At 40.4% G+C, this 72,089-nt stretch overlaps 1 long non-coding RNA gene across 1 annotated transcript; it reads right to left on the bottom strand.

Annotated features, from left to right (window-relative positions):
- Positions 1-42,551: 42,551 nt before the first annotated feature.
- Positions 42,552-68,591, bottom strand: LOC128315434 (uncharacterized). The gene is made up of 3 exons (XR_008298179.1): positions 68,333-68,591; positions 43,706-43,871; positions 42,552-42,692 (listed from the first exon to the last, which is right to left on the bottom strand). It is a non-coding gene; the product is annotated as an uncharacterized LOC128315434 (long non-coding RNA).
- Between the last annotated feature and the right edge of the window lie 3,498 nt (positions 68,592-72,089).

The following is a 72,089-nucleotide window of genomic DNA, read 5'->3' as shown; positions in this document are numbered from 1 at the left end:
AAGAAAAAGAAAGAAAGAAAGAAAGAAAGAAAGAAAGAAAGAAAGAAAGAAAAGAAAAAAGAAAAGAAAAGAAGAAAAGAAGGAAGGGAGGGATGGAGGAAGGAAAGAGAAAGAAAAGAAAAGAATGTGACAGACTGTATGTGCACTCAAAACCTAGAATATTTACTTTCTGGCCCATTTTAGAAAATATTTGCCAATCCCTGTTCTAGAGGACTGGCTGTTGTACTGCAGGATAGAAGGAACTGAGTCTCTTAATCACTACTTGGAACACAGCAGTTCTGCACTTTTGACCACTGATCTCTGGACTATTGTAAAAGATGAAAGAAATTGTCTATCTTATTTAATCCATTATGTTTGAAGTCTCTCTGTTACAAAAGCCATTAATCTAATTAATCAACTAACTGACCTCATCAGTGTTAACAATTTTTCAATTGATCTCTTGCAATTTCTAGAAAGATAACCATGCCATCTACAAATAATTGGAGTTGTTTTTTTTTTTCCTCAGTAACAAACCCATTGCCTCTTGCATATTTTTTGTCTTATTTTTAATAGCTGTAAGTTTCAGGACAACGTAAATTGATAGCAGTGATAGCATACATCCATGTTTTGTTTTTAATTTTAATGGCAATGCCTCTAGCTCTTTACTGCCTAGTAAACGATTGCCTTTTGATTGTAGATATTTGTCATTATCTTAAGCATATTCAGAAGAAAAACTTTTCAGTGGTTTTTTCCCATTTTTTATTTATCTCTTTCAAGTTTTGGCAGCAAAGTTGCAATATTTTTATAAAAGAAACTGGAAAGTTTCTCATCTATGTTTAGAAATGTCTTATGTAGCATAGGAACAAGCTATGAGTTGAAAGTTTTAAAAAAATTATATCAAAATAATCCAGCCCTACAGCATTTTTAAAATAATTCTTCAAAAAGATTTTTAATTTCTTCCATGATTATATTCAGCAATCTATTTCTTGAGTTAATTATGATCATTCATAGTTTCCTTAAAAATCATTCATTTTGCCAACATTTTCAAATTATTAGCATAAACATACACACCTTTCTCTTCATTTTATTTCCTCAATATCTGATGTAATAATCTTATTTTGCTTTATTGTCTTCTCTCATTTTTGTTTTGTTTTTGTGATTGTTTACCAGAATTACCAAACATTTGCTGGTTTTTAACTGTTTCCAGAGAGCATGCTCTTGGACTAATGAACTAATTTTATTTCGTTTGCTTTCTAACATTTATTTTGCACGTGTGTTTATCTGTATAATTTTTGTATCTTCACTTTTTTAGTTTTGTTAGTTTCTAACATTCTAGTAAATTACTTCATATATTTTTTCTTTCTTAATAAGAAAATTTTATAGTGCTACAAAATTTATTCAGGGTGTATTAGTCACATCCTATAAGTTTTTGAGATGTGCTGATCTTCCTTATATTGTTTTAAGGTAATGTGTGTTGTAGTTTGGGTTTTCCCGAAAGTAGATTCAGAACAAATGCTTGGTTATAGAAATGATGTGCTGTGATGTGATGTGATATGATTCTGAGATGTGATTCTTGGAAGCACAAATGAGGAAGTGAGGATAGTAAAATTGGGCAGGAAAAAACAAGAGAGGGCAGATTAATAAGTGGTTTAATGCTACAAGCAACTGGAGCTCCGCCTCTTAGAAAATGTTTATATGTCTTGGAAATGTCCCATTGAGGAAAGAGGAAGCTGGGGTATGTATCCACAGAAACTCCTAGGAGTATTAAATCCTCAGTAATTCCAGGCTACCATGCCTGTGAGCTAAACACACTAGAGAAAACTTCCAAGTAGAAAAATATAAAGCCATAATAGTTCAAGGTAGGAAACTATCACTATTCATGGATAATGTTCATCTCAGCTACAGGTGAACCTAGGCTAGGCTGAGGAGGCAAGGGTGTGCATTCGCAGTACCTGCCACAATGTATACTTACAGATTTGCTTTTATTTTCACTTAGGAATTGTTTTCCAAGTGGTTTGTTGGACTTAATTTTTTAAATGTGTATTCACGTACTTTTAGATGTTAATACAAATACTCATGACACATTAAAATATTATTCTCAGTTATAATATGTAAGGTTTTCTTTAAATGAAAGAATTACAGATTAACCTGTAGGAAACTTTAACTTTTAGAACAATAAACACATTTTTTAGTGTAGCTGTTTTATAGATTTCTTCCACCCATTCAGTAAGTATCTATTCAAGCTCATTATTATTCAAATAGTTTAATATTATTATTTTCTTATCTTTAATAAATGTTTTATTTTGACATAATTTCAGACTTGAAGAGAAATTGAAGGAATACTACAGAGAACTCCATAAACTCAATCTAGATGCATGGGTATATTTCTAGATTCCGTTCTATTCTGTTGACTTATTTGTCTATCCTTTTATGAATATCATGTTTTCTGATTACTATAACTTTATGTTTTCTTAAAGTCAGAAAGTATAAGTCTGCTGGGGCGCTGGGTGGCTCAGTCGGTTAAGTGTCAGACTTCAGCTCAGGCCATGATCTCGCGGTTTGTGAGTTCAAGTCCCGCATCAGGCTCTGTGCTTTGGATTCTGTGTCTCTGCCCCTCTCATGCTCATGCTCTGTAAGTCTCTGTCTCTTGATAATAAATAAAATTAAAAAAACACTTTTTTAAGAAAGTATGTCTTCCAATTTTGTTAGTTTTTTTAATTATTTTGGCTTTTGGTTTCTTTGATTTTTATAGAAATTTCAATGTAAGTATTTAAAGCTGTAAATTTCCCTCTAAGCCTGCTTAGATATATTGTACTTTAGTTATTATTCAGTTCAAAATAGTCTCTAATTTTTCTTGTAATTTCATCTTTGACCTTTGGAAGGAAGTTAATTAATTTCCAGATATTCAGTGTTTTCATAGGTATCTTGTTTTTGTATTTTTAATGTGATTAAAATATATTTTAATGTAATTTTATTCTGTGACCAGAGAATGTACTCTGCCCTATTTCAATCTTTTTAAATTTATTGAGATTGTACTGCACAGTATATGCAGACCTTGAGGTTATATTGGTGAACATACCATGTACTCTTGAGAATAATATATATTCTGCATTTTTGGGTATAGTATTCTATTATATCAATTAGGTCAACATGGTTGATAGTGTTATTGTGATAGTTATTTCTTTCTTTATTTTTTTTTTTTGCCTAGTTATTTCATCAATTTCTAAGAAAGGCATGTTAAAACCTCAAACTATAATAATGGAATTGACTATCTCCCCTTATTTCTATTAATTTTAATTAATATATATTAAAGCTCTGTATTAGGCTTATATACTTTTGTGACTGTTATCACTTCCTAACAGATTCCTTTATCATTATAAAATGTCTTTATCACTAATAATTACCTTTGTTTTGAATTTGTTTTTGCTATTAATTCCACTCCACTCTTCATATGGTTACTATTTGCATGTATATATTTTTCTGTCCATTTCTGTCTATGTCTTTATATTTAGAGCACATTTCCTGTAGACTGTCCATAGTTAGGTTTTGATTATTATCCAGTCTGATCATCTCTGCCTTTTAATTAAGTCTTTAGTCCATTAATATTTAGTGTACTTGTTAATATGATTGGAATTAGGTCTATCATTTTAATATTTATTTTCTGTTTGTCCTTTGTGATTTTGGGTCCCTATTTCCTCTTGCCTTATTATGGATTTTTAGAATATTTTTAAAATTCTTTTTAGATTTACTGCTCTGCATTATTTTTTAGCACATGATACAAGGATTAAAATATATATCCTTGATTTTTCAAAATCTTTTTCAATTATCATTCTACTTCTTTCCATTTTTTATGCTACTGTTGGCATATATATTACATCTACATACAATATGCACTTCACAAGAAAAATGTTATAACAATTGATTTAAATAGACATACATAGTTTAAAAGAAAATAGGAGGAAAAATTCATTTATATTTACCCAGATAGTCACCATCTCTAATGCCTTCCATTCCTTCCTGAAAATATGAGTTTCCATCTGGTATTATTTCCTTTCAGTCAGAAGAACTTCATTAGCATTTCTAGTGCAGGTCTGCTGCTGACAAATTCCCTTGATTGTTTTTCATTTGAAAATGTTTTCCTTTGCCTTCATTTAAAAAGATATTTTCACTGAATATAGAATTTGGGGTTGACAGTTTTTGTTTTTCTTTCAGCACTTTAAAGAAGTTATTCCATTCCCTCTGGCCTCCAGAGTTTCTGATGAAAAATCAGTGATAATCCAGAATGTTGTTCCCTTGTATGTGAAGTGTCATTTTTCTTTGGCTGGTTTAGATATTTTCGTTTTATATTGTGCTGACTGCACATACTTTTTCTGCCAATTCTCCCTCTCCTTTCCTTCTGGGACTCAAATGACACATCTATTAGACATTTTGATCTTTTCTACAGTTTCATGTGGTTCCATTCATTTCTGTTTAAATTGTTATCTCTTTGTCCTACAAACTGGATAATTTCTGTTGATCAATCTTCAAAGTCATGAACTCTTGTCTCTGTCATATCCAGTATGTTGTTAAACACATATAGTAATTTTCAAATTTTAGACATTGTATTTTTCGGTTATAGAATTTCCATTTGTTCTCTTTTTTATAGTTTGAAATTCTCTGATGAGATTTCCTATGTTTTTCATTCATTTTGACCACATTTCCTTATATACCTTTGAATAGAAATATAATAGCTGTTTTGAAATCCTTTTCTGCTTCTGCTAATGTCAACATCTGGATCATTTTGAAATCACTCTCCATTGATTCCTTTTTTGCTTGAGTATATGAATCATATTTTCATTTTTCTTTATGCATCTGGTACTTTTAGATTATATCCTAAACATTAGGAATGCCAAATTACAGAAACTATAGATTCTGTTCATTTCTTTAAAATGTATTTTCTTTTGGGGTGCCTGAGTGGCTTAGTCAGTTAAGTGTCCGACTTTTGATTTCAGCTCAGATCATGATCTCACAGTTTGTGGGCTCGAGCCTCACATCAGGCTCCACTCTGACAGTGTGGAGCCTGCTTGAGATTCTCTCTCTCCCTCTCTCAGCTCCTCCCCAGCTTGTGCTCTCTCTCTCTCTCTCTCTCTCTCAAAATAAATAAACATTAAATAAAATAAAAATAATAATAATAAAATAAAATGTGTTTTCTTTTAAGCAGATATTTTGCTGAACTGAATTCAAATACCAAATTCTGAAATCTCAGGTTGGTTCTTTCAGCTTTAATTGGGTTGCTTGAAGTCTACCCTTTAGATATGTTTTTTGAGGGTTATCTAGAGATTTGGACAGAGTTTTCACTCTCATTTTTGGGCTTCCTCTCTTCTGTGGTTCTGTCCTTTCAAAGATTTCCTGCTTCAATTTCCAGGTGTTGTGGACCTCAAATTCTGTCCTTTAAACCAGTAAGATGATGAGTCTCTCCTCATGTTTTAGCAACACCACACGGCACCAACTGGGACGTGCCCCCAGGCTAACGCCTAAAAGTGTGACACACACTTAGTTTTATTCCCTTGGCCCAGCTTTTAATGTTTATCTAAGTATCTGCCTGCTTTTATTTGCTGTTCAGCAAATATATATAATGTCCGAAGATTATAGACATTATTTATGAGAGAACTGATCTGATAGGAGCTACTCTGCCATTGCCTAATTAATAATTTTTAAGCATTTGTGGGTGTATAATTTTTATAAATTGGGGATATTATGCAACTCATTAGTCACAATGAAAGTGGGCATTTTGCAAACCTAAGACAAAGACCCAAGTAATATAAAAATATATAGCCCACGGGCACCTGGGTAGTTCAGTCAGTTTAGTGTCCAACTCTTGATTTTGGCTCAGGTCATGAATTCACAGTTCATGAGTTCAAGCCCTACATCGGGCTCTGCACTGACAGTATGGAACCTGCTTCAGATTCTCTCTCTCCCTCCCTTTCTCTCTGCCCCTCCCCCACTCTCTTTCTCAAACATACGCGTGGTCTCTCTCTCTCAAAAGAAATAAATAAACTTTAAATGTATATATATTTAATAATAAATATTTATTAAATAAATTTATTTATTAATATTTATTAAATAAATATTAAATATTTAATATATATATCCCAAATAAAACTGTATCCTCTTACATGAATATTGGCCATGATATGACAAACAAACACAGCCCTTGTAGAGCCTATGCTGATTTTAATAATGTTGCAATTATTTAGAATGCAATGGGCTATATGTGATTATGAAAGCCTTTCAAATTTGGGCAATGTGTATGAATAAAATAATGTAATCGCTTTTGCTTGAAACTGCAATTTTGCCTGTGGGCATTTTGTAAACCACCAGGGATTATCAGAAGTCTGCAGAGGACACTTTGAGAAACTCACCCATCCATCTGTATAATGGATACACCTTTCTACACTTGATCTTAGCCAAAAAGCCGAGAAGCGATGGATACACTTTTCTAAAGTTTCTTCTTTCTTACCACATTCTACTCTTTGTTTTTCCTCTTTGTAGTGGCAGTTTAATCTCATCTCAAATAGACAGGTGTTCCAAACTTTGTTTTCAAACAATAAAATAAAATAAAATAAATCCTCAGTGTTCATTTTGAGGTGCATTATACCAATAGTTACTCCTCCATGTCCTCTACTCAAGCAGATAGGAAATGTCATCAACTACTGCTGCTTCTTCCTTCAGAATAGTACTTGGATTCTTCTTCATTCCCAAAGTAAGACTAACAGAGGCCAGATATGTAGTATGTGCTCAATAAATACTCCGGTAAATGAAGGAATCTCATCCATCATTTCGCTTCTATAAATTTATTTTCTTGGGCCACAACTTCACCCATTAGACTCCTTTGCTAAGAAATAAAATTGTCTTCCTTCAGCACTCTACTTGCCTTGGGCCTAATTCTCAAAGCCCAAATTAAGTTTCCTTAACTTTTCTCCTAGTCAATATTTAAATCCTGGATATAGTTGATAAATTAAAATCAAAAAAGGCTCAGGACTTCCTCAGCAGGCATTGACTGTTCCTCTCTCTATTCTCCCCCAGTTCCTGCCTTATTTAGTGTCAGTCAAGAAAGGCTAACCAGCTTCCCAGGCAAGTGGTCAAGTGGTCAGATAAGCAGGTAGCAGGAATGCTCCTCAAGGAATTCAGAGGTGAAAGCTATCTGAGATATGTTCCAACTTGAAGTCACTTGTGCTGTGTTTTGAACCGTCCATCTGGGAGAGTCCATTCTATTATATGCAAACATAGTGCAGGAAGTGATCACATCCCCAAAACCCATTCTTTGATGTCAGTTTCTGAATTATTTGCAGTGAGTGGAAGTCCCTTTCTTCTCATCTGCCTATGAGGTTCCCCACCCTCTCAGATGTCCTCCAGCAACCAGGGCCGATAATCAAGGCTTGTGCCTCTCATTTACTTGCACTCTGCTTTCCTGCATACATTCACTTTTTTTTAAGACTTTTTTTAAGTATCTCTACACCCAACATGGGGCTCAAACTTACAACCCTGAGATCAAGATTCACATACTCCAGCCAGGAGCCCCCATCCATTTACTTTTTTATATAATTCACTTTTATTGAGCTAATATCTCATCTCCCAAATAGTTCACAGTTTTAGATTACCTTCTTCTATGCTATCATTTTAGGACCTTTATAATGTTGAATTATAGACAGATTAGATACATGATAGATTATAGATAGATAGATAGACATGTATTTACTTAACTAAAGAAATATTTTTAGTTAAATATTTTTTAGTTAAGTATACCTGTTCATCTAATACTCACCAATCTGTGTTCACATACAATGTTTCTTATTGTTTTTATTGTTATAGTGTTATCTCTACAACATCCGTTAAAGTCAAATTTCTTTGCTCATCCTCTGTTCCAGGGCTTCTAATGTCATACAGCTCTCCAAACCACATTCCTTCTAATTGCTTGAAATGTCCATACAACTTCTCACCTTTCTTGCCTTCCAGAAGTTTAAATTCAAAACTCTTTAAACTACAGATTTTTCTCTTTTGTTATGTTTGTTTGTTTATTTTGAGAGAGAGAGAGAGAGAATGAGTGGGGAAAGGGCAGAGAGAGAGGGAGAGAGAGAATCTCAAGCAGGCTCTGCACCATCAGCGCAGAGCCTGATGCAGGGCTTGAACTCACAAACCATGAGATCATGACCTGAGCCCAAACCAAGAGTTGGACAAATCACCCAGGCACCCCCAGATTTTTCTTTTTCAAGTTTTCTAAGATCCATTGCCTCTTCTTTCAAACACTTGCTGTTCAGTCTCCTTTTCAGGTGTCTACTTTGTCCTCATTGTTTCACAGAATCTTCTTAATGTTGCTTTTGTATCTTCTTTGAGTCTGTCTTCCATGTGTATTGAAACAATAACAAAATAAACAGGCAATTCAGGCAATCTTTTAAAAAAAAATTTTTTTATGTTTTTATTTATTTTTGAGACAGAGACAGAGCATGAGCAGGAGAGGGGCAGAGAGAGGGGGAGACACAGAATCCGAAGCAGACTCCAGGCTCTGAGCTGTCAGCACAGAGCCCGATGCGGGGCTCGAACTCACTGCAAGATCATGATCTGAGCTGAAGTCGGACACTTAACTGACTGAGCCACCCAAGCACCCCGCCAATTCAGGCAATCTTAAGAAAAATCATGTAAGCAATGTATGGCAATGGCATAAAAAGGGCAAAATTGGATTCTGGTTTTTTGGACAGTTGTTTGGACATATAACTCTTCATTCTCTATTCACATATGAAGGCTTTGTTTATTCATACTGAGGTTACTACTTGGGTAGTGCCATATTTTATTATAGTGATCATTATAAAATAGATTGCTAATGCCTTCCCCCCAAAAATCTGTCAAAGGTATTTTAGGTGTCGCTGCACCACTAACTCAAGCTGTTCATATAGAATGAAAGTAATCAGAATCGAGAGGAAAACTAAGAAAAGAAATAACAAGCATTTTCCAAAAGTGCGGGAGCACGTGAAAACTTGTCTAGGCTAATCATCAGGAGTGTAAAATTTTTATTTCTCAGTTAATAAGCGCCACCTGTGTTTATAAAAAGTCTTTGATGACTTCTTTTGTCTCTCGCAAAGAACATAAAACGTTCTTAGAATGGATTCCACAGAGAACACACATGTTATTAATACACTTTAAAATCCTCCCATATGACTGATGTAACCTTCATTATCCTCTCTCCTCTCCTTGCTACACACTTTCTTCTTTAATTTTTTTATTGAAATGATATAATATAAAAAATCGTTGACTACATATAAATCAATTGCCTGTGACACGTTACAGGGAAAAGGAAAACATCAAGATTGCCAACAACAGGCACTCAGTCTCATAAAACTTGTAACCAATTTCCAAGCCAAGGCGTAAACTATAATATATTGCTACAAACGTATAACAATAATAAACTATTTGAATTGCACCTTCACAGTCTCTGTCGTTAATAACAAATAAGCATGAAAAAATTTTGACATTCATTTTCATGGGTGTCTGCTTGTTTATCAGATGTGTTCACTGGCATTATGGAATACACCCCTCTCTTTGGACGGGCAGGAGGAAAGAGGGTGCCACAGCTTTAGATACTAACTACAGACCAGGAGAACTCTGTTCATGGGAAAATTCTAAGACTGAGGTTTTGTTCTGTTTTGTTTTGTTTTTTAATCTCAGCTCAAACAAAGATGGTACCACATTTTCCTCTGGCTCTCAGTGAATATAAAAAAAGAAAATTCTCAGTGTGATCAGTGTTTTACGATTTGGACTCTCTCAGACATCTACTGCTGCATAAAACCACTCCAGAATAGTGGTTTAAAACAATGACAATCACTAATTTTGCTTATAAATCTGGGGGGCCACTGGGCTTAGCTAAGCAGCTCTTATCTGAGGTTTTGAATCGGTTGGAATCAATCCGTGGTGGGAGCTGAGATCCGACAGAGGTCACATTTGAAAGCCTTTGACTCAGGTTTAGTGCCCAGGCTGGGGAGGTCCAAACAGCTGGGTGCTGGAAGAGGTGGGCAACCTCCCCCTCTCTCTTCCTCCCCCTCTCTTCCTCCATGTGATCTCCGCACAGGTCAGTCTCAGGGTGACCAGACTTCTCAGTGGTGACCAACGGCTCAGAGCAAGTGTCCTAAGAGAGGGCAGATCAAAATTGCCCCACCTTTTCTGACCCCGGAAATCACACTCCCACTGTGCTCCACTCATTGACTGTCACATAGGCACATGCTCTTTTGGAGGGGAGGAAACGTAGACTCCACCTTTTCATGAGGACCTGGCAAGGTTTTCAGAGGTTCCCATGGGAAGTAACGTCGCAGATATTTGTGCAAAAACTACAGTCCACCACACAGACTAATGCAGCACACTAACACATTCCAATGCACACAGGCTCACACACGATAAATAGAATTCTTGATTGATAGTGCAGTGAAATTCCATATGGCTAACAGTGTAATGTTTCCTAAACTGTGTTCCAAAAGCATAGCTCTTCATGAGCTAGATAGCTTTGTAAATGACCATGTTCAGCTAATAAAACAGGATGAATTAGTGGAGGATTTCTTAGCACTTTTGAAAGGCAATGAGGTAGAATCTCGTGAATTTTCTTACTCAAAATATGGTTCATGTACCAGCAGCATCGCAGCACTTGGGCACTGGCTAGAAGTGCAGAATTGCAGGCCCCATACAGGCCCACTGAGTCAGCGTCTGCATGTTAACAGGATCCCCCGGTGATCTGTGCACAGAAACTTTGAGAAGTATTTTGTTGAAGGACTGTGTCCTGGGCAGTATTTTCCAAAGTTATCCAAAGAGCCTTGTTTCTACTGTAAGCACTTCCTGAGGTTACTAGGAATTCATCTGGGGGTAACTGCAGCCTCCCCCACCCCGCACCTAAAGGAGCAAGCCACTAGACCCAGCTCTCTCAGATTTCTCCCAAGAGAACTTGATGATTCTACAGGAGCCCCAACCCATGATCTCAGGCCAGAAAGTGGTAAAAAGAGCCCTTGCCTCCACCCCCCCTCCACTGCTTCCCTCCCTGCAATCTACTGGAGCTTGAAAAAGTGAGCTTTCTCTTAACATCCTTTCTCATCCGGTTAAAATTCCCCTCGTAGCTCAATCTAAGTTGTACCTTTGCTTCATTCTCAGCTGTATCCCCAGTGCCTTCAACACTGCGAGTCATATAAGAGGGATCCACATCCACAGAACCCAAGGATGAATGAGTGAATGACAGCGGAAAGGGAGTCCGGAAAGGGAGTTATGAAAGCTCATAACTGCAAGGCCCTCTCTTATCAATAAGTAACAGCTATTAGATGAGGTTTCACTGGGTCTCTACATAGCAAAGGCTATTTTTGAAATAATCAGTGTGTAAAAGTTTGAGTTTGGCATAGGTGAACTTTTGAACTCATAGTGAAGTAAGAAACATCGTAGCAGACAATCCGCACAGGCCATCTATGGCTCCCTCATGTGCCATGGGAGAAGCATGGCTAACTGGGAAGCAGAGAAAAGTAGAAGAGGCTGAGGACTTTTTCTTAGAGACCGGAATTAGCTAATCACACATTGGGTAACCCAACGTGGCCCAACCTGTACCATCCTGTGTTGGCCATTCAAGAAACACTGGAGTCAATCAAACCATCAAGAAACACAAATTGCTCTCATTTGGAAGTCCTTTGGAAGTGGTAGCGACATACCAAATCCTGTCATAATACCTACCCTGGTTAAGAAGATCTGATTATTCTGCTTGGACTTTATCCTTGACTATAAAATGTAAAATGTCAACCAGAATTTCTCTTGCTTAGGAAAATGGTCTATATGTGGAAATGTGGCTGGTTTATGATGACGCTGTCAACTGTATTTCAGATATGCATTTTTTTCAATAAGGAAATCATTTTAGTGGAGTTTGTGTTTTATTTAAAAAAAAAAAAGGCAGTATCATTAGTTGGGCTCTCAGACTGCATAACCCTTCCCACAACAGGCTCAGTCACCAGGAACCATATAGATTGGAAAAAGAAACACATCACTAAACACCCATGAAAGGCGTCTTTGTAAAAGCATTGACGGGAGGGGAGGGGGGAAGCATCTAGGTCAATCAGCCTCAAACACAGGATGAGATATTATCAAAACAGATTTCACTCAAGCTAACAGCAATCAGCTCTCAAGTTCAACTGTTGCCTAAATACGTTGAACTTCCCATTAAAAGGTAGACTCCTGGCAGCATTGGGGTGGGGGAGGGGTGGTATGGAAAATCATAATGTTTAAATGTTCGTGTCTCCTTCCACGGAACAAAAGGCAGGGCATTTCATATCCAAGTAAGCAGTGCACTTTGATAAACATAAAGCCTTTCATGTTGGAAGAAAAATAAACCAATTTTTATACTCGAGAATACAATAGCTATTTCTGTTTTCAACCTGGTGGTTTGTTTAAACTGTAGGGACTATTAGCGATCTCCTGCAAAGCCGACGAAGTAGATTTGGGTTTTATTCTTACGATCCATAATGGCTGTGCCACAAGAAATACCAATTTCCCTCCTACATCAAGTTCTGCTAAGTGAGGAGATAAAATGAGGGAGCTTACATTAACATGGGAATTACATAAATGAGTTTAGACAAAAACCACTCCTAAGGTAAGCTACCTATTTTTCAAGTCACCAGAGTCTAACATAATACCAAACCGGTTTACAGCTGCTAGGCAACCTGACCCAAAGTGACCTGTTACCCATCTCTGCTCAGAAATACAAATCTGTTACAAAGAAAGTCTCCTGTCTTTGAGAACAATTAATCCTAGCTAGTAACTCACAGAATCTATTCATAAGAGCAGACAATGTAATTTGTTTTTTTCCATTTTGGGAAAATAAGTCACAATTCGGAAAGCAAAATGAAGAATGTTAAGACTTGTGTCTAAGATGTGACTGTACCATCAGTCTCTTCCTAGACAGGACCCTCACCCACCATCATCCAAGATGCAACTTAGCTGTACCCAGAATCCCTCCTGATGCTCCAGAGATATGCAAAGTGGGAGCATTTCCTCAAGGGGAGATTTTAGATTTCTTGAGCCAAAGCTTTTATACCTAAGTAACTTTGCAGAAGCTTATCTATATCAGAAGTCAAAAATCTTTTCTTAGTGGGGAGCCTGGGTGGCTTAGCCAGTTAAGCATCCAACTCTTGATTTCAGCTCAGGTCATGATCTCGTGGTTTTGGGGGCTCGAACCCCGAGTCGGGCTCTGTGCTGACGGTGCATGGCCTGCTTGGGATTCTCCCTCTCCCTCTCTTTCTCCTTCCCACCTCTGAAAAGAAATAAATAAACTTAAAAAAAAAAGAAAGAAATATTTTCTTAGTACTGTCCTCATAAGAGGAATAATTATATCACTAAAGCCTCTGGAAATTTCTGATTTTACATGAATACAAACATCTGCACAAATATACCTAACCCGTTTAAAAACAACACCATCATTGGATATGAAGTTGAACCCTCCTCGGAGAAACACTGCCCAAATGGAAGACGCAAGGCAAAGATGTTCCACAGCCCCATGCTGGTTCCTGCCCAGCACTCTAACCCTCTCTGGGTGCAAATCTCTGAGCACACGAAGGTTTGTCATGCACGTGCATTTCCCATACCTGGCACAGTGTGAGGCCAACCTTGTTCTGGCCCCGAGGAGAAGTTCTCTTTCCTTGCAGCAAGATAATGTTTTAAAAAGCTGACTTTTAAACCTCTTACTGAATTTTTTAATGGATTAAATTCATCATGTCACCAGCTGCTGTGCAGCTAATAGAGCCATAAAACACTGTATTAAAGGATTACCCATGCAAAATTTCGTCTTGTGCTAATGTGAATTTTAATACTTTTAACATTTAGTTGAGATGGGAATGTCCAAGAACAGCTTGTTCAATAGGTTGTTCTATAAAATTAAGTTCCTCGTCTCATCAGAAATGCCAGGACTCCATTAAGTTAAAATTTTACAGAGAGGCTAAGATGATTCACTGTGTAGCATTTGTGAGGAGGGAGACAACATCTGCTTCTACATTAATGCTCTAAAAAAAAAAAAAAGGAAAGCAAGAAAGAAAGAAAAGGAAAGAAAAACAGGCATGCATCCCGTGAGTTCACTGACACTGGCCTGAACAGAGGAACATGCTAACTTCAGATTTGTAGGACCCTAAAATGATGCTGATTATTGGGAACACCTAAATTTATGTCCTCTTGAATGTCATTTGTCTGAAGCTCAAAAAGTCTTAAAATATACAAAGTGGTGATTATGCAAAATCACAAACATATCATATTTTGCAGAACAAAAGTGTGAGTATGTGTATCATCCAGATGGCGGGGGAGAGACTAGAGGGAAAATGTAGCTGATGGAGGTTGGAAGAGTCACAGGAGAAGACTGTAGAAATTATGTAGTTCAATTTCTTCGTTCTATGCATGGTCAACACTGAGACCCTGAGAGTTCCCGATTGTTCAAGATCACATAGCGAATCAATGCAGAGTAGAGAATAAAACCCAGGTCTCCTGACGCCCAGACAAGAGACCACGTTCTGCCTTACATATCTATAAATATGTACACATCGATCTTGTATATATGAAACAGCTTTCGTGTTAAACAACAATAAATAATCAATAAGTAAACAGTGATAAGATCACATTTCCTCTTGTGAAAGCTTTATAAACAAGGCAACAAAGCTTTCAAAATTAGACTCCCCCTCCCAATATTTAACTTGAAATTCTATATCCTTAGTTACATCTCCTTACCCTGTTTTCATGAATGACCCTTCAAAGCTGAATTGTAACTGTTACCTATGCATCTCAAACATTACATCTCACTACTTACTAAAGAAGTTGTACCTTAAATGAGGTTGCTAAAAACAACATGGACTTTTTTTTTTAATGCTGTTCAGTAATTGGTCTGAATGTAATCATCAACAGAGGCTCCAAATTCTCATCACGATGTAAGTGGACATTAGGATGTGCTCTGTGCCTGATTTGAAAAAAAGAAAAAAGAAAAACACAAAAACCAACCCCAGATGATCAGTTCCAATGGCAAGTCTCCAAAGCCAACGTTCTTTACCCCAGCTGAATTTTGTCCACAGCTCCCTATTTTGTACTCTGTATGTATTACTGTTCCGAGAGCCTGTCATTTCTTATCAGAATGAGAAAGGCTAAAGAGATAATATTTCAATAACATACTGGCCTGATCATAAAATAACTCAATGGAAATGTGTAACTGCCTCAGGCAGCCTGGCAGGGTACTCGTCAGTCAGATGATTTCTATTCTGTTTTTTTTTTTTTTTATGGTTACATTTTCTGTTATATCAGACATCCCCTCAAGTCTTAGTTATGCTTTTATTCAAAAGGGAGAACCATAGTAGAAAGACCTACAGAACTTATTATGATCTATTACTATAAAGAAATAAAAGTAGCTGTCACGGTAGCATATTGATAAGGACAGGCCTGCCACATTAATTGACCTTTTTTCATCTTACCCACTAGCGCTGAGGCCTGAGTTTCTCAGTTGCTAGGCAACAGGGGTCACAGTTTCCAGGTCTTAAATGCACAACCTAGTCAAAAAGATGATGTGATCTTCAGAGAGAAAGCAAATGCTTGCCAGTCATAAGAATTTCCGTGGGTACAGAGGTTTTGATTCTTTTTTTTTTATCATGCTAAAAGCTGAAATGGAGAAACTTTAACTCGTCAAAAGATTTTTGGGAACAGATTTTTAAATTCCGGCGATTAGAATCTATGGCTGAAACAATACGTAAGAGAATACAGTCAAGCTTCTCTTTGAAACACACACTGACATATGGCTTTTAGCTGCCGGTAGAACAGTGGTCAAACTCGTCCCCGAAACACGCTTACACACGCAGACATGCCGAAAACACAGAGCGATCTCAGGGGCTAGATTGGGGGGGGGGGCTGATTTGGAGGTGAGGGGGGTTTCTGCTTCTGTTTATTTTTTAATGTTTTTTCACAAACATTACTGCATCCTGCCATGCTTAATGACTGCTGCAGGCACACAGTTCGGAAAGGTCAGCTGCAAGAAAGCTCTTTCCCTACCCCTTTCTGTACTTCCAAGTCAACACTTTCTTTAAACTTTAATAAAGGCCACGAAAGGGAACCTATTTCTCAACCAGAAAGAAACACTCCATCCCATATAATTGCATTGGACTCTATGTTCCATTGGTATGTATTTAACTTGAGTTATTGTGACCCTAATAACATTTCAATAATGGTGACTTTTTTAACAAGGAATTTGGTAGGTTTAAGTAAGTGTCAAGAATAAGCCAGGGAAGGATTTTGAACTTTCCATTTCATAATTTATTGGAATATGTTACCCAAGGCAAAGAGCAGCTATTTGTATTTTACTTCATTTCAATACCCACTCTGTGAGTAGAGTGATATCTTATGGAAGACACATGGTAATTAACTCCTGAAGTTTTATTTTCGCTTAATGTGATGTTTTGGGGGAGGGAAGAACAAAAACGTGTGTGTGTGTGTGTGTGTGTGTGTGTGTGTGTGTGTTGGGAGAAGAGTAACTCATTAGAAACTAAAGGTGAATAATTCAGAATCCAGAATTTAAAGACAGATATAAGGGTTTGCTGGTTTCTTTCACTCTGGGCCATATCTAAGTTCCTACAGATCCCACCTGATTTCAACCTTGGCCACAAGACAGACACCCTGACTCATATAAATAGCAATGAGATAGCCAGGAGGCAGGTCACGTGCCTGGAGACGGAGGCTGTCAGAGAACTCTAATGATTTCTTTGGCCCTTCAGGGTGAAAAATTTACTTCATACTTTTTTTGTCTAATATTTGCCATTTTCCTTTCCCTGAAGATAACTGTCATTTTTAGATATGTCTGCTGCCTTTTCCAAGTTGTCGGCCCCGAAAGAACATAATATGAAGTAGTTGGAAAAATTCCACTGAGTCAGAATGCACACATATGCCAAACGGAATGGCTATCACTAAGGGGCCTTCTCTGAGCTATTTTGCACCAGGTTCTTTCAGACTCGCAGATCCTGCTTTTTGTTAAATTTTGATGGTAACTTCCAGAGACTCACAAGTCAGAAAGGAGGAGTGGGAAAAATAAGCTTTCTCCACAGCAGCCTCCTACAATCAAAGACAATCTCAGTTGGGCCGCCTGGGTGGCTCAGTCGGTTAAGCGTCCGACTTCAGCTCAGGTCATGATCTCGCGGTCCGCAAGTTCGAGCCCCGCGTCAGGCTCTGGGCTGATGGCTCAGAGCCTGGAGCCTGCTTCCGATTCTGTGTCTCCCTCTCTCTCTGCCCCTCCCCCGTTCATGCTGTGTCTCTCTCTGTCTCAAAAATAAATAAACGTTAAAAAAAAAATTAAAAAAAAAAAAAGACAATCTCAGTTGGCGTAGTCTGAGCAAATGTGGGCCAGAAGGTGTCAGAAAAATGTTTGGCTTGTCTACAACAAATGCAAAATGGGGGGTAAGAGTTGAGGTACTTCCAGTGCCATTGAATGAGCTGATTTTATGCCTGTTGAATCTAACAAAAATGTTTGAACCACTGCGTTGCCTTTTTTTAATAAACTTTTAAAAATATATTGTATTTTACATATTATGGGTCCATAATAAATTGGGGGAGAGAAAGAACTGGTCCTCAAGAAATACTGTCCTCAGCTGAAGTCCTTATGCTCAACTTGCAATAGTCCTGTACAACCGTGATGAATCAAACCTCTGTGCAGAGCTCTTTCCAATGGCAGAGGCAGGAACCCAGCAGGACCCTGTTGACCAAAATCTGTTTACTTTTGCATGATGCTTGCAATTTGGTCCTTGGAGCTAAGCATTCTTTCTCTGAGTATCTGAGGGTCCAATCAATGTAGACACCTTGATACTTGTATGGAGTCCCTGTCAAGGGGGTCTCCTCTGAGAACAGGAGGCAGATTGAGCTCTGTTGCAAGAGGAAAGAGTTTTTCTTTCATTTGCTTGTTTGTTTTAATTGTGTTGAGACAAGGGCTTACTAGAGAATCCAAGAATCTTGGTTCTGAAATAGGTCTTGATGAAACTGTGCCCCCTGCACCGCTCTGACCTCCACATCTCTGCAGCTCTCCATAAAGTGCATCTCTCCATGGCTCTCCCCCACCCCACACCCAAGAAGGAGTGATCCTGATCTTCTCTAAAACTTCCTTGTTCTGATCCAGCTGATGAGAAATTCTGTCAGAAGGCAACAGAGCTTACCCCCATTAGACTATTTGTTCTCAGTTTCATTCTCTACTTTCCCCTGTTTAGTATCACAGGAATGGTGATACTGAACCATTGCCCTCTTGGTTTTCCTTAGGTTTGTTCAGTGGGGGGCAGAGGGGGGATCCTGGCAGGAGACTGCAGTGTACTTCTAGATGCTACTCCTGGTATGGAGACTGTTCACTCTATACAGTTCTCAGCAGAACCACAGACAACACCTCCAGGGCACAGCTCATCATTACCCAGCCAAAAGAGCCTAGAGAGGCAACAAGGTCAGCATTCCTCAACCCTACCGCAAGCACCAGAGAAAGGGGCATGTGTGCAGCCTGGACAGGGAGCTAATGATAACTCCGAAGAGTTGAATAACAAGAGGAAGATATCATAAACACATACAGGTCTGTTGTCATCTCAGCAAACAGAAAGAGTCTCACCAGACCCAGGAGCAGCCTGAGAATGCAGACCACCAACCACGAGGATGGGGCCACCAACCACAAGGACCGCCAAAGCGACAGAAAAAGAAGAACTGAGGCTTCCAAAGAGCCACCCACAGCCAAAGGGCCTGTCTACAATAAAGAGCAAACATTGAAGAATAAAATCCTAAGGCTTCTGGTGGCTTAGTCGGTTAAGCATCCAACTCTTGGTCTCCGCTCAGGTCATGATCTCACAGTTCATGAGTTCAAGCCCTGCATGGGCCTCTGTGCTGACAGCATGGAGTCTGCTTGGGATTCTGTCTCTCTTTTTTTCTCCCTTCCCTGCTTGTGCCCTCTCTCTCAAATAAATAAGAACTTAAAAAAAAAAATCCTAAAAGGATTAGGCAAGTAATTATTTTCTAATCTGTGACTTTTCTTTGAATTCTTCCTAAAAAGAGACACTTCCTCCAACCCTCACTAAAAGCCACGTCTATCATTTAGATTACTACAATAGTCTCCTTCAGAGCACCCCGACATCCGCTATCCTTGTCCCAGCCCCTTCCACTCAATGGAGCTAAAGCGTACTCTCCAACATAATACCCAAGGGTGAAACTAAGGATTCTGTCCTTCTTGCTCTACTTCAGCAGGCATCTCTAGCAGCAACCGCATCTGTCCAAGTTTCCAGCTCCTACCAGGAGGTCCCCCCTGTGGTTCTAGAACCACCCAAAGGAGCCAGCTTCTGGAGTCTGGTAACATCACCTTTCTGGAGTCCCTCTAGCCCTTCCTCCTGCTGGTAACCTCTGAGTGCCCCCACTGACCTGTCTCCTAGGCTCTTCTAGGCTCTTCTAGAGTCTATGTAACCAATCCCCTAGTTAAGTTCCCTCTATTTGATATGCCCAAAGGGATAGTTATTCTCTTGACTTGATATATGTGCTTGATACTCTTATGGGTAAGTCTCTAAGGGCAACTATGTAACTAATATCCAGGCATAGCTTGGGCAGAAAGATCTCTGATGGAGAATATAGTACACATTAATTACCACTACGAGCTTCTCACTGGACTAAAGCTACTTGGGCATCAAGATCTTGTGTTGTTCCTCACTGTATCCCCAAGATCTAATACAGTGCTAATGCATGATTAGTACACCAAGACTATTACTTGAATATATTTAGATGAAGGGTAAGGAATATTTTACTTAAATATTTTTAAATGCAGAAAGAATTAACACATTCGTTTTATACTGTGCAAAAGACTGCGGGGGGGGGGGGCTCCTTTTAATGTTTTTAAACGACAGGAATCCCTGGTCACACTGTTTTATGGACCCATAATTGGCCCATCCTTTTAGTGATGTAATGAGCCCAAAGGAACTTAAATTTTCCAATTAAAAATAAGTCAATCAGATTTGCCTTCAAAAAGCAAGAGAAATTCCTTCAGCAGAATTCCTTTCTGAAACCCAAATTTAGCTAGTTAAATTCTACCTGGCAAAGTGCACTTAGTCATAGGAGGTAAATTATCACATCATAAAACTGTCTGGTAGGATTCTAGCTGTTTGAGGTGTTAAATACCTATGTCGCCTTCAAAGAAAACTACTTTTGACATTTACTTCTTAGAAGAAAGGCAAGAACTAACATAGGCAGGGCTGGCCTGAGGCAAAATTGGGAAGTCACAGAGATTGTTCTTGGTTGACTTGCCTCTCTTCCTAACTTCAGTTTGAGACCCCTCTCCAGCCCTCCCTGCTGCTGTTCCCCACCTGGGGAGGCAGAGCACACACTTAAAATCTTCACTTCACTATGCTACAAATGACTGATAATAGCTTAGAAATCTGTCCCTCTCTGGAATGTGTACATTTTTATAGAAATCAATTAGATTAGTGTTTCTCAAATCTTAGCAAACATCAGAATCACCTGAAAAACCATTACGAACACAGATTTCCCGGGACTAATCGAGATTCTCATTAGGTAGTTATGGATGGGGTCCTGGTTTAGGCATCTTTTAACAAGTTCCCAAGTGACACTTATGCTGCCACATGGGGATCCCTGTGCGAACTACTAAATTAGGGGTAGATACCCACTCACTGCCTGAGGCAGGTTCAGATCCTTCTGAATATGAGATCTGCCCATTTCCATATTTCTCAAACATGTCTGCGCATCAAAATTTAACAAACAAATAAATACCCAAATATGTTTTAAAAATAAACATTTCCTGGAATTTACCCTCGAGATTCTAATTTATTAGGGCTAGGGTGGCACTTCCAGAGGTGTTTGTGTTTTTTTTTAAAGCTCTTCATCTAACCCTGAGGGTTCAGGCCTTTGGGAATCTCTGCCTTGGGAAGTCAGTGTTGCAGAGAAAAAAAGGGAAAGCAGATAAGAGTTCAATCCCAGTCTCACTTCTTACCACCAGGGGAGCTTTTGATGTGTTGTTTAAATTCTAGAAGCTTCAGTGTGTTTAATCTATAAAATGCAATCTTCAGCAGACTGAAAGTTGCCTCTTGTCAGTCTCCTGCCCTATCTACTTGAAAAGCAACAGCTAACTTTGGATTCTATAAGAAAGAGAGAAGGAAAAGATAATGTACCTGTTAATGACAAAATTTTAAATTTGGGGCTCACAACCAAAATTTGGGGAGTGGGACAGGAGGGAACCTGCCCCTTTTAATCGTTCCTTTTTTTTTAATTTATTTATTTTGAGAGAGAGAGAGCATAAGTGGGGGAGGAACGCAGAGAGAGGGAGAGAGAGAGAATCCCAAGCACAGAGGCCAATGTGGGGCTCAAACTCACCAACCAGGAAAGTTGAGCCTGGTTGGTGAGCCAAAGTCAAGATACTGCTGCTTAACCAAATGAGCCACCCAGGCATCTCCTCCTTTTAATCTTTCTTATTTGCAAAAAAAAAAAAAAAAAAAAAAAAAGCCACTTTGCCAATGAGTGAAGAATTGACTCCTTACAAAGTGGTCGCTACTTGGGCAATCCGCATACACCATCTTTTGGGTTCTTTCACTACAGTAATGGTTATGTCTCTTGATTGCTTTGAACAACAGCCTTTACCTATGTAATTATAGCCCCCTGCTCCTGGTTACATTTTTTAAGTGGGTGAAACCCTAACATCAAATAACTTCGAAAAAGGAACTGGAGTCATCCTTGTCCGGTCCGTTAATAGAGTTTGTCTCTTGCCACAAGTGAATAACCTGTGACTTAGCCATTCACTCAAATGTGTTCAATAGTTTTCAGAGTGGGGCACCTGGGGGGCTCAGTTGGTTACGTGTTTGACTTCCACTCAGGTCTTGATCTCAGGGTTCATGAGTCCAAGCCCTGTGATGGGCTCTCAACCTCTGCTGACAGCTCAAAGCCTGGAGCCTGCTTTGGATTCTGTCTCCCTCTCTCTCTGCCCCTCCCCTGCTAGCTCTCTCTCTCTCTCTCTCTCCAAAATAAATGAACATTAAAAAATAAAATAAAAAATAAAATGCTCATAGTCAATGAGAGGAACAGTCATGTCAGCAAAGCCCTCAAATAAAATACGGTAGGTGCCTGAATAGAAGCACGAATAGGGTTCAGTGTGGATGCACAGGACACGATGCTAAGTGTGTTTCAGAAAATCACTAGCAGCTTCCTAAAAGATAGATCGAATAATTTATGCTAAACGCAGAAACCAATTAAGACAGTGTATTCTGAGCTTCAGCATGTCTAGAAAGCTTGATTAAAAAACCACATCCCTGAGTCCTAGCCCAGAGTGAGAAAGTCTAAGGAAGGCCCCAAGAATGTGCTTTCCTAGAGAGCTCCCAGGGGATGCCGATACTGCATCCTTGGGAGAACGTTGAGAGGGGTGCTGGCCGAATGTGTTGAAGTGCAATGTCACGATCAGAGCCTGCCAGGCAGGGCTACCTGCTGGAAAACGGCTGACGTGCCGTGCAAGCTTTCCGCTGAACAAATTCGAAAGCCCTAGATTCGAAGGGCAACACAAAGATGAGAGGCAGCAGAGCATAAGGGAGAAACATGCACTCTACACTCACAGACCTGAGTTCAGAGTTCAGCTCTGCCACGTACTGGCTGGGTGAGCTGAAGCAGGCCACCCAGTCTCCCAGACCATGTCTCCGTCTATAACATGAGCAAAACGGAGGCAAGCTCCCAGAGCGTCTACAGCATCCAAAGAGATGATACGCACGAGGGAACGTGGCTCTGTGGCCGGGGCACAGTGGGCCATTAGGTCGTAGCAGCAAGTGGCACAGCCTCTGTTCTCTAACCGCACACGGTCTAATGGTAAAGACTGATATTCACAAGACTTTGTACAAGGAGGATTATAGTAAATGCTATATCTATGGTGAAAAAATTAAATTCAGTGGAAGAACAGGTTTTTAATAACAGCCACCTCACAAGGGTGCTCTCGGGATTAAATGAAATAAAGCATCTAAAAGACCCCAACACATCCCTAGTATTTACCTTAATAGGCACTCAGCAAATTGTTCATGTCTTTCTCCCTCCCTTCTCTTGATTCTGAGGTTTCTGTGAGAGTCTCATGAAGCGGATGGGGTTTAAGCAAAACTTACATTCTCCTAAACTATGCTGCTTGTGTCCTTTCCCCCAAGGTTTTGAGGAGATGATATCCCATCAGATTGCCTGACCACCCAGGTTACATCCCAAATGCTTCCAGATCCTATGGAGTTCAGCATCCCAGGTTGCAAAGTATTATTTCCCTTTGAATAAACCCACTACGACCAAATCGCTCCCCTGTCTGTGTGACGAAAGGTAGGAGGGAAACTCACTGAAGTGTAACATTTGAGATCAGAAACTTAAAAACATCTTTTTTAAAAAAAAATTCTATCAGAAAGATCATCAGAACTGCTTTGGTCAAACTCACTGTACCTGCGGAGGCCTTTTTGAACTTTCTACCTTTTGGTGATGCTTTTGATCTGCAACGCACATGACGTCATTAAAAGCATATTATTTAGCTTAAACTTCGAACACTTACCATTTTTCCCCAGTAGCCTGGGGCTCAGGGCAATGTAATGCAGTTCATGCAAGCTTTATGTCAATGGCAGCATGTCATAAAGTATCTGCCAGGATATTGCTGCAAAGGTATGCTGGGGAAAGGGGTGGGTTCTGGCTCACACACTTTAGAGAGCTTTGCAAGGTGAGGTCAGTACCCACCTGCCAATGAAATGACTCCTAATTACCCAGGAATGTTCTGCCTCAGCTGGCTGACATACAGGGCAATAAATCTTAGTGGAAAAACCAGACACCTGGTTTTCAGATCGGACCTGGTTTTCCTAGGTCCAGTTAAGTTAATTGTCTTGTTTCTCAACCGTCATACAATCTTTGGAGAAAAGGTACAAAACCTAGATGATGAAACCGGCCATTGATGTGTAGCGTAGCTTTTTCGTTAGCCGACTGAAGGTGATGGGGGCCCTACAAAGCAAAGCCAGCTATTGTTGCTACGAATACAGTGTATAGATAGAACCACTCCCGTTGTTTATAATGATATCTGGAAGAGTTTACTGTGCTGGATTCTTTATGTACCCCCATGCTGTACATAGGAAATAAATAGAACACAAAGTCTGCAGAACACAGACGTGCCTTACTCTCATCGAGAAACACATTTAGTCATGAAAACATAGAACACCAGATAATCGCTTGTTTCCAGGAGTGACGCCGTTCTCAGGTAATATCATCTTCTCTCTGGATGCAAGTCAACCACTTTCTGCTTCAATAAGGGGGTTAAACGGCAGGAGCATAAACGGGTCCTCTTAATGGTGCAGCCCAAAGTGAAGAAGTGGACCTGATATAACAAAAATGTCCAGAGGTCTGAGGTTTGGAGTAATTCGCAGACGAAATAAAGTGAAAGACATACATAGGCTCCCTCAATCTTACCTCCCTATCATCCCACTGACTTCATATCTCATGTGGCTCCTTCATATTCCAGTCAGAAGCAGCAAGACGCAGGGAAGGCAAAACAGGAAGGGGTTCCAAGATTTGCTCTTGTCTCCTTGTCCAGAATCAGGACACATGGCACCTGCCAGCTGCCACAGAAGCTTGGAAATAGAAGGGCAAGATGATTATAATTGCTTGGACCAGTCATGAGCCATCCCTGGGAACTGGACACATGGCAGCCGAAACAAAATCAGGATTCTGTTAGCAAGAGAGAAGAGGGGGGTGGTGGATACCAAGTAGGTAACTAGCAAGGTTTTGCTAGTGGGTTTTGCCCACACTCTCCATTTTGAGGTGATTAACACTTCTTTATAAAATCATACATCAGGGACACCTGGGTGGCTCAGTCGGCTGAGCGTCTGACTTAGGCTCAGGTCATGATCTCATAGTTTGTAGGTTCGAGCCCTGCGTCGGGCTGTGTGCTAACAGCTCAGCGCCTCGAGTCTGATTCACATTCTGTGTCACCCCCGCCCTCTGCCTCTCCACCGCTCATGCTCTCTGTCACTCAAAAATAAATAAACATTAAAGTTTTTTTCCTTGAAAAAAAACGGGGTTTCTTGATTTTTAAACTGCAAATAATTGTTACCAAAAGTTTTTTTTTTCTTTTAAATAAATTCACACAAAGAAAGAGAAATAGAAAGCGACGGTAGTGACCAGCAAGAGGAATAATAATTACATTCATCTTAATGTGTGTGTGCCAGTTCTGTTTGCATTAACATTGGAAAACTCCAATAAAAAAATTTTTTTAATAAAATCATATATCAGACAGGACAAATTGACTTACCCAGGATAGGCAGAATCTTCTAGATCTCTTTGTGATAAGGACCAGGGTTTATTGGGTTTGTGAATGGTTCAAAATGTGATTCGTCTGGTTACTGGAAGAAGAGCTTTATCTCCGTCATTCCAATAGCCCCTCTGTAACCCTCACAAAGGAAACCAAGGCCCCTCCTCTTCCCCGAGCCCTGGAGCAAGGCCCTGCAGTGAAGCCAGTGCCCTCCCAAGCTCTCTATGAAGTCAAAGAGCTCTGGCTAACTGGGTGGCCCAGTCGGTTAAGCATCTGACCTGGGCTCAGGTCATGACCTCACAGTTCGTGGGTTCAAACCCTGCATCAGGTTCTGTGCTGAAAGCCTGGAGCCTGCTTCGGATTCTGTGTCTCCCTCTCTCTCTGCACCTCCCCTGCTCTTGCTCTCTTTCTCTCAAAAATAAGTAAATAAATGTTTTTTTAAAAAAGGAAAGAAAATATTCTCTTAAAAAAAAAAAAGCAAAGGGCTCCTCATAGCTCTTTATCAACACTAGTTTCTTTCCTTTTGTTCATGACCTCCACGTTCCTTCCCCTGCAACTTCCCAGTGAGTCCCCGTATGAGATACCCATTGGCTCTCACAAAGGAAACTCGACAACCGTCTTTGAGGAATAGTGGTCTGGTCTCTTTTGTCAGCACCTGTTGGCAACCTTCCCAACTCCTGGGCTTTTACAAACTGGTGGGTGAAATCATTTACATGTCTAAGAAGCCATGTGGATAGAAGGTGCAGAACTCTTGGGCCAACCCCAGGACACTCCTTCTAATAAGTTACCTAAAAATTAAATCCAGGACAACTTTACCATCAAGGCTTGTGTGATAGTCCACGCATACAGGCTCTAAGTTCAATGTCTCGCCCAGTGTAACACCATCTCTCAGAGCAACAGGAGCCCTGAAAAAACTTCACAGTATATTAAGTACAATTAGCAGAGCAAACATCAACACCACCCGCCCAGTAAAGAAGTAATCACTCAGCCTTCATTCCAGCACCCATTAAGACTTGAACCATTTCTCAAACCAGTGATCTTTTTAAGTGATCATTATCATGAACGCCCTCCTAAATTAGGGAATCCTCATTAAGGGGTACCATAATGATATTAAACTTCAGCCTTTGCTACGAAGTGAAGGTAATAAAGCTTCCAGAGAAGTGACAGCTTCTATTTTTGATCCAAATCATAAAAATAGCTAAGCACTTTCTAATGCTTTGATAAGCTAGGCTTTCTTAAATATGCCTTTAAGAAGCATTTCCTAGAATGACAGACAATTCAGAGCTGGAAGGGACCTTTGAAAGCATATAGTTCTGCTCCCCTCATCTAACAAATGAGAACTCTGAGGCCCAGACATGTCAAATGATGTGCACAGTGTCTTACTGCTAGTTAGTTGCAGAAGTTTAACATATGTAAATATAGTCAGAAATAAACCTCATTGAGACAAAAGCCTAAAAGCATGTGCACATCTCCACTTTGGCCTCCTCTTTAAGGCACCAGAGAGAACCCACTCAGTTCAAGTATGTGAACTTGACCATAACAAAGCTATTCGAGAAAGGCTCATTAGACTTAGCAAATAAAAACAAGGGTACCCATGCAAACTTGCGTTTCAAGGAACAACAAATAACTTTTTAGCATCAGCATGTCTCGTGCAATATTTTGGGCATCCTAAAAAGCATAGTTGCATTTATCTGAAATTGACGTTGACCTGAGCATCTTATCTATTATCAGACGAGACTCATTCAAGTCCTCCAGAAGATGATAACAAGAAGTCATGAGAAGTGCTCTACCTATGACATTGTATTATGGATGTGTTAGGGCTTCCATAAGAAAGTACCACGACTGGGCCACCTTATGCAACAGAAATTTATTGTCCTCCGGTTCTGGGGGTTTGAAGTCTGAGATCGGGTGTTGACAGGGCTGGTTCCTTCTGCAGGCTCTGCCCCAGGTCTTTCCCCTGGATTCTGGTAGTTTGTTGGCAACCTTTGGTGATACAGAATCCTAATTTCTGCCTTCATGTTCCCATGGGGTTTTTCCTTTGTGCATGTCTGTACCCAGATTTTCCCTTTACATAAGGACACCAGTCTTATTGGATCAGGCCCACCCCAATGACTTCATTTTAAGTTCAATTATATCTTTAACGGCCCTATCTCCAAATAAAGTCACATTCTGAAGTAGTGGGGTAAAGACTTCACCATGTTATGAATGGATAAAGAAGATGTGGTCTATATATACAATGGAGTATTACTTGGCAATCAAAAAGAACGAAATCTTGCCGTTTGCAACTACGTGGATGGAACTAGAGTGTATTATGCTAAGTGAAATTACTCAGTCAGAGAAAGACAAATATCATATGACTTCACTCATATGAGGATTTTAAGATACAAAACAGATGAACCTAAGGGAAGGGAAACAAAAATAATATAAAAACAGGGAGTGGGGACAAAACATAAGAGACTCTTAAATATGGAGAACAAATAGAGGGTTACCGGAGAGGTAACCCTCCAGGGGGAGGGGTGATGGGCTGAAAGGGTAAGCGGCATTAAGGAATCTACTCCTGAAATCATTGTTGCACTATATGCTAACTAACTTGGATGTAAATTTAAAAATAAATATATTTTTAAAAAAAGACTCTGCCATGTTTATTTGAGGGGACACTATGCAACCCACAGCACATCCTAATGAAAACTCCCTACAGCCTGTAACACTTTCAGGTACAATAATCTATTAAAGATACAGAAGACGGTACTGAAGGCAATCACTGTTTCCTTGCTCATCACCAGTGATAATGCTCCATCTGTTTTGATGGGAAATATCTCAAAACTAACCTGGATGTTCTCCTATCTTTTATTGTCCTTTTCTGAATGTGCCCTTCTTGCTACTTATTAGCAAGCATGGAATTGTTCTTAGACTTTGCTTTTAGGTACTTTGATCCTTGGGGAGCAGGACGCCATATGAAGTTTGATTCCTCCAAAGGCCAGTGGTTTGCTTCACTTACCAAGAAAGATGACCACACAAGACTCTACCTTCTGCCTCCCCGTCTAAGCTTTCATCCTGTATGTGGGCTTGTGCCCTCTGACCCCATCAGCTTGGCGGACAGCACTGGCAATGCAAGGGGCGCGCGAAAGCCCTCTTGTTGAGATGACTGGCTTCCTGCTTAACGTCTGAGCTTCAAGGAGGCCACAGAATCAGGTAGTGGTAATTACCGCTTAACTAACTCCCAAGTTACTTTATGTTCCGTATGAGGCCCAGGTATGTCAAATGATTTGCTCAATGTGTTACAGGTAGTTCATTGCAGAACTAGCTTAACATGTAAGAAATCTAGGGAGAAATAAACCTCTTCTGGCCAAGCAAGACTCCAAGCTAAAGACTCCTGCCCCCCATGCTGCCTGCTACTATTACCTGAGAAGTCAACAAAAAAGGGCAGGATTTACTTGACTAGAACCTAATGAAGATGGTTTCTCGGATCAGTAAGGATTTGGACAGTGACTTCCATATTCTTGAATGAATTGCAAAGTTTGCTTCAAAGATTACACCAAAAACTGTGGGTGCCACTCACGAGCAATGTTCCATCATCCAGTTTTATACAAAACAAGATGAGGGCACCTGGGTGGCTGTGTCATTAAGCATCTCACTTCGGCTCAGGTCATGATCTCAGGGTTCATGAGTTCGAGTCCCGCTTCAGGTAAGCCCTGCTTCAAGTGAGCCCTGCTTTTCTCTCTCTCTCTCTCTCTCTCTCTCTCTCTCTCTCTCTCTCTCTCTCTCTCCCTCTCTCTCCCTCTCCCCCTCCTGGGATTCTCTTTCTGCCCCTCATTCACTTGCACCCTCTCTCTCTCAAAAAAAAAAAAAAATCAAAGGAAGGATCTATTATAATATGACATTATGCCCTTGATATGACATTTCACTAATGCCATTATGTTAGAAATAGAGACGGATTAACAAGATATTGTCTCTTTGAAGATGATGAAGTGATCTCAGAATAAAGAACATCAAAGTTTCAAAACCAGAAATGAATCATATTTTCTATTTTATGTTCCTACCCAAAAGAGAATCATTATTCGCAATTAATATTTTTAAGCAATCAGATTAATTCATTTTTCTCTTCATCTAACAACGTCTTCCTGCTTCATTTTCTACTTACATAGAATGTAAATGCGTACTGTAACTTCTGGGATTGTAACCTATTTAAAAGTCTCCATAACCTCAAGGATCATAAGTGGTAGAACAGGTTAAATAAAAGTGTATTGTTTTTAGCCAGAGGCCTGTGCAAAGGTACAGAAAAAAAAAAGATACAATTTAACTTTTAAAAAAAGCCTAAAAGTTCCCAACAGAACAAAATTAGAATTTTATTGGCAGTAAGAAAATATGTGATTTCAAGTTCAATTTCATAAGGTGAACCTTAGAACCCTCCAACATGAGGTTGATTTAGCTGCACTGTCTAAAATTGTTTGGGCTCTGATTTTAAAGACAGTCTTTGCAAAAAGACAAAAGACCAGAAGATATGTCCAGGCCTGTGGTAGTAAGGGAACCACGATTTCTGAAATCGTTCCTTCAGTGATCCTGATTTCACCCTCACCTCATGAAATTTTAGCCATGGTTTCAGATATACAAAGCATAATACAAGATAGAATAAAAATACTTAAAATCCAATCAAGGACAATACACAATAGATTTGGGGTGCTTGAGTTGTAAAAATGGATCTGCTATATACATGTACTGCCCGTAAACATAGTCTACAATATAAAACTTTTCCAGACTTGGGAAAGGTAAGGTTAACTATGGGAAGTAATGTTTTGTGATCCCTGATTGTACTCTACCAAACAGACAAAATGTATACCGAAGAGGCTGAGCACTGAGCATCTGATTAAACATCAAGCTACAGAAATCAATGTTTATTTGAAAAATGAACTGGTAGTCCACAGAGATGAAATTACTTCTAGTATCGTAATATACGATTCCTTACAATGATGTAGCTGCGGATGGCATAAGTCTTATAGACAGTCCTTAGTGGTATCCAAAATAATTAAATGTCATTTAATGGTAGAACTTAAATGGCAAATGGGCGTAGATTTGCATAATTTAAGAAAACACGGTCGAGGTGATTCCTTACTTTAATTTTAGAAGTTGTTTTTGATCTTTAAACAGAATAATAGAATTTATAAGTATTCTTTAGGCAAAAAAAAATACACATGTTTTAAAAGGAAAAAATTGATAGTTAAGAAAACGTTGGTACGCTTTCGATTAGGTTAAAATGGGAATAAAAAAAAGGGAGTGTACCATGCCAATCCCATATTCAACCACAAGGTGGCACACTAGTGCCTTCTTTCCCCCATTCAACAGTAGAAAAAACCATTGGAAGAATGGTTTCATTTTTTGTTTGCTGTTTTTTATGCTTCTATCCAAAACCAACTTAGAGTCAAAAAAAATATGAGTCCACAAGTGGTTCTTTCTCAGCTTTAAGATTTTTACTATCAGTGGAAGTTATTTTGCTTTGCTTTTTCATTAAGCTTTGAGCCAATAAACACAGTAATGGGCAGAAGTACCAATAAAAATAAGTCCACTGATGATTCTTTACATGAAAACAGCAACAACTGGAGAAGTAATTTTACCTTTCAGGATACTCAAGCAACGATTGCTGGTATTTAATACTCTATACTTGCACTTCATATTTGTAAAGCATATTACTACAGACTTATAAGTAATTACAAAAGTATGATCAAATAAAAGAAATCTATCCCATCTAGTTAGAATTCTGAACACTGGAAGGATATCAGTAGATTTTTACAACATTTTAAAATGACTTTTTTTGCCAAGATAGTGAATCAAAACCACCCCAATTTTTTAAATGTATCAACAGAATTCCCCATTTATGCTAATTTAGATTCGTGGATAGAGATTGTCATAAATGCCTTTGGAATAGTCTTTCTTCCCTAAAAGTAACTATGTCTCTAATTTTAATTTACTGAAAAACGGGACCCTTCTTTTGCTGAAGTATATCAAACACATTTGGGATTTACCCCCAGGTGACTAAGAATAAGCAAGCAGTACGTTAAATAGCAGTTGATACCAAATTTTCAATGGCCACTGACCAAACAGGCTGCACCCGTGGGAATTTTGCTCCCTTTGGTTCTAAAATGATCACAAGGTAGCATGAAATGCCACCAACCAGTTCTGCCACCTTGAGCAAATTATCTGAAGTCTTTATACCTTCTTTTCCTCAAGTGAAAAATTCAATACAGTAGAATATTTCGAAAGCTCCATTTCACTCATAAAACGATTCTTTGTATTTGAATCTAAAGCATAAGAAGACATTGCAAAGGAATTAAGAAAAATAGGAAAAGCTAGGAAAAATTCTTCATGCAACAAACGACCCTAACAAAGACAAGAGTGTGCAGATTGCCTCTCATTGTCTCCATCTTCTCCAATGCTTGGAATCAAGAACTCTAAATGCACAAAGAAAGAAGAAACGCTTTTGGTTTAGCATGTGTTTACTTACGCAGGTCTAATTGATATTTAAGAAAAGAATTTATTAGGATCTTGCTCTAACTGCCCTCTACAGAATTTTCAGCAGTGCAGGTCTGCTCAACAGATTCCAATTCCTGGAAACCACAACTTAAGCGTCCGACACGAAAGACAGTCATGGCTTTAGATATATGTGTTATGCCTGTGTAAGATGATCCTGTAAGCACTAAACCCCTTTTCCTATAACGTGTGCTTGAATTACTCCCATAATTTAGAGCTGTATTATCTCTTCACATTTAGTTTACAAAACCAAAATAAAAATCTCTGAATTCCTCAAATTTGAGAATGATTCTATAGTATGCACGTACTATATACAAAATCTATGCTGAGCCAACAACATAGCCATATTTTTACTTAATAGGCATATTTCTACCCCTTCCGTAATAAACTGACTACCACTTGAATTTACAAATATGTCCAAGAAATACATTTAATGGCCTAACTGTAAGAAGGTATGTTTCTTTTTTAGCATACAAAGGCTTCTTTCTCTATTGTGTGCTTCTGATGGTATTTTAAAGAAGACGTTCACAAGAGATAGGTCCTTAATTAAGACTTTAAAATGAGGGCAATAAATATATTTTATTGGTTATAATACCTTTTTCTTTATTAGAAGGATAACAGACTGCTGGTTAACTGGTCATGAAATATTAATTAAAAAGAAAAATATATGATAGAAGCAATCTCAGTTGGTGCTAACTCATTTTTTCACCTGGATTTTTTTCTGCATAAAGTTAAAGGCAGATGGACCCAGTCATGTCACCCATAGGGAATGACCAATTAGTCTTGCCAGTCTTGTATGTCAGCTCACCCACCGAAAGAAAGCTCTGGAGTTTCTTGGCACCAATATTCAGAACCTAGAGAAAATTTCATTTGGACCTGAATCAGAAAGCATGCTCAGGACAAAACATTCACGGCAGAGTCTCCCACAGACGTGTGTATGAACATAACAGTTATTCATGGAACACTTCAGTCCCCACCAAACAAGCAATGGGACACAACAAGGGAACTCGTTCTGCCCCAGACACCTATCATTGCTAAGTAGCACCTTCCATAGCTTATCACATTTCTCCCGGATTTTACCCACTTTCCCATACTTCAGCCTGCTGCCCTCAACCTGGCAGGGAGATAATTAAAACAGCAAACTGATAATTGTCAGAGGAGTTGGGGGCGGGGAGGGGGGAGATTGGCAAAATGAGTGAAGGGGAGTAGGAGATATAGGCTTCCAGTTATGGAATGAATAAAAGGTACAGCACAGGGAATACAGTCAATGATACTGTGATAGAATTGTATGTGACAGATGGTAGCAGCACTTGTGAAGGGTGTAGCATAGGGTCCAGAGAAGTTGAATCACTGTGTTGCACACCTGAATCTAATGTAACATTGTGTGTCAACTATACTCAATTTTTTTTTTTGACTTAAGAGAAAAAGCAGATGTTTTAGAATAAACGTAAATAGCTTAAGGGAAAGTAATCCGCAAATACCACCTATGATATTTTTTAAATGGAATGGAGATAAGCTTCTTCGGGCAACTCTGATATACTCTGGTGTCATGTTGCTGGAAGGAATTCTGGGGAAGAGCCCTGACTCTCAATTGCCCGGTTCGGTGCAGGTTCGTGTGCTGATGGTCACCGTCAGAGGAAGGATTTACTTGAGGACTCTGCAGCAATCACCATGGCAACCAGAAGTCTCCAACCCATCTCAAACTTTAACGTGAATATGAGTCATCAAAGACCATCTTGCTAACAGCCAGCTTCAGATTCAACAGGTCTGGAGTGGAGTGGAGGTTTGCGGTCCTCAGACCTCACTCAGAGTAGTGAGGACTTTCTTTCCAGGAAGCTTTGAGCTGTTAGCCTTTTTCCAGTAAAGGGAAGGAAGAGCAGAGCTTAACTAAGTCCTTTAAGTTTCTGTGTTTTTTTTATGCAAACAGATTCTTGATACCTTTTTAAAATCTCATTTACAGTGTGATTATTACAATATCATTTCTGTAACAACTGATAATTTTTTAAAACGTAAAAAAAAAAATAAACAACTTTTAAAATAATTGGCAGTCCCTTGAGGCACCCTGGGTGGCTCAGTCGGTTAAGTGTCTGGCTTTGGCTCAGGTCATGATCTCACAGCTCGTGAGTTCAAGCCCCGCGTCAGGCTCTGTGATGACAGCTCAGAGCCTGGAGCCTGCTACAGATTCTGTGTCTCCCCCTCTCTCCCTGTTCCTCCCCCACTCTGTCACTCTCTCAAAAATAAATAAAAACATTAAAAATGTTTAAAAAATAATAATAAAATAATTGCCAGTCCCAAGGTGCCATTTCCCTTTGCTTTCCAGAATGTCTAATATTCATTCACTGGCTTCTCTATATTTTCAACCTTGAAAAGCACTAGAAGGCTTATTTTTTCCTTGATTAACCATTTATTTTATGTTTAAAATTATAACACAGTAAAATTGACTTTTTTTCCTTTGGCGTACAGGTCTTTGAGTTTTAACACATGTATAGATTTGTTTAAATCCCACCGCAATCCAGACACAGAACAGTTCCACGACCTCTCTTCCCTGCCCCCCCCCACCCCAAAATAAAGAGTTCTATGATTTTGGTTTCCAAATTTCCACAGCTTTCTCTTTATTTCTCCCTTGGCTCCCAAATTTGTAGGCAACGTTATAAGAGTTTGGTTTTTTAATAAAAGTGAAGTGAAATTAAGTATTGTTCTGAGAAACTTTCCAGAAAATTCACACTTGAAGTATCAGGAGACCCTAGAGGGTTGAAATTCTGAGATTCAGAACCGCTGCAATAAAATGATGGAAGTCATGAATTCTGGCTGGAGACAACACATCCTCCTGGTCTGAGCTCTCAGGTGAGCCTCCACTTGGCCTTTCCTCTCTACCCCGGGCTCTTTCGTGACCTGCCACTTTGGGAATGGATCACACCCCCAGAGACAAGAAGGGCCACACCCCTGCCATAAGCCCGGCCCCAGGTATCTCTGCCTGCCTGTAACTGCTCTGTCCGCCATTGGTCACAGGGTGTTGCCCATGGACCTTCCTGCGATGGGAGATTTCTCCACAATGTTCTCTTTATTGTATTGCCAGAGTCAACCCAGGAGAGGGTGCAGGCTGCCTCAGAGCCCGCAGCAAGCTGTCAGTGCTGATCCTCTAGGCTGGAGGTATAGCACCCCACTGCATGGGGAGAGCCCCAAAATAGGTCACTGACAGAAGGCGGGAATGAGTTAGGTCATTTATTCTGTTTCAGCTTGTAGATCAATGGAAACCATTGAATCTATACCCCCCAAAAAGTTTCAAATCACGGGAAAGATCTCAGATTCTTCAATGATTCACATTAACAACTATAGGTAAAAGAATAAACCTTCAGGAAATGACAGAACTGCTTTAATTTGGGGGCTGTTTCCAGCCCCTGTATACTTTTAACTCCATTCCTGCCTCAAAACAAAGAGGTCTTGCAATACTGCCTTTGATTTATGGAAAGAAAAAAAGACGATATTACTGAAAAGACCCATTACTCCTGTGCCTCGTCATGTAGTTCAATGTTAAGTACTCTACAAAACTGAATCCTTGGTGGAATGCAATTCTGTAATTCAATCGAGAGATCTTGCTAATGTCCCAGTCTGCAGGAACATAGCTTAAGGGTTTTAGGTTTAGCAGGAAACCTTGCAAACCAGAGACGGAATTACAGCCTGCGTCTTCAATCAGGGATGAGGGAAGGTTGTTGGCAATGTAATATTAAACAATTATTAAGATTTTTAACAGGAAGTACAAGAATGATAAAGCTAAGATAGTCTCAATCAGGTATTGGGGCTTAGAAAGTAAAGGATGAAAACAAGACGCCAGATGGACAATACATGGATAATTATTGGCGTTGGATGATTAGTAAGTGAGCACTGAGTTGATCAATTCTATTTCAGCATATATTTTAAGATGTCCATAATAAAAAGTTAAAAAAAAAAAAAGATGCCACCCAAAGTATTATGACGGGAAAATAACGCTTTTGGAAATTCACAGAATCTGTAGATGCTTCTCATTTTATGTATTACATGTAAATATGAATAAATATTATTTGATAACTTCTGCAGGATTATGGATCAATTGACCATGTAAATGGAAATAGTGTAAACATAGGAGTAAGGTACTCTCTCTGTGCACTAAAGGAGCTCTCTTGTATAATAAATTCTGTGGGGTTCTGTGGGGTTGTGTCATCATATATTATTCATACATACACCCCCACAAACACCCACACCCACACCGCCCCCCCACACATACACACACTATTATATATATATAGTCAGGCACTTCCAAATGGAAAATTAAGATTGTAGGAACACCGGTTATTTATGTCACAAAACAGTCCTTGTACTATTTTCTTTAAACATTGGTGCATAACGATAATATGACTCAAGAACTCAAGAACTTCTATTTACGTAACAAATTGTTTCTAACCTGTAACTATGATTATACTTATTTAGGAAGCATTTGAAAATACTTACTCGCTGGCTCTAACCAGTCACGATTAATCAAGTTGATTAATCAATTAATCATATTCTCTAAATTTTTAAATTGAGGATTACTAGCCTGCTACTCAGGAATACAGCTAAGGCATAAGGTGAGAAAATGTCTTCAAAACCAACATTACTATATTGTTTAGATAACCTCAAATATCCATGCTAAGTAGAGAAATGTTTGCTGTGGATAAATTAAATTATAGTGGAAGTCATGGTACGCTCAACGTTAAATAGAACAAAAGGAAGTAATGTGCCGAGCTGTGATAGTTGACCAGTTGGCCAATGGTGGATCCGTGATCAGTGATAGCTTGAGAATCTGTTAGTACAACAGGCAGATAAGAGAAGTAAAGACATAGTAAAGAGCTCCAGGACCAAGCTATCCTAACAGACATGGGGAAATTCACCCTTCCCATTGTACTTTCTGCTAGCAACAACTCTAAGATACTCTCTACCAGAGACTTTTCTAACTTTCTTCCAGGGAATCTCTTGCCCTACAGACCTGGGTTTGTTGGGATTTGCATAGCTTGTTGGTTTTGTTTGTCTAATCTCAGATGAGATACTCTTTCATTTTCTCTGTCCTCAGCTGAAAACTCTTATTTGGATGAAGGTGCTTCTTATGCTCAAGGATGTTTGTTACCAAACCACCAGTGTCAGCTGCCACATGGTGTCAGAAGGGAAGACAAGGCACGTTGGCTTTGGACTAGCCTGAATCCAGTTGCAACCAAGTCAAAAAAATAAATAATAATAATAATAGTACTATTAGCTCATCTCTATTCCATTAAGGCTTCTGGGAATCAGTTTTTTCCTTAGAATGGGAAAGCCTCAAATTCAGAAATGATCATGTATGTACCGTATCACTACAGCTAAATTCAAGAAGTCCTTGCTGGAACAGTTTAGCGTATAGTAACTTCTTTGATCCTTACAAATCCAATTTATTGGATCCTGTTATACAGGGAGGACATAAATTATCCATATTTCACATATGATCAAACTGAGGCTCAAAGAGCTTATGGCTTACTCACTCTCAGGTTGCCTGTCAGAGCCCAGAGAAACCTGATTTTATGATTTCCAATCTAGTGCCTGTGCCGCCAGGAGACAGCTGCCCTCCACAGTCACTAATCAACACATACGTGTATTGAGCAAAGCATTACACTGGATGCTATGGAACAGACAGGAACAAAAGGTCCCTGTCCTGCAACAGCTTGAGATCTAATTGGAAGAAAAAGACATTTCATTTTTGTGAACAAAATGAAAAATAACTATAATACCAGTATGAAATGTTAGAAAATAGATCATGAAAGACAGTACAGGCAATGAAAGCTACAGGACCTGGTGACTCAAACTGAGCAAGAGAGAAGTTTCTTTCAACAGATATTTGTCCACAAGTATTTATTGAGCACCTACTATGTGTCCGGGACTTTTCTCCAAGGTCAAAGACTTTGTACTTTTCTCACCCAAGCTCTCGCAGCATGTGGAGACTCTGGGTGGGAGAGATACTAAAAATACACACACACACAGGTGCCTTTTGGGGGCCCATGGGGTGCAGAGTTAATAGGAGCCTTCCATGGACAGTGAACGGTGCTGGGGTTGGGACCCAGAACATCATGCCGAATTCGACATGGCCAGATGTCTCTTTCATGCCCCTACCTCATTCCTCTCTTGTCAAGCAATCTGTACCTTGATAAAACCACTGATAAAACATTCATGGGACGAGATTAGGTTTTAAAACCTACCTAATGTACCGTGAAATGTGTAGTGTTGGCTCCAGCAATCAAAGAAGCCCTGTGGACCCGCTCTGCTTTGTAGCCATGTTGACCTGTCAAGCTCCGGAGCCATATTCTTCTGGTTTTTGTCCTTTCAAGTTGCCGAGGGAAAAGAAATCTCTGCGCAGCTCCGTCTGGCTTGTCTGTCTTCCCGGTTACCTGACCACACACACATCCTTTATTTTTCTGCTTTGCTGGAGTGGTTTCTTCCACATTTCAATCGAAGCCTGCTCCCAACCAGAACAGCTGAGGAGGTGATCCCAGAAAGGATTTGAGAGTACCATTTTTAAGAGGAGCTGTGTTTATTAAGTAAAATATGTTTTATTCTCTTTGTTTCTCAGTGATGATAACTGCAACAGGGAAAGTTGCATGCTTAGCACTGGGCCCTGAGCTGGCCATGAGTGGGTTTTAATTGAATTGAATTGAATTGAATTGAATTGAATTGAATTGAATTTAACTAATTCATTAATATAATGAAGCAACTCCTGCCTGCCTACTATGTGCCATGAATGCATCAGGAAAAAGAACTGATTTTTTATATTCTACCATAATTTTTCGTGGTGGTCACTACTAGACCCATTTAAGTAGATGACAAAGATTGAAGGAAGTTGATATTTGACTTAGACACCATTATCGCGTTTTATATTTACCTCCCACCACCCCAACATAGACCTTCTGTTCTGTCAGGCCAGTGTCCTTGCACATGGCTCCCTCAACCCCTGTGTCCTGGGGTCCATCACCCTGGCTTGGAATGTCCTCACACATGCTTATTCATACCCCACGTATCCTTTATGGCCAGGTCAATCCTCAAATCCTATTAATGTTTTCTTGACCGCTCAGTCCTCTTAATTTCCCTCTCTCCCCTGAAATCTCTTCTACAGCAGTCATAGGTGTAACCTCTCTCTTCTCTTCAAAAGATCATATGCAGGAACTGTGATGGCTGGTGCCATACACCATGTTTGGTACCGTTCATGGTGTTGTGCACACACTGGGTACTCAATAAATACTTGACCAAGTGACTGATTGGCTGTAAACCAATCAGTCTCCCGTACTGTTAGAAGACCTACAAAGAAAAAGTAGGTCTTACCAATGCATATATTTCCGTAAATCTATTTTTTATTCTCACGTTAGAAGATGGTAATTTAATCTATCTCATTTTTGCACTCTACCCTTTGGCACGCTTTCTTGAAAGTCTCTGTTCCAAATGACATTCTCTTCTTTCTTCGGTCCCTTTTTTTACCCCACCGGCAAAAATGTTACCATTTTCATTTCCTGAGCCAAATGCAAAACCTAAACGTGGTGATTCCAATTAATTATATCCCAATTTGGTTGTTCTCACTAACCAAATCAAGGAGTCTCCATCCAGCAACTGAAAGCTGGTCAGAGTCTTGAAATCCACCGAACAGATATGCAACTTCTTATACTGTCCAATTCCTGGTATTATCTTAGCTACAATCAGAGCCCAGTTGCCTTTGTTCCCTTAGAAATTATCGGCTGCCACCTATCAGATCCGTTACTGTGTACACAGGGCTAGGTACACCCAGGATCTGGAAGATTTCTGCAAGCCACTCTTTGTGTAGCATAACTATACATGATTTTAAAGATCTTAACCCACCTCTCGTTCTCCCTGCCCCCCAGAACTAATCTATATGCTAATTTGCACTTGATAATGCCGTCCCATAATATGGTAATTGCTGTAATGTTTTCTAGGGAGAAAAAAAAAAGTAGAAATTGAGCCATGGCTTCATCTCTGAAGTCTGCATTCATGAGACCCTCTACACAAAGAGCAAGTTATAAAGCACATCAGTGGGTTTGCCACATTGAGGTCAAAGTGAAATCGCTCTGGAAAAACTGGAAATATTCTCCTGGGCTACACTATTTTGAAATGATCCCCAGAAGCACGATGTGTACCGGGAGGCAGTGAGCTATAGCCTATTGTAGATGAGTTAAAAATGGTTGCGTTCCCCCACCAAAGAGGGCTTCTAGATTTGCAAGAAAGTCTGAAACCCCTGACTTAACACTTCATCCTCTGAAAGATGGCCAAGGCTTCCAGGCTCCCAGCTTCTCCACATAACCTTTATGTGCACATAGTCTTGCCCTATTACCCTACATGTGCCCTCCAATGCTATTAAGATATCAAATGCAGAAATGACAACAAGAGAGCCCTAATTAAACAGCAGCAGCCAAGGCCCTCGAAGGAACAGCCTGAACCCAAACAAGAGGAGCACGGGGCTGGAAAGGGGGGAGAAAAGACAATGGGGGCTTTGAAGTCAGCTGGGTGTAAAGCAATGGGTTTGTTTTGTGTATTTAAAGGGCCAGATGACAGAAAGGGCTCCCAGTGCTGTAGGGCCAGAGACCAAGCTCAGGATTCACCAAGACCGAAGGGGTAATAACACTCACTGAGTCCTGTGACCAGAATCAAATTGTAATTGGCCTCGGAGATCACTTATGGCAATCAGGGAAGTAATATGCTTCTGAATAATTATGAATAATTAGGCACATTTATGAATAATTACACTGATAATAACTATCTAACTCATTCCATTTTAAAATTGTAATTCAGTCATTATGCACTGGGTAGTCATTCCCTTCATCCTGATTTCTGCATATTCATGGCCTAATCCATCTGCCAATCTTACGGGGACTGGGTCAAGACCCTTACAGCAACGTCCAGGTCCTGGACTCACCCTGGGGACAAGGAAACATACTGATGCTCAGAGTCAGCGCTTCATATCCTCCTTGATAGACTTGAGAGGACTCTGGACAGTAGAAAACAGCAGAAAGAACATGAAGAACTATTTTCCTAAAACATTGGAGCTTTGCCAACCTATGACTCATTTCTCAATATGCAAGTGACTTAAAGTACCGTCCAGGAGCTCGTTGCTGTGTTCAATACTGCTGGTAAAAAAGAAGCTGTTTCCATGTGTCATTGAGAAGAATACCAGTACGTTGTACAAGAGCTGTCTTTTAAGAGCATCTTTTGATCACGGTACCAGGCCGCTTAGAAAATCAGAAGTTCCAACTTGAAGAGAAAGTCTTAAAATAATGTGCACTTCTTCAGGCTTCAAAACAAAACGCACCCTTGTCTTATTGCCAAATGCTTTTCTTCTTCATATTCTGTCTTTCCTTTTTCTTCCTCTTCCTCCCTTGTCTCTCTCTGTCTATCTCTCTGTCTCTGTCTCTGTCTCTCTCTCTCTCCCCCATTACCAGCTTCTCCACCACCTCTGCATCCCTTTCTGTTCAAGTCCTAACATGGACAATCATAAAAGTAAAGTTATATTTTCCTGATTCCAAAAGTAGTAACTGCTCACTTGGAAATTTGGAGAGTGTCGGGGGGAGAAATAAACAAAGAAATTTTAAAAAATCAATAATCTCAGCACCTGAGAGAACCAATATTAACTTGATATGCTAAGGCTTCTTACATATTTGTACACCACCAAAATTATATTACAAAATTAAGTTTGCATCCTGACATTTTCTTTAACATTTTCCATATTATTAAAATAATAATTGTCCATATTCATAAGTCATGAGCGTTTTCCATATTATTAAACTCATGTTTAAAAGTTGCATGTTTGGGTGGCGCCTGGGTGGCTCAGGCAGTTAAGCGTCTGACTTTAGCTCAGGTCATGATCTCACGGTTCGTGAATTTGAGCCCCGCATCGGGCTCTGTACAGACAGCTCAGAGCTTGGAGCCTGTTTCCAATTCTGTGTCTCCCTCTCTCTCTGTCCCTCCCCCACTCATGCTCTATCTCTCTCTGTCTCTCAAAAATAAATAAACATTAAAAAATTTTTTTAAAAAAGTTGCATGTTTGGGGCGTCTGGGTGACTCAGTCGGTTGAGTGTCCAATTTCGGCTCAGGTCGTGATGTCTCACTCAGTCTGTGAGTACGAGCCCCACGTTGGGCTCTGTGCTGACAGCTCAGAGCCTGGAGCCTGCTTCGGATTCTGTGTCTCCCTCCCTCTCTGTCCCTCGCCTGTTTGTTCTCTGTCTCAGTTTCTCAAAAACAAATAAATGTTTAAAAAAAATTTTTTTAAGTTGCACATTTGATATGGCCAAATGATAGCACATGAAAGTGTGCATGACAATCATTTACTGAAATTTAGGGTACCCGTGTTTCCCATTTTGCCATATTATCCTGTGGGGCAGTTTTCTTTTGTTCTTATTTATTACCCTATTATTTCCATGTTTCTTTCTCTTTCTTTTAAACTAAGACTTGACCTGGGCATAGGAAGTATGCTGCCCCAGAAACAAATAAGACTAGGGAATAATGTAACTGGGTTAGTACCCGGGCAGGCTTACAACATACAATCTCTTTAGGTATGAACAACATTAATATCCTGGAGTGTAATCCTTTTGATGCAGAATTAAGCCATACCAGGATCCCATCTTGAATCCAAACCAAGGCGGCTCAGTAACTGAAACACATTATGATACATTCTTCCCTAAGACTTGATTGCTGAAAAATCAAGGCACAAATGGTATTTTACTGAGCTGCTGGAAGAGTAGTTTCCAAGGCTTCTGAGGCATCAGAATTACCTAGAGACCCTTTTAAAAGTATCTTTCTGGCGTTCACCAGTTGATATTTTGATTCCACAAAATCCAGAGTAAACACCAAGCTGGGAAGAGAAGCAGGCAGCCAATGATAAAATTCAGCATGGCATTCCAAGAACCCCAGGACTTTGCTGTAGAAGGAAGGTGGTTCATGAGCACGTGGGTCTCATAGTCAGATGGACATTTGAGAAAGAGGACTCTGACTCCAGTGCAAGTGAACAAAATAAATTGAGTGGTTGTGGGATCAGGCATGAGGGGAAAGAAGTCACTGAATGAGGTTGGCTATAGAGGCAACCCGGATATCTGGTCAACCAGCAATAAGAACATGAACTGAGTTAGGGCACTGTGGATAGGAAGGCAGAGAAGTAAACTATATGTGGTAGAATTAATAAGATCATGTCAGTGTCAGATGTGAGAACTGAAAGACAAATCTAAGTTGACTCCCAATTATCTAATTTGGAATAACACAGTGGGAGGGGAAGCAGCCAGTAGGTTTGGTGTGAAGGCCATGATGAATTCACCTGGAAACCATGAGTTATCAAACAAAAAGGAAAACACTGTTCAAAAATAATCACTTTCTGAAATTGTCGTTTGGATTTTTTTTAATATAATTTACTGTCAAGTTAGCTAACATACAGTGTATACATTGTGCTCTGGTTTCGGGGGTAGATACCCATGGTTCATTGCTTACATACAACGCCCAGTGCTCATCCCAACAAGTGCCCTCCTCAATGCCCATCACCCATTTCCCCCTCTCACCCGCCCCCCTATCAACCCTCAGTTTGTTCTCTGTATTTAAGAGTCTCTTATGGGTTTGCCTCCCTCTCTGTTTGAAAGTTTTGTTTTTCAAAATATAAATATTTCTATTATGACGCAGTGTGATAGCACTCCAGTGAGTGTAAAGCCTTCTTAGGTGGCCAGCCTTTCACGGAGAAGCCAACAGAAGAGCTCTCGTGAGACAGATACTTGGCATCACCTGTTACTCTATGATCTGGAGAGAAGTGCTCCAATAATTCTTCACTTTGTCTCCCCAGCTAACTTGGGGACAAAAAAAGCCACACATATAATTCAATCATACCTCAGTTGTAGATCTTTGTGAGTTCTCTTCCCTGGTATGGTCAGACACCAGTAGTTCCTTGCATCAGGCAGCTCTAAAGAGATTTGATGCCCTGGTCTCTGTGTCCCAGCAGGATTTCTTGTACACTTTGAGGACAGTTAACATCCAGAAGAATTTACCAGAAATTCTAGGAATAAAAGTTAAAAAAAAAAATGCCCTGTGGAATATATTAATCCAAGAGTTGGAGGAATCAAATATTTTGCTTAGAGTTTATGGGCAGACTACCTGTAGAAAGGATGAACCCATTTTTTTTTTGGTTTTGGTTTCATCTGAACATTTTATCTCCAAGGTACTGGGCTAGCTTCCTATTCTAAAAAAGAAGACACCGATATTTCAAAAGCAACAAGAGCAAATCCAAGGGGTATTTTTCAGTGGAAAAACTGTATCTTAACTGTAGTATCTTTTCTAGGTGGAGTAAATAGAAGGGAATAAGAAATATGTCTTGATATCATAAATCCATTAAAAATCCTGGTTTCTGGAGATAATTAACAACACAGGAAAAGGCACAAAAGCAAACTACAAAGTTGGGTTTTCACTACGATTGTAACAACATTTTTAAAGTGTAAAAGAAAGAATGGAAAGAAACACAGCAAAATATGAACAAGAATTCTGTTACCTTCGGGAAAGTACATTTTTTTGTCTATTTTGCATCTTTTTTTTACAATATGGTCGTGTCAAATAAACGAAAGTAACCCCAGCAACTAAACAAACTGTGCTCTGGCCAAAGGAAGAGAAATTAGGAGTTGGGGGTGGGGGGAGGGTGGAACCCAGAGAGGTCAATGTTCTTACACAAGGTCATACTATACATCAGTTGAAAGAGCTAAAAACAGAGCATATAAGTAGTGGTGAGAATCACACACTCTCTTGGCCCAGCAGTGAGAAAAATGAGGCCCAACCAGGACGGAATCAGGGTTCCTAACTCAACTATCACCTTGAATGAAGGTCCTGCTTGGAAAAGCAGAAATGTGTGCCCTTTTGGGCAGTAGCTCCTGAACCGGCCCATGAGTGTATAGAGGTCCAGCCATAAAAACAGAGGGATTTCTCTCCTTAGCAAAGGGGGCTGTACCCACGGTGTGAGCTGTCACCAAACACCATCAACATCTTGAAAACAGCTTGAGTTTGATGTCTCAGGGAGCTTCCTTATCCTCCCTCCCTTCTTATCTCCCTTCCCCCCCAGAACAAAGAAGCCATTATCTTTTTGTTTTTCTGAATGAGGTATTTGGATAATGATTCCACTGCCTACCCAGCCTCTTCCCCCACTGCCCTGCTGCCAGCTAAATTCCTATGATTGATGGGGGCAATACTTTGAAATTTTGAGATGTGGGGGGCTGGAGGGGAGAGGGCAGGGAACACCACGGTCAGGAGAGAGGCAGGAGGGGATGCTGCTGACATGCCAGGGACATTAGAACATGTCAGGGCCAGTAAATGATTCATTGAGGTAATAATGATAAACATTTGTCTCTGAGCATATATGTGCATTTTACCTAACAGTTTCAAGCATCCGGAAGTGAAGAGAGGCTTGGAATAAATCAAAGGAACAGGCCCTAAATGGGAATCCCTAAGGAACAGGATCTGAATTGTAAATGCCTGCCAGAATTTCACACATCAAATTACAATAAACGGAATGATATTTTAAGCAGCTCAGTACTTAAAGGGTACTGTATGGAGTCCTGAGGATTTTCTTCTACGTTAAGATTTCTCTGTGTTGCCAGTTGGAGCTTTGCATGTCTCTCACTCACTGGGGCACTGCCATTGTGGATTCAGCTAAGGAAAGATTTTCCACCCGGAAACCACGTGGGTGACAAACTCAGTCACAGTGGCCCAGGCCTCCCGGTGCCCCAGCTTCCCTTGCCTTGTGGCCAGTGCCTTTGCTACCCAAGGAACCCAAAACTTGTATTCCCAGAGAGTTTTATCGAGAAACAGCCAATCAAACCAACTCTGAGTCATTGGGGGACATACTGAGGACCTGAACCTTTAACGCCAAAGCCTTATTTGAATCAGAACATGTGCTCCGATGCCCACCTTAGTCCCTGAACGAGTGTCACTTCTGAATTTTTCACTTTGTCCATCACCTGAGCCTTGGAAAGTGTATACCTGCAGACACTCAAAGGGCAGTATCCTTAACACGTCCCCTGAATTTTTCACTGAAATGAGCCAGGTCTGGTTCAAATAACACCATAAAATAATAGGATTCTTGGCCAATTTCAATTCAGTTTTTTTGTTCAGTATCATACTCTGTCGTCATCAGCATTAATGAGAATCCTGGTATACAGGATAATGCTGACCTTACATGTTTCATTTTTAGAGTACTAAGATGGCTACTTTGAGCCCCAAATTATCTCCTCCACTGGCCTGTCATTGTCCCTGAATTTTCCTCATTAAAGATGAATTTCTTTGAGTAAAGCATTCTTTAGGGTCTGTAGAGTCAATAGCACATCAGAACAACTCAGAAAGCTTTCATAAATGATTGCTTCCCAACCCTACATGAGACCTATTTTCTCTCCCAAGATGTGGTCTGACAAACTTTACTGTTTGCATTCCCAAAGTGATTCCAGTGTGTAAACAGGTTCGGGAACTAGACTTGTCCCACCTCCAAGGCATGAGTATATATTATCTATCTTGGGTTCCTTATGCCAAGCTAATGTGCCCAGCACATAGTAAGTTTCCAATAAATATTTTTAACTTAACTGAGAAAGGAACCATCAGTCAATAATATTTTCCTATAAAACAGTATCATCCAATTGCTTTCCTATGCAACAGAGGGAGTATGGGCAGTGTGAGTGCCCTGGGAGACAAGGAGAAAATGGACATAAGAAACAGAAGAGTGAGAGTCAAAGTAGGGAGCACCAAAGACCAGCACTGCCCTGCACAATAATTTTGTCCAGAGTTTCAATAGCCTTCCTGGCGACAATCACTTATAATCTAAAAGATTAAAATACAGGACTGACTTTTTTTGTCCACAAGGACAATAAGTAAGTATCATCTCACTCATGACACATTTTCAAACATAATCGTCATAGACAGGCTAACCCCAGGCACAATTGTGCTATAGGCAAATGCTTTAGGTTAGGTTCCCCAAAAAGTTGACTTTGAGAACAAGTAATTTATTTGGAAGGTGATCCTAAGAAATAATGAAAGGAAGGGGGTTTGGAGAAAGAGCTAGCAAGAAAGGAAATCAATAAAGGGTACGCTTTGGAACAGGTTACCACTGGGAGCAGCTGAGGCTCAATCCCATTGGGAGACTGAGACAGTAGAGAGCCAGTGGTTCTCAAAGCCTCATCCTGGATCAGCAGCACCAGCATCACTGGGGGTGATGGTTCATTTCATATGTCAACTTGTCTGGGCCATAGAGTGCCCAGATATTCGGTCAAACGTTATTCTGGGTGTTTCTATGAGAGTGGTTCTGAATGAGATTAACATTTGAGTCAGTATTCAGGCTGAATAAAGCAGATTGCTCTCCCTAAGTTGGGTGGGTCTCATCCGGTCAGAGGAAGGCATGAATAGAATAAAAAGGCTGACTTAGAGGGAATTCTCTCTCTTTGCCTATCTTTGAGCTGGGACATTGGTCTGCTGCCTTCAGACTTATACTTGGGCTGGAACGCACACTTTATACTTTCTTAGGTCTCCAGCTTGCCAACTGCAGATCTCTCTCTCTCTCTCTCTCTCTTTCACTTTCTCTCTCTCTCTCTCTCTCTCTCTCTCTCACCATCTATCTATATACTTATATCTATACATCTGTAGCTATAGATTCCCTACTGGTTCTGTTTTTCTAGAGACCCTACATTTACACACTTGAGAACTTACTCGAAACGCAAATGCTCAGACCCACTGAATCTGGGTGGTGAGTTTTAACATGGCCCTAAGGTAATTCTGGCACATGCTAAAGTTTGAGAATCACTAGTATACAACATGCCTCAGAGTTAAAAGCCCTCAGCAAAAAGCCCTAGAAGAGTGAGTGCTAAAGGGTGTCCTTGGTCCTCCCCCAGTAATGCTGAGATTGTTACCTCTCCCATCTAGGGACCTTCCTCCTTTCCCCAGTTGTCTTAACTGTGGTTCCACTACAAAAAAAAAAAAAAAAAAAAAAAAAGGAAGTCAGTGGTGGTCATAAGCATGGTTCACTAATTATTTCCAGTTTCCAAGCATTGAATAGGAAAGTGCTTCCTTGCCAATTCTAAACTGAGGGGTTTAGATGTCACATGGCTAATCCTTAGGCAAACAGAATGTTAGTAAAAGTGGCACATGTCACTCCTACCTTGGAAATCATTGTGACATCTGCAAAGATGAAGTCTCAGACAGTCTGAGTCTCAGAGTGACCACCAGGACCAGAGCTCCCTGTCCAGGGCCAGCTTCATAGGCATGCGACCCATGCTAGTCCCTGCTCAGAAGGGCCTTCCAAAGAGTTCAATGCTCTACTGCTACCATCTTGAAATACTTTCTTTTTTAATGTTTACTTATTTTTCAGACAGAGAGACAGAGTACAAACCGGGGAGGGGCAGAGAGAGAGGAGACACAGAATCTGAAGCAGGCTTCAGGCTCTGAGCTGTCAGCACAGAGCCCAACATGGGGATCCAACTTGTGAACCGTGAGATCACGACCTGAGCTGAAGTTGGACGCTTAACTGACTGAGCCACCCAGGCATCCTTATCATCTTGAAATTCTTAATAATTTTTTTTTCACCTGGTACCACAAATTGCATAGCCCATCCTGTTCCTGCCAAGTCAGAGTGTACATGAGGCATGAGCAAGATATAAACTTTGGTGTGTTAAATCACTGGTATTTAGGCTTTTAATGACCTACCTTCACTGGTATCAAGACACTATCCACCTTACCCCCAAATAGCTTATTAATAAGTAAAAAATGTTGTCAGATTCATAAATGACACTTCATAATGACAGCTTTCTCTCAAAGGTTAAGAAATATAGACAAAAGCTTGGAATAATCATATCATATGTGATAATTATCACCAATATTTATTAAATATTCTTTACTACTATCATTTGCAGGTTTCACTCACTACTCAGAATTGAATCACTCTTAAATACAGAGACCTGAAGATTGTTGGAAGACTGTTGGGGGGGGGTGGGAAATGGGCTAAATGGGTGATGGGCAATAAGGAGGGCACTTGTTGGGATGAGCACTGGGTGTTATATGTTAAGTGATGAATCACTAAATTCTACTCCTGAAACCATTATTATACTATGTGTTAAATAACTTGGATTTAAATAAAAGAAAAATGAATAAATAAAAATAAAAATATAAAAAAAAAGAATTGAATCAACTTCTCTCCATTGGACACACAGAATATAGGAAACTCAAAATTATTCAGTCTAGTCAAGTATTTGATTAAATATTCCAGTAGACCAGGGGTTTCTGGGTGGCTCAGTTTGGTTAAGCACCTGACTCTTGATTTTGGCTCAGGTCATGATCTCATGGTTTGTGAGTTCAAGCCCCACATCAGGTTCTGCATTGACAGTGCAGAGCCTGCTAGGGATTCTCTCTCCCCCTTTTTCTGCTCCTCCCCTTCTTACACACATGTGCTCTTTCCCTCTCAAAATAAATAAATAAACTTTAGAAAAATAAATGAATGAATGAATGAATGAATGAATAATAAATGAATAAATAAATATTCCAGTTGACCAAAGGTCATTGTTCATGACATATAAACAATTTTGGGAATCAGAATAGACTATAATATACATATTACTCAAGCTATACAGCCTCAAATATAACTTTTCTTTGGTAATTCAAGATAATTCCAAATTTTCCAATGCCTTGATCATGGTTTCAAATGTCAATGCTCTGGTTTCTCTTCAGATCGCATAAATCTTTCACCTTTTACAAATGTCAGTCATCATTTTTCTGTTGATAAAGATATACAGATAAGAGGCGACTGGGTAGCTCAGTTGTTTGGGCATCCAACTCTTGTCCTCAGCTCAGGTCTTGATCTCAGTGTCATGGGTTCATCAGGCCTGTGCTTGGCTCCATGCTGGGCATGAAGCTTACTTTAAAAAATAAAAATAAATAAATAAATATATATATATATATATATATATATACATACACACATATATATGTGTGTGTGTGTATGTGTGTGTGTGTATGTGTGTGTGTGTATATATAAAGATACACAGGTGAAAAATATTAAATAACAGAAAAATTTTATGTAGGGGAAATAATAATAATAATAATAAACACAGCAACATTAGATGGTAGTGAGACTACCAACTACATGCGAACATAGAACTAATTTTCTCCACAGCTATCCTAACAGGGAGACTATGATCCCTTTTATCTTTGAATGGACATTTCTAGGGACCAGCAAGCCTGCCCAGGTCACGCAGCCAGTAAAAGGCTGAGACAGGAATGTGAGCCCTGACCTGTCTCCCCCCAAGCTCTTTCATGAAAGGCTCATGAGCTTCCACAGCAACATTCAACATGTACAGAACTCAAGAAAGAGAAAAAGAAATATTGTATTGATAAGCAAATAGGAAAATAGCCCATTTTACAAGAGTAAAGTCACAAGGCTAAACTATTATTTTAAAAAAAATTTTTAAGTAAATACAGCTAAAAGAAAACCGTATTATAATTGAAACGATGTAAAAAAAAAAAGTGCTCTGTCATCTATAAAGGACCTTACAAACATAACACATTATATAGTCTATTTTAGCTGATACAGAACTTATAACTTTATTTTTTGTTGTTAAGTTGGGGCTGAAATAATGGTAAGCACTCTTCAAGTTTATATGTCTAACCTAATGGCTAAATTTCATTTTACTGTAACTTTTATCTCCTTATATCCAGAAGCTGATGGAAAAAAGATGAATAAAATGTGAGAACAGTAGTAGAAGTTTGAGAAAGATCAAATAAAATACCATATATGTTGTTTCTGTTTTAATTGGATAGCATCTTATAGACCTTGGTCTTTGCCAGAATGATTAATCTGTCACTTGAGTTATTTGACTATTGATTCATTTTCAGAAATGTGTTGACATAAGTCTTACTGTAAAAAGAAAATCCACTCCCCTGTCTCCTGCCACCAGGATTCTGAGGCTCATGCCTTTGCCTTTTTGCATGATTAATGTTGTTCTGAGAAACCCAAAGAATCAATAAACATTTTCTGAAGCAGAGATGTCTACATCCCCAAAGAGGGCTGCCTGTCCAGTTTCCCGCTCCATCCACAAAATGCATTACCCTTTGGAATGGAAGGGGCAAGCTTGGCTGGTTGAGAATCAGGAATTTTGTTCAGATTGTTTATCCTTTTCAGTATGAAAGTCCTAAGGTGGGGAGGACACCAGAGAGTCTCCCTGGTGGCCGCGAAGAATAACTACATCTACACAGGTTTACACACATCCTGAATGACCCAACTTACTGCCGTTGATATTGTGATATTGTCTTCTTAAAAGAACAAAGCAGAGAAATCTCTCATCCTCTCTCTGTCTCTGCCTCTCTCTCTCTCTCTTTCACACACACACACACACACACACACACACACACATGCACACAGCATATAGGATTCTCTGGAATAGACAGCATCATCCTCAAGTGCTTAGAAACATAGTTTTCCTTGCAAACATTGTTCACTTAGACTGAGAAAAATTCTCTTCCCTACTAAGGCCATACAATTTGACTCTTCTGCCTCTTCAGTGGGGGAAAGATATGACCTCGCTGTATATAAACACAACTGTGTCCAACAGGCAAGAGCCCAGGAAAAAGAACAGAACTAACAAAGCTGTAGATGCAGAAGAGATAAGAGAAGAGATGCTTTGGAATCCTCTCTTCTTTGGTGCCATTACATGAAATTGTCATGAAGATGAAGCTGTGACTTCCAATTCTTTGTGAAGCAAGGGCTCCTTTCTAAGTAAAACGAATAAAATAATTTGGAAGTGAGATTTAAAGGTATAAAAGGGAAAAGGGAATTCACCACAAATGTCAAGTGCTCTTGGCTCCCCTGCCTCCTTACCCCTGCACCTGCTCACTCACACTCCCCAGTGCCCAGAAGGGTGACTGGAAGGTCCAGCCTTGAGTAATATCTGACACAGAACCTCTGTCTTGCTCCACGTCACTCCAGACCCGGGGAAGGATGAGGAAAAATGGATGACTGAATGCACGGCTGAGCCCTTTGTCTGGTGGAAATGGGATTCTTGTTGTAATTCTGGTCTCCTGAGTTGGGGCTGATTCGAAAAATAAAGCAAGACAAGGGGAACGTGATCTGATAAGCCGAGAAATGACTCTGCCAATTCACTGAGCCCGAACGAGGTCCCTGCCGGGACCTTGTCAACACATTAGATTTGAGCTCAAGAGTTGCAAGAAAAAGGCTTTTCCTGTGTGCTCAGTCCTGGGTCACCAGCTCAGAGAGGAAGAATAGGAAGACTACATTTTCTTAAAGAAGATGCTGTGGCCCTGTCTTCCGCACAGCCATGATTCCAAAATCAGCACGCTTCTCAGGCTATTTGTGTCACAAATCTTCAGAGAGAATTCTCTCTGCGCCTGGAAAGAAGAAAAATTAGCAGTCCAGCCATGTCATAGAACCAACCTGGGACATTATTTAATATATCTAATTACATGAGAATAATTTCATTAGCACCAGCTTTCATTTGAATATGCTACAAGTGCTCCCAAAAAATGTATATTTCCTTAGTGGAACACATCCGTAATGAGGTTTTTTTTGTGGCTGAAGATTTACTCCATATGACAATCACAAGTTACCACATTTTGAGCTAAACGAACACATTAAGCAACCAGACGGTACTTGTTGGGTCCCTAGTTAACATTATTTATAAAGTATTCTCATAACCACTAGGCAAATGTTGTTCAAGTCCTATGTGCGGTGTTAGGGAGAGGCTCTGAGGATCTGAAGAGTCCAGGGGTCATGGGTTCCTGGCTCCTTATTAGCCATCCATTTCTCCCAAGGTGGAGACAAGCCACTTCAAGGGCCAAGGAATCACTTGCTCTCTCTTATCAGGGTACAGTGTAATGGGTTTCCTGCTCTGGACAGGGTGGGAAATGAAATGTGACTGAAGGTGGGAAAAATGAGGCTTTCCTCCTTACTTTCCTTCCTTTCTTTTTCCCTCCCTCCTTCCTTCTTCACTGTCTTCCTTCTTCCTTCTCTTTTCCATTTCTCCCTGCATCTCTCCCTTCCTTCCTTCCTTCCTTCCTTCCTTCCTTCCTTCCTTCCTTCTTTCCTTCCTTCCTTCCTTCTTTCCTTCCTTCCTTCCTTCCTTCCTTCCTTCCTTCCTTCTTTTGTTCTCCCTCTCTGCCTCTCTCTCTCTCTCTTCCTTTTTTCTTCCCCTCACTTCCATCCCAGTTGTGTTCTCCACTCTCAACACACCAGAGAAAATAAACATTCAATGACACTTACTACCTCGTGATGAAAGCCTTCTGATCTTAATTTTTGCGCCATCCAAAGTCTCGAGATATTTAGCCTAAGTGTTATTTACAGAGAACTTCATCATCCCACGACACCTCAAAGACTCCTCAAAAAATATGTAAAAAATACAGCATATACCGCTGCAAATTGCGAGCTCAAGAAGTTGTCATCCACAGCATTTTTCATGAACTTTCCATGACTCCGTCGAACTGTCATCTGCCTCTTCAGACCCTTCTATTACCAACGACCCTCTGTGTTTTATTTTTCTTCCACACAAACTTGAAGCATGCATTTCTGTAAATTGCCACCAAGTCCCCTAATTACTTAACCGTATCCGGTACCCAGTAGCACTGAAATGCCATTCTCCTGGAATCAGCAGGAAGGGAACCTGCTGTTACAGATGAAAGCAGCCCACCAATAAAACCTCATTAATACCTGCAGCTTTAAAGAAAGAAGGCGAGCAGTGGCCATGCTTCAAAAATGTCAAGAATACCAAATGACAAAGGGAGCCTCCTTCCAGCTCCCCAGGCCTACCCCCCAAGAACAGACAATGTTTTATCCAGACTGAGTAAGAGAGAAAAGGCAGCCCCCGAAAGAAATCCAAAGGGGGGAAAAAATGCGCTAAATTCCATTCTTTTCTCCTCTGCCTTCTGCCACCATAAGCGTGTTCATCCCGACAGAATCTCTAGCAGAAGCAAAAGAAAGAGAACTTCAGGTGAAAGGTTACCTACATTTATAATGTCAGGCACTGAGCCTGCCAAGGTAAAAGGTAAATGGTAATTTTATCATTAGCATGCCTGACCCCTTGGCCGCACCATATCTCACAGGAAACTTTAAGAACAGCTCACCTGTCAAGACACAAACGTTTAAAGGTCAATGCACACAGAAATCTTCCGGAGCTCAGAACTGAATTGCTGACACCTTTTATTATTGCCGCTTAAATAAATGATTTGAGGGGAAAGACAAGGAAAGACTGGTTTAATGTTGAGATTTCCATGAAGGATTCTTGGATTTTTGTTTCAAACACTCTCAAAAATACTTTCCCTGTGTTTTGGTATCAAGGAGCAAGCAAAACCTTGACGATTCATAAATATTCCTGGACCTGAGGGATTTTTAGGATCCCACAAAAATACACTATCCCTTGGTAATGTGGTTTTGCAAAGGAATTTCCCTTCCTGTTCCACTTTTTATTCTACATCATTATAATTTCAATATTGTTTTGCCTCCTTTATATTAGGGGGAGGAGAGCAGATAGTAAGGAAGCTTTTCACAGCACTATGTGAATGGTACTCAATTAGAAAGCCAAGAGAGACAAATAGGGATTTGAAAGATTGTGCCATTTATTTTTTCCAAATTAAAATCATAGAGAAAAATATGTTGCTTAAGGGGTGCCTGGGTGGCTCAGTCGGTTAAGCATCCGATTTTGGCTCAAGTCCTGATCTCACGGTTTGTGGGTTCAAGCCCCACATCGGGTTCTGTGTTGACAGCTCAGAGCCTGAAGTCTGCCTCAGATTCTGTCTCCCTCTCTCTCTGCCCTCCCAAGCCCACGCTCTGTCTCTCTCTCTCTCTCTCTCTCTCTCTCAAGAATAAACATTAAAAAGAAAAATTTTTTTAAAAAGTTGTTTAAAAGTAAACATGGCAGATCTCCAAATAAACATGGAGTTACCACATGGTCCACCAATATATACCACTTCTGAGTACCTTACCAAGAGAATTGAAAGCCGGGACACAAACTGATAATCGTACAACCATGTTCATGGCAACATCATTCACAATAGCCAAGATGTAGATGTAGAAACAATGCAAGTGTACATTGACAGATGAATGGATAAACAAAATATGGTCCAAACATACAATGGAACATTATTCACCATTAAAAGGGCATAAAATGCTGACACATGCCACAAACTTGAACCTTGAAAACACTATGCAAAGTGAAAGAAGTCAGACACAAAAGGGCAAATATTGCATGATTCCACTTATATGAAATGTCTGGAATAGGGACATCTGCAGTAACAGAAAGTAGATTAGTGGTTACGTGAGCCCAGGGATAAGGAATTTGGGAGGTGATGGATCAGGGGTGCAGAAGACCTTCTTGGGCTAACAAAAATGCTCTAAAATTGATTGTGGCCATGGATGCATAATCCTTTAAATATAACAAAAATCATGAAACTGTGTACTTAAAAATGAGTGAATTGTACTGTATGTGAGTCATATCTCAATAAAACTGTTTTTATTTAAAAAGTAAACATGATATATTTAGGTCAAAATGCTAATATTACTAATGGTATGAAGTTAGTAAGATTGCCAAATAAAATACCAATTTTTTGTTTTATTTTGAGAGAGGTGGGGGGAGGGGGGAGAGAGAGGGAGAGAGAGAATCTTAAGCTCGAATTCACGAGCAGGGCTCAAATTCACGAACCACGACATCATGCCCTGAGCAGAAATCAAGAGTCCAACATTTAACCTACTGAGCCACCCAGGTGCCCCAAAATATTTATATTTGCTAAATATGACAACCCTAGATAAAAGAGCTCTGATAAGTGTTGCAAATAATACCTTGAAATTATTATTTGGTTCATTCTCCACATGGATTAGAATTTTCTTCCCTGAACTTTAGAATTTTTCCATTTATTGTTATTGGAGTATGGAGAATCCTTCTGAACCTGTGTCTTCACAACAAATCATCAACCCAATACTCGTGTAGATGGACCACAGCAATCATACACCACAGGAGCCTATTAGAGTAATGGACATTTCCAGCTTCCACCAGTACTGGGAAGTTGCAGGATCTGGTTAGGTGTTATCCCTTGGGAAGTGGTCCTGCTAAGCCATAGAAAGTTGGCACTTCCAGCCTTCTGAAAGTATTTGGGGGAAATTAGCTACCTTTCACTATCTCCCTACCAAGCAAGGGAGGAGAGACTTATCTGCATGATGAGCCTGGGAGGAGAGTCTGGAGCCTTTTCACTGAGCCCCTTATGGGCTCTTTCTCAATCTCCTTTGCCCAGAACACACGCTCAATGCTTCCCCGAGTAGAAAGCAGCCTGCACCTGCCAGGATGCCCATAGGTTCCCAGCTGTTCAGTATGCCACTGCCTAGGTAAGCCAATCCAACTCAAAGAGGACAAAATGGAGGACTGTTTCTTACTTCAACAATAGCCTGGATACTCCATTCCAGCTTTGCGAGCAATAAAGCTGATGGAGGGGTCCTTATCACACTCCTGTATCTCAGCTGGTCCAGAGTCCATACTGGAAAGAGTAGCGACCACTTATTACCTCTCCTGGTCAGGAAAACTGATCATCACCCTTGAAGTAGCCACTCACCTTGTATTTAAATAAAACAATAATCTCTTTTGAACTACTTTATCACAGCTACACTGTTGGAGCCTGAGGCCATGCTAAAAAAAAAAAGATCACCAGAATGCCAAGCAAAAGATGGGATCGGTCATTGAGAGGTTTATTTTTTAAGCTTCAAGGGACCATAAAAGTGGGCCCAGAGAAATAAAATATGCGGAAGGGAAATAGACAAATCATTTTACATATAAAGTTATTAAAAGTGAATTTTAAGTTTATTTATTTAAATTCAAGTTAGCATTACAGTGCAATATTGGTTTCAGGAGTAGAACCCACTGATTCATCACTTACATGTAATAACCAGTGCTCATTCCAGCAAGTGCCCTCCTTAATGACCATCACCCATCTAGCCCATCCCCCCACCCCACCCCCCTCCAGCAACCCTCAGTTTGTTCTCTGTACATAAGAGTTTTTTATGGTTTGCCTCCCTCTCTGTTAAAGTTGTTAAAAATGCTGGGGCTCCTGGGTGGCTCAGTCGGTTGAGCGTCTGACTCCAGCTCAGGTCATAGTCTTGTAGTTCGTGAGTTCGAGTCCGCGTCAGGCTCTGTGCTAACAAACAGCTCAGAGCCTGGAGCCTGTTTCAAATTCTGTATCTCTATCTCTCTCTCCCCCTCCCCTGCTCATGCTCTGACTCTCTCTGTCTCTCAAAAATAAATAAATGTTAAAAAAAATATTTTTAAATGCCTCTTAAGGATGCTAGGATTTTACACCTTCTAATTTTATCTGGAAAAACCAACTTAAAGCAAAAGGAAATGCCAACCTTAAAACTTCCATCTTAAGTAACTTTCTGCCTATTCAAAAGGAAACAACCAGCTTCCAAGGGGAACTGTTGTAACATCTACCTTCACAGACATCAGTGGCCATTTCATAATAATTACCTACATGCATTACAGTCTAGATGATTGGGGGGTGGGGGGAGAAGGGTATTCATGAGTTTTTGAGGGGCAAGTGATCCCTAACAGAAGAGCATCAGATTAAGGTTTCTCAGGGATTTGCCCCCAAGAGGCCCAAAGTAGTTCTTTGCTCTAATAATTGTGTTTTACCCTCATCTATCAGACCATTCCCCAGGGTCTTACGGCTTCCTCAGGATCATCCTGGTGGCTCTGCTTTCTGTCCGCACTCCTCACGTCACCTTCACAACTACACTGAGAACTCTTATGATCCCCACAATTATAAGATCCAGAGAAATATTCTCTCTACTCCAAAGGCAGATGATATTCTAGGCAGGTCTCATCCTACCCCTCTCCTCTTCCTCTCTTTCTCCCTCCACTTCCTCTATCTTTCCCCCCTTCTCTCTCCCAGTCTTCTCCCCACTCCCACTAAACCATACACCCGGATTTTTGCATAACTCATGTTGCTCTGTAATAAATATCTGTCAAGAATTTACTGGATGAAGTTGGCACTTAGGGCAAAATACTCTGACAATTAGCATTCTATCATAAATTTGTACTGCTGTTGAGGTACCCATGGCCTGTGAATAAAACGTCTTTTTCATGAACCTTCTCAAGATCATGCTTGGTTTGTTAGCTGTGTAATTGGTCATCAGGCATCAAGAAATGGGAGGCCCAATTTGTAAACAATATTCAAAAATTTGGGCTCTAGTAAAACTCTGCACAGTACCCAAGGCTGTCCTGAAGGACAGGGATGGGCTTTCTCTCAAGCTTGCTCTTCTCTCCCACATCCCTGTTATCTGGGATCAGAAGGAAGGCAGGGTTAGGACTTCATTGGGCTGGTGTATATGTGAATCAGTTTGAATATTTAAAAATGTTACAGAGTGGTCTTTATTATTTAAATGCTTATTTATTTTGAGAGACAGAGAGAGCACACACTAGTAGTAGAGGGGCAGAGTGAAAGGGAGAGAGAATCCCAAGCAGGTGCCACACTCAGCATAGAGCCCGACTCAGGACTTGATCCCACAACCATGAGATCGAGACCTGAGCTGACATCAAGAGTCAGACGCTTAACTGACTGAGCCATCCAGGTGCTACTAAAAATGTTACAGAGTGGTCGTAAAGGAGTGGTCAGACAAGCCATTCACTGTCCAGTGAGTTTGGGAGTTACCAGTGGAGTCAATACAAAGAACGGCAAACTACTAACACAGTCAAATCTGAACATCATTAATCCTGAGCAAGAAACACTCCATTGTGTCCTGCTAAGGGGTAGAATATAGCCCAGTGAAACTTTGGGTTTATTGCCCAACTGTCTGCAACGGTGTCCAAATACTTACTTAGGTGATTTCTAGGAATATAAACACAATCAATAAACTCAGCCCAATAGCATGTAGATCAGGGAAGAAAGCCAGCTCTTCTCTCTTGAATTATCAGCTTCAACAATGATTAAAGATAGTTTGGGGCTATTTTATTTATTCTGTTTGAACGAATGAAGTAAGTTACCAGAGATGATTCCATGCCGGATGGCCTGAGAATAAATTTTCCAGCTCAAACTTTAACATCAAATCACACCATGTCCTGTGCCCCCATAATCCATTTCTGTACAACCCAATGATCAAAACCTCCTACATTTGTACATGTGATATTTATATATGTGTAAATACATGTTTGTATATAATTATTTGAACATGGAGAAAAATCTACAATCTAAGTTGTGAACATTGGCTGGGGTATGATATGGAAGAAAAAGATGCAAGGAGAAGAATTTTTGAGTCCAACAAAAAGGCAAAAAAATGAGATCACAAAACAAGAACATGTATGATACGGTCCCATTCATATAACTTTACAGTTTTTAAACTTTAAAATTTGTATGCAATTTTAAAATTAAACAATAATGCAAAGCACATTTTTAAAGAGAGAGACCATGGGGCACCTGGGTGGCTCAGTCGGTTAAGCATCCGACTCTTGATTTCGGCTCAGGTCATGATCTCAAGGTTGGTGAGTTCGAGCCCCACATCCAGCTCTATACTGACAACACTGAGCCTGCTTGAGATTCTCTCTTTCCTCTCTCTCTGCCTCTCCCTCAGGCGCATATTCTCTCTCTCTCTCTCTCTCTCTCTCTCAAAATAAAAATAAATAAAACTTTAAAAGAGAGAGAGAGACCACAGCCCCTCTACATTTGGATAAATTTCCCAGGTTCCCCCTGCAGCCTCTATCCCTGCCACCATAGAAGTTGTAGCAATGAGTCACAATTGCTTCTGGGCTTGCTTCTAGAACTTCTCCATGTGTCAGCAAGGTGAGGGTGAAGGCTGTATTCTATTGTTCATCCACTAACATGCGCAGTTCCTGGCATGCAGTGATAGATGCTCAATAGAGTTCTTGGAGTGAATGAGTGACAAGGCATCACTTCCAATGGGTGCCCTAATTTACCAGCAAGGAGGCAGGTGGATTATCCCACTTAACTGAAAAAGCACAAAAGAATGATGATGAAAAGAAGAATGTGAATTCTAAGGCTGCACTGCCAATCAGTAACATCGCAACTCAAGGAATTTTGTTTTAAGTATTATTCCCTTTTCTAACTTCAGATCCAATGGAGACATTCCTATCCTTTTTTAAGAAATAAAGTGACTTGATAATGCAGAATGAACCAAAGGTCATGTCACTTGCCTATTGGACCAGATATGCTTTCTTATTCATCTTTCCCCGCCTCACTATCTCTGTTTTTTGCTGTCAGAATTTAAAAAAGCTCAGAGGTGAACTTTCAGGAGCACTTTTCCTCTGAACATAGAATAAGGAGCTGAATTTTCCATTTCAACCACCATTGGTACCTTCACCATTCAGAACTCATGCACTAACTTTAACCTAAATGAGAAAAAACTCAGCGTAGCCATACTTGACAGTTGCTTTGAAAAGAACTGCTAAAAAATAAAGAAATAAAAGAACTGCTGCTGGATGGTAATCATCTCTCAACATTGGTTGTGGTTGTCAATTTAATGAGAATCTCTTTATAATTTTCCAGCACGTTGTTAATTCACAAAAATTTATATCATTAAGGTCATCAAAAAAAAAAAAGTTGATGTTGTGTCCCGTTTCATTATATCTTCATTCTTGCCTTTTAAAAAAGCTAGACATCCTAGGGGCGCCTGGGTGGCTCAGTCGGTTGAGCGTCCGACTTCGCTCAGGTCACGATCTCACAGTCCGTGAGTTCGAGCCCCGCATCAGGCTCTGTGCTGACAGCTCAGAGCCTGGAGCCTGCTTCAGATTCTGTGTCTCCCTCTCTCTCTGGCCCTCCCCCCGTTCATGCTCTGTCTCTCTCTGTCTCAAAAATAAATAAATGCTAAAAAAAAAAATTAAAAAAAATTAAAAAAGCTAGACATCCTTGTCTCCAATTAATTTTTCCAATTGTTAAATTTTTCTGTGTCAAAAGATACCATTAGGTTGGGGGAAAAAAAAGCCTTCAACATAAATGAAAAAGCTTCCCAAAACATTAGTAACATTGATTTATTTCACTCTACTAATTATTTAAAAGGTGATATTTACACTCATCCCCCTTGTCACCCTCCCCCTGCTGGTGACTGTACGTGGCCTCATAAGCACTGTTCACAGAAGCAACTATGTTTAGCTGTGTCAGGTTCCATTGGTTTCCAGAGAGCTTCAGACAAGGAGCATAAAAAAAGGGTGACAGTTTCAGAAGCCACTAAAATTTTATACTTGGCTTTGTGACCAGGATTAACGCATTTTAACAAAACTCCATGAGAAACACGGGCTGATCTGCTGTAAGTCTGTCACAGCCATCAAAACTCCCAACATGTTGGCCCTCCTCATAAACAGTAAGTATATTGTAAAACCATTTTATAGCCCCTATAAAAATATTTTGACTATTTTACCCAAGTACCTGAGTAGGACACCTGGTAGCAGTTAAAGAGAGAGAGAAAAAAAAAGAGTCCCCTTTCCAGATTCCTCTTTCCAGCCAAGCCTTTGAATTCAGGGGAGGGTAGAGAAAAGGCAAGTCACTTTTCTGTGAAAGTAATATGCAGCTAGGCACAGGCAGCACAGCTGTAGAACGGCTCATCAAAACAAAGTCTCTTTTCTCGTCATAGCTTCTTTCTTTTCTTTTTTTCTTGAAGTTGAAAAATGCTATCAGAATACTATCTGTAGTAAGAGTTCAGGACATCCTACAATCTGTTAATTCACTGACAGTTTCCCTAGTTTTTGTCCCTACTTCCAACTTAGGACCAACCATAGAAAGCCAAATATGCTGGGTGCCTGGGTGGCTCAGTCGGTTAAGCATCCGACTCTTGGTTTCTGCTCAGGTCAGGATCTCACGGTTCATGGGTTTGAGTCCCATGTTGGGACTTCTTGGGATTTTCTATCTCCCTCCCTCTCTCCATCCCTCCCCTACTCTCTCTCTCTCTCTCTCTCTCTCTCTGTCTCTCAAAATAAACATTAAAAAAAAGTAAGCCAAATATGTACATCTACCCAATCACATGGAGGCCCCATGTCTAGTTAGCCCAACTTCAATATCCCTGAGCCAACAGCCTGCAATCAGGGAGGGCATACTTGAAACCTTCCCTTTTTCCCATGATAAAGCTTTCCCAGTCCACCCACCTCTGAGTCTGCCAAAACACAAGTGATGGTGGCTGGCTCCCTTAATCCAGCAAGCCCTGAATAATAAATAGCCTTTGCTCATTCTTCTTGGTCTTTATTGATTTCCACAGGGCAAAAGAAATTTTCTCCCAATGACATTTCTTCAGGCATTTCTTCAAGGGCAATTCTATTGACTGACTAGACTCAGCTTATGGAAAGATGTTCTTGCATCTACTGCAAGTACAGACAGATTACTCCCAAGTCTCTTTGCGATTTTCCCAGAGGTCTATGTGAGGTAAGTGACTTGTTACCCTGTCCCATGGGTGGGGTCTCTGTCCCATGCATGGGTCCCTGTCCCATGGGTGGGTCCCTGTCTCATGGGTGGGGTCCTTGTCCGATACATGGGGTCAAGAGAGGAGAATGAACAACTTGGCCTAGTGGGACTATTCAAAATCTCCAAGTCTCCAATACTCATGTCAACATCGATTTCCTCCAAGAAAAATACCTCCCCAAGTTCTTCTGGAAGAGGAAGCTGAATGCTAGGACTGCCCTCCTAGCTTCACACCACCCTCAAAGTCCAGCTATCCCGGCCCTACTATGTCCCAAGTATAAAGGACACACTCATCTCTCCTAGAATGGAAGTAAATGCCCAATGTTCAAGGCCAAATGAAATGTCACTTCCTCTCTTTCTCTCCTCATTTCCCTAGGAGAAATTACTTACTCCCTCACCTGTACCTGCAGAGCTGGATGTAAGCCTCTATAACACAGCTTGCCATAGGACATCCTAGCAATTTGCTTATACGGCCATCTCCGTAGATGACCTGAAACTCCTCAAGGACAGGAACTAGGTCACTGCCCAGCATATTTCTACATGGAGAGAAATATACAAAGGGAGGAAAGGAGGGAGGGGAAAAAAGGAGGAAAGAAGAAAGAAAGAAAGAAAGAAAGAAAGAAAGAAAGAAAGAAAGAAAGAGAAAGAAGGAAAGGAAAGGAAAGGAAGGAAGGAAGGGAGGAAGGAAGTGAGGGAATGAAGGAGGGAGAAAGGAAAGGAAAGGAAAGGAAAGGAAAGGAAAGGAAAAGAAAGAAAGAAAGAAAGAAAGAAAGAAAGAAAGAAAGAAAGAAAGATTCAAGGAGGGAAGGACAGAGGGGAGAGACAGAAGAGGGAGGGAAAGAGAAAGACAGGAGGGAGGAAAAGGGGGAATGGGGGAAAATTGACTTTAAGAATTGTTTAGCACATCCAGCCTTTATCACATGCTTTGGTTTTCTATATAAACGCTTCTTTCTTTCCAGGTGTCGTTTCTGTTCAGGCATCCCCAATAATGCTTCAGTCAGATTACACTGTGTATCAACTGCTCATATTGGAACAGAATATGTATACCTCCCTGAAGCCAATGAGACACCAACCCTTCTTCTTAGCCCTGTAGCAGGTCAGACAGATTTCGTCTGAATCCCGACCCTGCCCTCCACCTGCTCTGGGTTCTGCTGCCTGAACCCTTGATCCTTTCATCTGTAACCTGAGAACAGTGACACCGACTCAGAGGGCCCTTTTGTACAAATAAATGAGACAAATAGGCAAAATTCCCTGCCCATATAAAAGGCAGTCCGTATATATTCATCTCTTTCTCCCCTTTGATTTGCTCCTTTTCATTCAGGCATCCAAGATCAGAATTTGGTAGCCCTGGTTGCTTCAGGCACCCTGTCACATGGGTTAGTCATAACTTTTTTTTCTCAAAAGGAGCCCACATTTTAAGCACTTTATTATTTTTGCTCACCATCTCCAGAACAGGAAGTTACATTTCAAGCAAATCCATCCCTGATGAAATAGGGTTACCCATCTCAGAGATGAGAGCATGCTCAGTGCTATTGTCTTAGAAACCCATTTCTCCCTCCTTCCTTCCCGCCCCTGCTCCTCTCCGTGTCAGGAGGAAGGCTACCCAGACATGGCTCCACAGATGCAAGCCTCCAAAGAACTCCGCATTCCAGGGAGCTGAACAACAAACAATAAAAACAAAAACATTGCCTGAGGTGAGGATGGCCGCAAAGGGATGCTGGGGTATGAAATAGGCTGTCCCTTTGACTTCAAGAGAGCCCAGCCATGCTCTCCAAGGGCAGCTTCTGTGACCTCACCCCTCTCCCGGAATACCTGCCACCTCTCTGGTTTTATTGATAGTGATTGCTATCAAAGCAAAGGGTGAAAAATGGTTTAGGCAGGTTGAGGGGTGAGAGATGGGGAGAGTAGAAGAAAGAGAAGGGGGAGGTTAGTAACAGTTGAGAGTAAAGGAATTAAAATTGCATTCAATCAGAGAGGGGGAAACTCTACTAGGGAACTATTTAAGTGAGGGCAATGAACGGCTCCAAAGAGTGGCCTCAAGTTAGTCCGAACAGGCCAGGTTCATCCCAGTGTCCTTCCCAAACTCTCTGGGGTTCGTGTCCATAGAATTAGGTTAGCAAGGCAGAGAGACAGAGGGTTCTCAGGATGCATGACTACAAGACACTGAATGCTGGTGTCAGTCTCATCCCGGGGCAGAACTGCAAATCTGTGAGCAGCCTTCTTCAAACACTGAATAAGTGTGTGTGAAATCTATCAGCTTCCATCCTGAGGATCGCCTTAGCACCCCAAACTAGGAATTGAGGGGAGCCTCAAGTTCAGAGCCTATCCAGTTCATGTTAAGTTGACTTCATTTTCAGATTTTCCCTCGGAAGCAATGTCTGTTGGAAACCCAGGAGAAAGGAGAGCAACAGACCATTTGACTTCAGTTCTGAGCAATACTGGTCTTTTGAGCGGACGCCACATGTAAAGGGTGGAGTGATCCTGAAGTTGTCCATGCAACACAGAGCAAAGGCCAGAGACTCACTAACATTCAGAAAACCTTACCAAGACCCTGCATCAACTTTTTTTTTAACTTTTTTTTTATTTTTGAGAGACAGAGAGAGACAGAGTGTGAATGGGGGAGGAGCAGAGAGAAAGGGAGACACAGAATCCAAAGCAGGCTCCAGGCTCTGAGCTGTTAGCACAGAGCCCAACGCAGGGCTCAGACTCACAAACCGCAAGATCATGACCTGAGCCGAAGTCGGACACTCAACCAACTGAGCCACCCAGGCGCCTCTCCTGCATCAACTGACTTTTCCCTCTTCTGTGTTCCCTAACAGAGCTGACTTTTCCCTCTTCTGTGTTCCCTAACCACGTAATCCATACCTGAATTGTATCATAGATCATATTTTTAAAATAACCTATAGATTCGCATGTCTGTCTGCCCAACAGACCAGAAACCTCTCAAAGGCAAGGATTATGCTTCGTTCAACTTTTTGCCTCTAGCTTTTAGCACTGTGCCTGGTATATTATAGATATTCAGGAAATGTTTCTGTTATAAATGGATTAAAATTACACAAAATCTAAAAGAGGGAGCCTCTTCGTCATTTAGTCCCAAAAGTGATGGTGGAGTGAAGAAGTCAATAATTAATCGACTTTTATATTTCTACCTTTCAACTTTTGTTGTACTTACTAAGGGCTGCCAATGTAATTTTTAAAAGTAAACTATAAATATCGACAACTTTTGTAAAACAGGTAGTAAATATTTTCACTTAAATTTATTTGCACTGCTCTGCAAAACAGCTGGATTCCCAGAATTATTTTAATGTTTATTTATTTATTTAGAGAGAAAGGGAGAGTAGGGGAAGGGCGGGAAGAGGGAGAGAGAGAATCCTAAGCAGACTCCAAACTATCAGCACAGAACTCAATGTTGGCTCAAACTCACCAACCATGATACCATGATGTGAGCCAAAGTCAAGAGTCAAACACTCAACCAACTGAGCCACCCAGGTGCCCTGGATTCCTAGAACTTTAATCAAGAATTCCAATAATGTTGTTCCAATATGGTAGTCCCTGGCAATTGTCTAAGGCTTGTCTTTAGACTCTTGGATGCCACCCCAGCCTCAGGAATTCAGGAATCCATACATTTTTAACAAGATCTCTGAGTGTTGGGATCCTATGAGCTGAGACGGTGATCTCCTTTACTAGATAGACAATTTCACACAGTTGCTTAATGAAGCTTATTCAATTGACTTACCTGTAGGGTAAGGAAAATAATGACTGTCCTACCAACTTGCAGGGTGATTGTTAGGATCAAATACAATGCTTTAGGAAAGTGACAATGTGCTGGTAAAGTGCCATTACTATAATGAACTCTACCGCAACCAAAATAATTCAATTTATTGAGAAATGCACCTTCTTCTGACCCCAAGACAGCGTAATCTCTCAAAGTAGAGAATAAATGGGCATTTCAAGTGTTGAGTGATGGAATCAAGAATGCCCCCCAAATTTGCAAATGGAATGGTTTCCTGTAGTGTGAGTAACAACCCAGAAGCAAACCTACTGATGTGTGGAGTTCTAAATCTCATAAACACGAACAAGGATAGCATAAGCAGGCAGAGGAAAGGTCCTGCCCTTCTTTAGAACCTTCCAAGGGATTCAAGAGCAACACCTGCCCATCTGAGAAGCGAAGGATGAACAAATGCAATGATGGTAGAAAAGGAAGCATCTGTGCACCCGCAGACGTGGGAAAAAAGGGAAAGATTCTGTCTTCTGTTTTCACGACCTGGTCATCTTTGACACAGCTCTAACTCTGAATCACCTAATTAATTAAGTTATTTCACTTAGTCTGATTGGGGAAAATGAGAAACACAGTGTTTATGCTCCTCCCTCTTGGTTGGAATTGCACCCTGTATAAATTGTTGACGTTGTGAAATTAATCTCTCAACCGTTCGATTTCCCCGTGCAACTCTCCAAAGGATGTTTTTGCGGCTTGCCCCTAAATTTGCCTGCTTATGTCTAACACCCTAGTAAATTGAGTGGGTTTTTTTTTTGTTTTTTGTTTTTTGTTTCTGTACTGGCACCAGGCGTTCTGGTTTTGAGAATATTGTTTCACAGAACAGTCAGAGCTGCATGGTCGCCTGGAGGGACAAAAGGCAAATCGTCACAAGAGCAACATCACACAGGACCAGGATGTCATAGGAAGGAGTAAACATCATTTGAACACAGTGACTCTAACAAGGTTAGCATGTGAGGAATAATTTTATAGTAATCAGGGTTGCCAGATTTAGCAAATAAAAGTACAGGACATTCAGTTAAATTTGAATTTCAGATAAACGTGTAATTTTTTGGCCTAAGTATGCTGTAAGCAACATTTGGGACAGACTTATACTAAAAAAAAATTGTTTGTTGGCTGTCTGAAATCACATTTAACTAGGAGTCCTGTATTTTATCTAGTATCGTGATAGTACCAATGTGCCCGCTATTTCTTTTCCTGATGAATCTCAGCCTTGGCTGCCCATTAGAATCACCCGGAGAAATAGGAAAACTCTTGATGCCCAGACCACATCCCAGGCCAACTAAGTAAAATCCTTGGGGGTGGTAACAGGTGTCTGTATTGTTAAAACTTCCCGTGCAATCTCAAACCTCAGCCAAAATTGAGAACCACCATCAGATTTTTGTTTTTTAGCTAAAGAAACTGTAAGAGAGATAGACAGATGGTTGACAGTTGTATTTTCCAAGCCTTCTTTAATTGAGATAAAGTTTGAGCTTCCTTCAAACTCTGTCTTACCATCAGAGTATGAGCTATGAACTCTTCAATAAATAAACACTGACTGAGCCCCGTTCTAGGCCTGTGCCAAGCCCCTGCATAACCAGCTTTCTTCCCCTCAAGGTTTTGCAGGTGAATTCGGGTTAAAATTGAGCTCTAGGCACAAATGCGAGTTGGGTCATGTCACTTCTCTGATCCCAGAGTTCCCCAGAGCCCCCCAGGTCTTTCCCAAGCTGTACATGATCTGTGAGCCAGCATTTGCTCACCCCTCTGACCCCTCTGCAGACACATAGGACGTACCTGGGCTTTGCTTCAAACCGGCCACACAGACTCCCACTTTCTCCAATCTCTCCCTCGGACCACAAATTTTCCTCCCCCATATTCACACAGTCCACATCCTCACCTCCCTCTGGAATTTGATCAAATGTCACCTTCTCATGGAAGCTGACCCTCTCCACCTCATTTGGAATTGTTATTCCCTCCACTGCACCTCCCATCTCTCTTGTTGGTTTTTCTTTATTTCCTATAGTACGTATGACCCTCTACCATAGGGTATAATTTACTCTTCTAATATTTTTTGCCTGCTATCTCCTGTTACTTACTGGAAGGTAGGTCCCATGAAGGCAGGGGTTTTGTCTGTTTTGTTCGCTGTGGATCCCTCCCACTTAGAAGAGTACCTATAGTCTAGTGGGTATATAATAAATTAATGTTGCATGAACGAGTGGATGAATGGACAGATGGATGAAACAATTTACCAAATGCACCTTGAAAATAATTAAGAAAAGTAGCTACCACCAAGAAACAATACTCACACTGCAATGATACAGAGGGTGAGATTGTCAACCCAGTCCCATATGAACCAGGAATTCTACTCAGTATCAAGCTTTACTGGTCATTTCAAGGATTCAAGTCATCAAGAGGCACAGATGGTGCAGAGAGAGGTCTGGGACCTTCATGGTAGCTTTCCAGGTTCTTCTCAGAGCATCAGATGCTCTCTGGCTTAGATTAACACATGGTGTGTCTAAGCAATGTGTATAGCTCAAGTCATTGACTAAAGAGTTCTGCCTCCTTTACAACACATCCATTTTTACTCAGACATTCCATGTGGTGTTTCCCGGGGAGCCATACTCCATAAATGCATACATTCCATGCCAGTTTATGATAGGCAATTCTAGGCAACCAGATACATCCTGCTAGAAACATTCCATGGATGAGGACTCTCTTGCTAGCAAATACCATTTGGTTGTTTACCAGAAAATGTCATTTCCAGGTTTACAATGAAATTGGACTCAGTTATCTGACTTTCCCTTTTTCTGGTGTCATGTCCCCATCCCCCTAACCCCAATAATGAAGGGACAGAACGGATAGAAGATCTGCTGCTTAATTCTTTTCTTCCCAGGTATAAAAGGAACACAGGATCAGAGTTGCAATGAAGCCTTTCATTCCCAGGTTATTTGAAATGAGAAAAAAAATCGGTAGGAAAAAAGGCAACTGGAACAGCCTAGTTATGCCACATGGGCTTCTGGTTTATTCTGGACCTAAGTAAATATCCTATCTCCTATTGCTCATCCCTGCCTGCTGCCTCCTGTGGCCTCACTGTTACAGTGTGAGGGGTCAAGGGCCACTGTTCCAAATAGTTGTGTTGAAGGAATGGGTCTGGATATCTGATTCAGGCCATAGGCTCCGAGCGTCCTTCAATCTGGTCTGAAGTGGCTTCCAAAGAAAAGGAAAGCAGGAATTGGTGTAAGGAAAAGAGAAGGGAAAGAAATGCCTTTCTCTGTCTCTATGAAAAAAAAGGCATGTGCAGCTAGTCCCTGTGTGTGTCAAAAAGGAAGAAAAAGGAAACACTCCTCAACCATGAAGCTGCTGCCATTTCTGGAAATGGCCTGAGCTCTTTCAGACACCAGCGTGACCCTCCATGGATGATTGCTTCTCTGAGCTAATGATGCCCTGAAAAAGTGCTGCTTCCAAAAGGCTCTTGCCTAACCAGGGGCCCTCATGTGGAGTATGGCCCAACACAAGTTATATTACGATGCTCGTAGAGCCAGTCTTGAGTGCTTGTGTAGTAGCCATTCACATGATATGATCTCAGCAGTTGTGGTCAAACAAACACAAACCTCCAAATACTTCCCTGTGTCCCCATGGTTGCCTCAAATGAGGCTTCATTTCTGCAGCTTGAGGCTTTCTCCATCCCGCTCCAGCTTAAATACCATATTCGAGGGTAACATTTTTAACCTAACGTTTTACCCTAAAATTAGTTTAATGTTTAGCCTGTCTTTCCCACCTAGAATCATGGAGATGAGAGTGTTCTAGAAATATCACTCAATCCCTACTTCAACCCTTTCATTGTATAAATGAGGATGCTGGAGCCCAAAGAGGTGACATGGTTCACCTGACATCAACCCCAGGACGAACTGGTAACAAAGCCAGCATCGGCCCTGTGGCTCCTTATTCCCTCCCTGAGGCTGCGAAAGTCTTGGCTTCAGTGTAAATAAATTTAATGAGGTATTTCCTAAAAGCAGGGTGAGAGAAATGGCAAGAAGGTAGGTATTGGATTCTTGAAGTAGGTAGAGGTGAAGAGAGAAAATGAGTAGACCCAATTCACAAATTTTGCCTAGGGCTAGACCTTCATACGTTTAATAGATGATAATAATAATAATAGATCCACTCATTCTTTCTTTTCTTCTGAGGGACTAAATTCGCCAGTTCTTTTTGATGGTCAGATAGGAATGATATTTGAGGGCAATGACATTCCATATACATTATGCCCTTGATGTCCCAGGGTGCGTCTTCCTTGAGGGTTATAATTCTTTAGCTGGCTTCCCGTCTACTCCTGGTTCTCACACCAATGACTTACACCCAAGAGTGTATATCTATTATAATTGCTACCTAAAGAGAATAAGAATTACAGATAAGTAATTTTCTTTTTCTAATCTAACCCCTTGGAGGCATTTCAGCAGCTAATACGGGTGATGACAGGCATTTCTGCTATAATTTATACAATTTCATTTTTCTTAATCATGAATTTTAGTTCTCTTACGTCACCTGCTTGAAATGGAAGCAGGGCTTTTTTTTTTTTTTTTTTTTGGTCACTGCTTTTACTTTTGTAGTCTCTTTTGCAAAGCGTTGACGATGTCCACACAATTATGAGAAATTTAGATTAGCCTCTTCTCTGAAATAGCTTACCTCTAATTGCTCACAAATTCTCTTAAAACAATGTATAAAGCATGAATTCAGGTGCTTCAGTAGGACACCACAGTTTGAATATTTAAGAATATATGTGAAAAGTTATTAAGTGAATCTACCAGCCCATTTGTACATAACTATTTGCCTTGGCAGAGAAATGGTGATTAAGAATGTATATTTAAAATAATCTGTATGCTACAATATGGAAAAGAATTTAGGGAATGTCTGGGGTTGGTTTGCATACTTCACTTTTGTGGTTTCCATATCTAACACAATGCTTGATACATGGAAAGAGGTCAGTAAATATCGATCATTTGCATTTAACATGATGAAGAGGTTATTAAGTAATGGAGTATTCTGATCACCCCCTTAAACTCCCTGCCCACTCCTTCAAAGCCAGTTCAGGTTGGCCAGCCCTGAGGAATCCAAGGCTAGTGTTCCCCAGTCAAGAGAGTCCAGATGTTTTGATATGGACCAGGATCATCTGAGATCTAGAACTGTTGGGGGCAACACCATTAATGGGTCATGTGATTGATTTAGTAGATCAGCAAACAGGATTCTGTTGGAGTAGCAAGCAATGATTTAGAAAGGAATGGAACAGAGTACACCTCACATGGTAAGAGAAAGTACTGTTCTGTAAAACGTTTTCATTTCCTGTAGGCAGTGGAGCTAAGTTATGCTGCGAGATGTATTTCTTCCTGTGGCTCGAAAGAAGTTTGAAAGCTATTACAGTAGATTGAATAGAGGCTCCCAAAAAGATTTGTCCACATCCTAATCCGTAGAATCTGTGAATGCTACTTTATTTGGAAAAAGGGTCTTTGCAGATGTAATTAGGTAAGGATCTCAAGATGAGGACCTCATTCTAGATTAGGTAGGTGGGCCCCAAAATCCAAAGACAAGTGTCCTTATGAGAGAAAGGAGAAGGGAGATTTGAAACAGAATACAGAGGAGGAAGCAATGTGTGACTATGGAGGTAGAGATTGGAGTGACGAGACCATAAGTCAGTGCACACCTGGAGCCACCAGAAGAGGAAGGAATGGACTCTGCAGGGCCTCGGGAGGGAGTGTGGCCCTGCCAACTCACTGTTCCAGTCTTCTGGCCTCTAGAACTGTGATAGAATAGATTTCTGTTGTTTTACACCACCAAGTTTGTGGTAACTTGTTACAGCAGCCACAAGGAAACTAATACAGACATTGATCTCAAAGATCCAAAATCCTGTGTGTTTTCAAAAACTCCAGAACCAGCCTAATCCCATCCCAGTCTATACTGAAACCACAAACTTATCCAAAGAATTAAATCCATTCTTTGGTTACCCAAAGTTCACCAATATATTTTTTTTAAGCCACGGCCTTTTCTGAGAAACATAGATAGTCAAGGCCCACA

This window comes from Acinonyx jubatus, chromosome B2 (assembly GCF_027475565.1).
Source record: "Acinonyx jubatus isolate Ajub_Pintada_27869175 chromosome B2, VMU_Ajub_asm_v1.0, whole genome shotgun sequence".
In the NCBI taxonomy this organism is placed as follows: Eukaryota; Metazoa; Chordata; class Mammalia; order Carnivora; family Felidae; genus Acinonyx; species Acinonyx jubatus.
Note: the sequence above shows the minus strand (reverse complement) of the source record. Positions and strands in the feature narration are given on the sequence as shown.